Source organism: Euprymna scolopes, chromosome 46 (assembly GCF_053919585.1).
Source record: "Euprymna scolopes isolate OS-2025 chromosome 46, ASM5391958v1, whole genome shotgun sequence".
Taxonomy (NCBI): Eukaryota; Metazoa; Mollusca; class Cephalopoda; order Sepiida; family Sepiolidae; genus Euprymna; species Euprymna scolopes.
Window position 1 is genome coordinate 73013842 of NC_136527.1, and position 72089 is coordinate 73085930.

Sequence of the window (72089 nt, forward strand, 5' to 3'; positions counted from 1 at the left end):
AGCTGGGAATGAAGCTATAAAACGGCCTGCGAGTGGATATTTATTGCCTTTTACTGATATGGTAATTCAGTTTTGGAATGGAATTCGGTCGGGACAGAGGTCCGGGAGCAATAAACTGGTAGCCCTGCTGATGAATTCAAGTGAGCGTAAAAAACTAGAGATTGTTGTTCAGCGATTGGCCGGGGGGGGGGGTAGGTAGGGGGCAAAGTTATGGATGTAATGGAAATACTTGGATTCTCCCCTTTGGAGACGGAACGTGAGTGGACCTAGCGATGGGCCGAAAGACAAAGGGAGGGCGTTAAGTGTTGAGACATTATGTTGAACAAAGATGGCGGCGTAGTTCAGATCAGATCCTGAGTGTAATTGGCAGTAACCAAGATGGCGGGGCCAAGAATCAAATGCGGTCTGTGACGTAGTTAACGGTGAACTGATTGAATCCAAAATTCGACAAATTTTTATAATAACTTTGGAAGGTTTTCATTGGTTGTTTAGCACAGCCGGTGGTTATAAAAATGATTGGCGAATTCATTGGTCTCATACCCCCTACTAGGAGTCAAAAACCAAAAACAGTTTACAGACGGTTTCTGATTGGCTGATAGCCATTTGAAACCCATAATAAGGAGGCGGAGTTAAAGCTAACCGATTCCCAATATAACGGAAAGCAAAGCTATCTGAGATGGCACACAGCCACACGTCTTCTTCAGCGACCCCCCCCCCTGCATCCTGGTTGAGACTTGCCACTGTTTTGTTCTAAGTTGATTTTTTTTTTCTTAAGTATACATTGATACTATATATACGGCACAATCACGTTGACACACCGTTCTCGCCAGATCACCAAAGTTAAGCAAACACTTCATCAAATCTCCACACTAACGTAATGTAATTGCAACAACCCTTATCCCTGAGTGGCTTCCGGGCCTTGATAAGTGGTGATCACTGTGTAAAAAAAACAAAAAAAAAAATGTTGAACCTGGCCAGTACCAGATAGGTGACCATTTGGGAAGGCTAGGCGCTGTATGTACCATTTGGGAAAGGCTAGGCGCTGTATGTACCATTTGGGAAAGGCTAGGCGCTGTATGTACCATTTGGGAAGGCTAGGCGCTGTATGTACCATTTGGGAAAGGCTAGGCGCTGTATGTACCATTTGAGAAGGCTAGGCGCTGTATGTACCATTTGGGAAGGCTAGGCGCTGTATGTACCATTTGGGAAAGGCTAGGCGCTGTATGTACCATTTGGGAAGGCTAGGCGCTGTATGTACCATTTGGGAAAGGCTAGGCGCTGTATGTACCATTTGGGAAGGCTAGGCGCTGTATGTACCATTTGGAAAGGCTAGGCGCTGTATGTACCATTTGGGAAGGCTAGGCGCTGTATGTACCATTTGGGAAGGCTAGGCGCTGTATGTACCATTTGGGAAAGGCTAGGCTCTGTATGTACCATTTGGGAAAGGCTAGGCACTGTATGTACCATTTGGGAAGGCTAGGCGCTGTATGTACCATTTGGGAAGGCTAGGCGCTGTATGTACCATTTGGGAAGGCTAGGCGCTGTATGTACCATTTGGGAAAGGCTAGGCGCTGTATGTACCATTTGGGAAGGCTAGGCTCTGTATGTACCATTTGGGAAAGGCTAGGCACTGTATGTACCATTTGGGAAGGCTAGGCGCTGTATGTACCATTTGGGAAGGCTAGGCGCTGTATGTACCATTTGGGAAGGCTAGGCACTGTATGTACCATTTGGGAAAGGCTAGGCGCTGTATGTACCATTTGGGAAGGCTAGGCGCTGTATGTACCATTTGGGAAGGCTAGGCGCTGTATGTACCATTTGGGAAAGGCTAGGCTCTGTATGTACCATTTGGGAAAGGCTAGGCGCTGTATGTACCATTTGGGAAGGCTAGGCTCTGTATGTACCATTTGGGAAAGGCTAGGCGCTGTATGTACCATTTGGGAAGGCTAGGCGCTGTATGTACCATTTGGGAAAGGCTAGGCGCTGTATGTACCATTTGGGAAAGGCTAGGCGCTGTATGTACCATTTGGGAAAGGCTAGGCGCTGTATGTACCTTCTTGGAAGGTTGGGCATGGGACCAGCACCCTCACCCTGTAAAAAAAACTCCTAGCTACAAAATGTTGTTGATGGCCTCTGCCCCTCCAGGGGCTCAAGGGCTATGGATGGATACATCGACAATAAACAAACAAAGAACTTTGTTAATAAAGGGCTGCCAGCCCCTTGTAATCTTTAGCGCAATAATTATTTCGTGTTATGAAAAAAAAAAAAAAAAAGAACTGATCCTTGACTTCTTTTGTCGAATACCTTATTTCATTTCATTTTATTTCAGATCGACACTGTGGACACAGTTTGAAAGCCGGACCAAGATTTTGAGGCAGGTGAGCGAACCATAGCGGCGGAAGAAATCTTACCACTGGACGGCAGTAAAGATGATGCCACGGAGATAGGAGCACTTGCTCCAGCCCGTAGGGATTACACTTTGGGTTTCTTTACACGCACACACACCCTTTTCATAACCTTTCATACTATCATACATCAGGGTCCATTTTTGAATGCTCTTTTCAAACCCAGTCAACGACAGGTACTCCTGCTAGTATATATATATATATATATATATATATATATATATATATAGTCGACTAAACTGGTTCCCCCACCAGACTTGTTTGGTGAGGAGGGCAGCTAGTCTTCCTGCAGGATTAAAAACAACACCTTCCAAAGGGTGAATGAACCCTTTTTCGGGGTCAACGGCCAACTAGCACCGTGTATATTTGTATGTATATATATGTGTGTGTGTGTGTTGGAGTAGAGAGGGCTCCCGTAAGCCGTGGTGAAGGCAACCCTTCTAGAAGCAAATCTCTGATTTGAAAAACCATACCAGTACCCGTATTAAGCTGGTCTGCGGTTTAACTTGGTGCTGGCTATCTTGCTCTTGCTTATTGCTGGATCTCAACATTTTGAACCGAGAGAGAGACTTAACTGTTGTACAAAGCTAAAACCCTGTAACATCATCTTTGTATAGATACTCCCTCAGTCATTTGGGCTCATGGATTAAGTGTCTGAAGGAGTGGCACTCGTCTGGCAAGACGTTGCAATCATCATATATATATATATATACTAGCAGAGAGACTCGACGTTGCCCGGGATTGAATGATGATCAAAAAATATTTAACACTCCTATATGTTTATATATTATTTTAATTGGAATTCATTATTGAGATGAGTATCATCTATATATTAATACGATAGCGTGTGTGTTCTTTTGCGTGTCACGCTCACATCCGGGTCGTTTGTTATGTTCTTCTATTTCTTGTTATAAATAATTTTATCAAGAATTCTTCATAAGTTTTGGTTTCGGTTTCGACTATAGCAGATGACACTTAAATCATCTATTTTTTTTATAAATCTGCCTGTTCTACAAGTACTTTAACGGTGAATGCTCTGACGAACTGCAAGCACTTGTGCCCCCTCGACGTAAATACCCCCGACAAACCCGACAAGCAGCTAAATCCCACCCCTTCACAGTAGAGATCTCTAGATGCAAGAGAGCCTTCTACTCCAGTAGTTTCTTCCCCAGAACAGCTAGACTTTGGAATTCCCTTCCGGGTCCCTGTCTCCTCGACTGTACTGACATGCAGACGTTCAAGTGCAACGTGAACCGACATCTTGCTGCCCAACTCCCTACACAGTACCCCTGATGCTTATGTCCCTGATAGTAGCCCCCTACACCAAAGTGGCAATGTGCCTTGTTTGGGGTGAAAATGTAATAAAAAAAAATAAAAAATTCTTCATAAGTTTTGGTCTCGATTTCAATTATGGCTGAAGGAACTTAAGCGCATATATATATATATATATAACTACTTCATTTACTCACATAATATTAATATACGAAAGTATAGATTTATGCGTAAACTTTAAGTATTTACTTCAAAAGTGCTCAATACGTAGATAGAGCTAGTTAGTAAGTTATAAAATGTATATGGCGATTAAGCTACACTGATGCGCATAAGCCTGAAGAATCCTAGAATGAATGAAACGTGGAATATTCAGTGTAGCTTAATCGCCATATATATTTTATAACTTACTATATATATATGCATGTATATATTCATACCTTTTTATTACGGTTTCGATCCAAGCTAATACGCCCAAGGTATATTATATATTCTTTGTAATTTTGAAATCGCAACTTTATAAAATATAAAAATCGATACAACATTAACTCTATAATAATATATATGAAATCTGCAAGAATTAAAATATCATATTTAAGTGTAATTTACGGCCGGGCTTTGCTGGGCGTTCGTGCTAGCTTAAATACTTTTGCCGTTTTAACAAAAAAATCCACAATAATATCAGAGCGTCTCCATTTGCACTGAACATCTACAGAATGCCAACATCAATATATTACATATGAATGAGTCCTCTGTGGAATTTCGACAGGTCCCGCTAGTTTGTATTAATTTATTTATTGTGGACTATTATTCTCATCTTTATTAGTTGTTGGTTCACAAGGTTTTGGCCAACTAGTCCTCTGGCCTTTGTCAGGTCGTAACCATGACAGATAGGAACTTTGAATCTCCCAACTCCATTCTCAGCCATCACTGCCATCTGTAGTTGTTGTCGTCTCACCACGTTTTGGCCAAGTAAGCCTCTGGCCGGCTTTGGGTAGGATTGAAACCGCTATCTTCAGGCCATGCTCATCTGGAACCGTAGAGATTCAACGTCTATCAACTGTGCCACAGGCCCCAAAGGGCGATCAAGGCTGGATTTTTTGATCTTATAAATCCACCTGATGAAGGCCAGAGGAATAGTTGGCCGAAACGTCGTGAAACAACACCTATTAAAAAATGAGAATAATAGTCGGCAGTAAATAAATTTATATAAATGATACTCATCTCAGTGGGGAAGCAAATAAATATCCCCGCCATACAGTGATTTCACCTTAAAACTCCAATCCTGGAATGGATTAATGCCTTGACCCGGGGTTCTACTGTATATTGAAGCGGTTTGCTTCCAGAAAATTGTTGCCAAATGTTATTGATTCACTTTTTTCTGACTTTATTCCCAACAGAAGAGACGTTGCAAGCCTGTCTCTTTATCTTTAATTTCATGGCAAGTGCTTGCCTGAGTTCCAATCTATAGTCCCCCCACAAAAACACTCATCTAGCTGAAACCACTATCAATAATCCCCCCCCCATTCTTTATCTGTGCCTAAACCTTAATGTAGATCCCATGAACAAATCTGTGAAAGCTCTGTTCAGTTTTCTTGCTTTCCAACTACAATATGGTCGTCTTCCAAGTCCAATGTAAACAAATTTTTTTGATGAGCCATCTCCTTAAGTAATCCAATTTACCATTACTGTACACTCGTTAACCCTTATCCTCAAGTGGCCTCCAGACTTGATAAGTCGTGACTGGGGCGGTGACAACAGCATATTCTTATTGTTTTTACTTGAGTATATATCCGATACAGTTAATCAATTACTTAATCTAAAAACATAAGATATTAGCCGATATATACTCGAGAATCAAAACAATGAAAATATGCTGTTGTCATAGACCTAGTGGTGACTAGGGCTATGACAACAGCATATTCTTTTCATCGTTTCTACTCTCGAGTAGATATCGGACACAGACACAATCAACCGAGGACCACATCATTCTACATAAAAGCATAAGATAATCAATGGATATGTACTCGAGAATAAAAAAAAAATAAATAAAAATATGCTGTTGTCATAGACCTAGTGGTGACTAGGGCTATGACAACAGCATATTCTTTTCATCGTTTCTACTCTCGAGTAGATATCGGACACAGACACAATCAACCGAGGACCACATCATTCTACATAAAAGCATAAGATAATCAATGGATATGTACTCGAGAATAAAAAAAAAATAAATAAAAATATGCTGTTGTCATAGACCTAGTGGTGACTCCTTTGTAAAAAAAAAAAAAAAAAAAAAAAAAAGCTATTATAGGTAGGAAGAAACACAGTCGCCAGGAAGAGAGTTCCAGTCTTCAGTTATTTGAAAGAATCTACTGGAATAAGATGCATTACATAATTGTAATACTGATTATCAAAACATCAAATTGATGAAGACCACTAGATTAATGACTCAAAACAAGCTGAAACAAAGGAAGCAGAGAATAAATCAGCCAATTCTAAAGAATATGTGACATAATACTATAAAAATGACTGAGACTAGCAACATCACGTCCATGAGAAAGAGGGCATAGATATGAAAAATTTGTAAGTTTTAACAAGAACCTATTTCATTTCTACCTCTCTTTTACCAGTCAATAAACACTGCCAATAAAATGCTGTATTTGTGGCGATATTATGAATCTCAGGCGAAGTTGATTGACCTTGCTGGTGGATTCTTACGAATTTTCAGTGCTGGCTTGAAAAGACCAGTTGGTAGAAAAAAAAAAATTGGGGGGGGGGGAATCACAAGGTTAACTAAGGTGTTTATGACTAGTTACTTGCAGTTAATTTTATCATTCATGGGAAACGATTTACTAGAAAGAGGAGAGAAAAAAAAAAAGAAAAGACTTACCACTGTTTGGGGAAAAAAGAGAAAAGCTAGCTACTAAATTAGATATATTAGTTTCAATGATAGAGAGAAAAGAGCGAATAATGACTTAATAAAAATGAAGGTTTTCTTTTTAGGCGATCGGAGAGTCTCCTAATCACTGTTAAAGGAAATCCACAGGGAGGGGGGGGGATACACAACTACATTTGCGGCCAGAAATCATTAACTTCATTTCACCCAAACTTAGTAAAGAAAAAAAAAAAAAAAAAAAAAAAAAAACAGACGAAGTTTAGCATTATATAGACATCAGTTATAACTTTTCAGAAAGTTTTATAAAAATCCAAGGCATCTATTTTTTTTTTTTAATAAGCACAAGTGTCAATTTTAGCCATTTTAACCCGAAAAGGCACCCTTAAGAGGGGCAACCGGAGTTTATCCGGAAAATCTGTTTTAAATCGTGTCATGTTTAATGTTTGTGCAAAATTAAAAAAAAAAAAAAATTCAAAGGCTTAGTTATTGAGAAAAGTGCGGACAGACGAACGGACAAGGGTGAATTTACAGGTCCACCCTCCTTTTGTCAGGTGGAAAAAAAAAGTGTGCGTACCAAGAAAAGCACCAACAAACAGGAATGAACCACTAGGGTCACTCTTTGTCGGAGTTGAAATTAGAGGGGGAAAAAAAATGCATCACGTTGAAAAGGTAATGTAAGTTACTCTTCTACCTACTTGGATTAGTTTATTTTAATGTTTTCTGGTTCAAAGCATAATTGTTCCGTTTGGGAGAAGGGAGACCTTTATGTTCTACCAGTCTTTAATTCCTTACTCAGTGGTAATCATGAGAAATACCTGTGCTCTAAAGAACCCCTTTTAACATTTTGTACATGAAATTAAAAAAACAAAAACAAAAAAACTTAATTGTTCAATAATCAGGGTCACAACATTAAGTATGCAGTTCTCACTGGGCGCAATTTTTTGGATACAAACCAACCATGTCACATACTTCCATGCATGTGGAGTCGCCATTACAAGTAAAGAATGAAACGATAAAATTGTTGCCCTAGAAAAGACTGGGATCTAATTTCTGTTCGACGAAGACCGTTTTCTCTCTTGTTGCAGACCATCTACTAGTTGGCCAGTTGTGTACAAATCCCAAGAGCGATAGGAGCCTTCTATCACGCCTAAAAGTGACAAAACTCAAGATGTGGCACTGTACCAAACGATGCTCTCTAATCCAAGATTGGACAACAAACTGGATCATTGCTGGATTGTCACGAATAACAAGTGATAAAAAGTTTCCAGCCACGGATATGGTCTTTGGTATGGTCTTTAAGTGAGGGCCATATCACATCTTTGAAGTTAGCTTGAAAATCCAAGTATACCTGAATGCGCCGAGAGATATTCCCTGGTGTAATCAGGTAACAGCTAGCAAACCCTGGATGTGCCAGCAGGACTCAATGCCAGCCCACAAGTCCAAAGACACTCAAGAATAGCATCAAAAAGGAGCGCTACAGCTTTGTACCCTTCTGACTAGGCCCTATCCTCCCGGTTTGATCATACGTTGAAAAACCACCATGATCAGTGAGCTTTAGCCGGTTGTGAAAAAAAGGCATGCTTCCAGTTCCACTTTTTTTCCCTGTTATTACAGACTTAGTAACAGATTATAAAAAAACTTTGCAAGAACATTTTATAACTTCACGTGAGGGTTCAGTTTAGTACAACATAATTGAAAAAAATGACCATCCACGTGTTATAAAAAAATGTTTTCAATTTTTTTTTCTTATAGTCTTCAAAGTATATAATCAATATTAACAGGAAAAGGTTTTTAATACTGCCCCCTTTATTTTTGTAATAATATAGATTTGCCACTCAGCTACCAGATTTAAGGGTCACTCAGTTCTATAACTTAAGTAGATCTAGGTTTATACTTTAGGGTAAAACTTGCGGAGTATGAGCTGTTTTAGGGTTATAAAAAAAAAAAAAAAAAGAAAGTGATCGAAAGAACAACATTGAACTATCGTACATTTTTTTTTTTTATATATAAAAATTGTATAAAGAAAATCGAAATACTTTTAAACAAAAAAAAAAAAAAAAAAAAAAAAAAAAGTACCAAGATCATTTTTTTTATGTTAACTGTCAACATTGGAAATATAGTTTTGGAAAAATTAACAAACCAGTTTCATTTTTATATAGATATATACATACAGTTATGAACAATACAGAGCCTGAGCAAAGTTGGGCTGAACTACTAGTAAGTTTTAAAATAAAGCTGTAGCATCATTTTAATTAAGAGCCACACTTCTCATTTAACCCTGTAACCAATCACATCTAAACATTTAAGAAAATACCCATTTGACACAACTTTATAGTCCTTATCTACCTACCACTTTTTTTTAATGTGGAAAAAAATTCAGGTTCCTAAAAGAGGAGCTCTGGAGAGAAATTTTCTTTAGAATCTTTCCATCAATGACAGTAAAAAATTACAATTTAATGCAACGAGGGAGGGGGGTGGGGGTGGATTAAGTTGTGAAAAAAAAAAAAAAAAAAAAATTATTAATCTTAGTAAAATAAAGTTATCTCCCTCAGAAATCTTCGATATTAACTGATTGTTCTAATAAAACACTGGAGAAATGTAGGTTTTACATAGCAAAAGTTGATGCAGTGCTGAGTGGCTGAAATAGAAATAAGGTTAGAAGGTTTAGAATTTTTTTTCTGAAATTTTGTAAACATTTCAAAGCAACTATGGTATCGTTAGTAACAAGATTCGGCATCGTTTTACCATTTGTCACTGTGTAGAGGGAGACAACTTTTACTGAACGATTAGTTCAGTTTTTTTTTTTTGTTTTTTCTCATCGATTTGCGGCGCAATATTTTTATATAGAAAAAAAAAAAAAACTGCAATTTTTTTTTTAAATTAAAAAAAGTAAATTTGAAATACAAAAGGATGAAGCGTCAAGATGTGACTACTGTAATGACGATAGCCGTAGAGAAATTGTAAACAAAGGTAACATGTTATCTTACGCAACTATTAAGAACAACGATATTTTCATTAGATGAAAAGGGTTTGTATTACTGTACAGATTCGAAAAAGTTGTCAAAAAAACAAAAAAAAAAACAAATGTTATCAAAGGCAAGATAAGTTACTTTTCTTCCAAACTGGATATAATTTGTTTTTATTCAATTTAACATGTTTATTCAGCTCGAAAAGCATAGTGTTTACCGATGTATTGGAAAATTCAAGATGGCGGCCGATTCTCTCTTTAACAGTTTGGAAAAAGGTGTAATAAATAAAAAACCGGTTAAAATACTGTTAAAAACTCGCTCAATATATGTTACCGTGACATATATTCGGCGGGTTTTTAATAGTATTTTGTATAGTTTTTTTTTTATTTATAACATCTTTTCCCAAACTTACGGTGTTAAAGAGGGTGTGAGACGCCATCTTGAATTTTCCAATACATCGGTAAACAGTTTTTCGAGCTGAATAAACATGTTACATTGAATAAAAACAAAAAATATATCCAGTTTGGTAGAAAAGTAACTTATCTTGCCTTTGATAACATTTGTTTGTTATATATTTGCTTTTTGACAACATTTTCGAATCTATGTGTACAGTAATACAAACCCGATGAAAATATTTAAAAAAAGCTACGGCAACTTTTTTTTTTTTTTTGATTAAAAAGTAAATGCCAATTTTTTTTTTTTACTATAACAAAGCTATAACATTAAGACCAACACAGAAACAGACTAAAAATGTGACGCTAGTTGTAGAGGAATTGTAATTTTTAAACAGAACAGATTGATTTTATAGGATATTTTTTTTTTTTTTTACATGAGAAGTTCTAACAAGACATTGCTCCCTAGTACAAAAAAAACAGCCTATCCTGCCTTGACAGAGTACAAAATAGACTTCGTGGCTTAGTGGGGGATGCCCTTTTCTCTACCCTGCAACCTCTCTCCCACAGAAGAGACGTTGCGAGCCTATCCTTGTTTTATCATTATTTCCATGGCAGGTGCTCATCTGAACTCCAATCTCTGCCCCCTCCCCCCGGCAATCTTTCACGAAAAACACCCGTCTAGCTGAATCCACTGTGAAAAATTCCCCCCACTCAATATCTGTGCCTAAATCAAAACGCGGATTCCATGAACAAAGCTTCTTTCTTAATTTCCTTAATTAAAACTTCAAATCTCCAATGTACTTGCAATAACCCTTATCCCTGAGTGGCTTCCGGGCCTTGATAAGTGGTGATCACTAAAAAAATTTTGGGGAATATTTGACCAATTTCTCATTTGTACACAACAAATGTGTCTTTGCATAAGACAGAAAAAATTTGTCCAATGAAAATATTGTTGGTTCGTTGGTTTTCTCTTAATAGTTGCGTAAATATTCTTTAAAACCATTGTCACATTTTCATTTAAAAAAAAAAAAAAAAAAAAGCTATTTTTTTTTTAAAGTTTTTATTTGATAAAATATCACATCCTACATTGAGATGATAAAAAAAATGAACAAACTTTCAGTAAACGAGAGTTGTCTCCCCCTGCACAGTAACAAACTGTAAAACAGCGCGCAAGATTCTTAGAGATAAGCATTATTGAACTAAAGAGGGGGAATTCAAAACGTTATTTAATAAAAATGTCCAAAATTGTATGGCATTAATGAAAGCTATTTTATATATATATATATATATATATATATATATATATATATATATATATATGGCCATCATTTGCTAAATTAGAGATTTTTGTTTTATCAAGAATAATCATGTATTTGATGAGTTTGAATGACATTCATCGCATATCACAAACTCAATATATCTGGAAAACGGGAAGCTGGGGGGGGGAAAAAAAAAAAAAAAAAAAAAGTCTTGACAAGCATTTCAATACACTATAGCTTTTATTTTTTTTTTTTACGCTCAAGAAAAAAAAAAAAAAAAAAAAAAAAAAATCCATTTGTTTGCTCATTCATGTCATGCACAAGACAGTTCCATTTGCAGAAGAAGAAAAAAAAATTCCTTTCAAGTCTTTTGCATTTTTTAAGCCGATCCAAACTAAAACAGGAAGAGAAAAGAACGGTTTCACCACAAGGTGAACGTTTTTAATGTGGAAAAAAAAAAAAAAAAAAAAAAAAAAAGTGATGAGAGCAAGTAATTCATTCCAACCCCCCCTTCAAGTTTGCAGCTACTTTTATGTATATATACAATCACACGTCTATAAAATTCTCAAATAATAGACACGTATGTAGTTTGGATATTTTTATGCAAGTTTTATTTGTGTTGCTTTTATTTGATAAAATGTCTTTCACATAAATCAAATAGAAATTCTAGTTTTTTTTTTTTTTTTTATCCACTTTAAAAAAAAAAAAGTGGAATTTATGCTTTTTGGATTCTTAGCATATTTCACTGTGTTAATGTAAATGTCAATCTGTCTTGAGAATGTGAATCCCACCCACCCTGCTAGAAATCCGTTCATCTCAGAGGTCGTCGTCATCATCAGGCAAGGCAATTCTTTGAGCTTCCTGCAAAGAGAGAGAGAGAAAAAATCTTAATGTATCAAGTAACTGAAATTATAACAAGCCGCGCATGCGTGCCCCTTCCCCCGTGCTGCATGCAAGATGACACAAGAAATAGTGAAGAAATGATGAATGTGAGAAGTGTGAAGTGCCAACGCTGCCTACACATTTTCGCTAAGTTTCAGAAAAATCAAATGGATGGGGATGAGGGTAAAAGAAAGTTTTTTTAATTAGAGGGAGGGGGTGGAGGGTGGAATTTCTGACAGAGTCCCTGGGGGACACCGAATCCCAGTGTAAATGGATAATAGTGCAGTTTCAGGCCTTAAGACATGCATATTAGAGTTGACCGTGTAAAACCACTATATAGTCAGACAAAGTTTTTGTTTTTTTTTGGGGGGGGGGGGAAGAAAAGAAAAAAGTGTTTTAGCCCTGAAAGTCCCTGTGGATGTGAACCAGAATTTTGCCAGGGTCACTCACACATACTATATTTATATTAAGAATCATGGGCTCCACATTTTGGCCAAGTTTCAGAAAAATCTAATGGATGCATCAAAATGTCATCTTTGGCCATTTTAACTTCTTTAACCCCTGGGGTTGCGACAGGAATTTTTGTAAAAAAGTTTTACTGTGCACATCTATTTAATGAAAGAATTTTTGGCAAAATTTCAGGAAAAACTAACGGAGGCCATTAAATATATAATATATATATAAAGGCAGCGGATACCCCTGAACAAAGACCAAAACTGTAGAGGAGTCCCCACAACCCGTTCATATATACATATACTCATCCACACAGAGTATGGGTTTCGCTGTTTCAGAGCGACTAGACAAGCAACTACCTCAAGCCAGGATCAAAACCCAACTGGCAAAACGACAGTTGGAGCTTCTAATCGTTGCGCAATTAGGCTGCTGCTATATAGGCAGTGAATTAACAAGGTTTTGACATGGTAAAAAATAAAAACTGAAGAAAGTGCTCAATACTGTTGTAGAGCAAATTTTTTTAATTTATTTTTTTATTACAGTATCTTTCTGTTAAGTTACATTATTGTTTCAGCTACCTGGCCGTTTTTTTTTTTTTTTTGGCCGTCCAGCGTCCTCAGACTTTTACATTTCTGTAAGTCTGAGGAAGCTAAAAAAAAAAAAAAAAAAAAAAAAAAAAAAAAAAAAAAAAAAAAAAACACGGCCGGGTAGCTGTAACAATAATGTAACTTAACAGAAAGATATGGTAATAAAAAACAAAACATATATATATATATCACACACACTAGCTTTCCCCACTGCATCAGGTCGACTATTGGCATGAAAAAAAAAAAAAAAAAAGTTCAACTTACCTCAAGTTCTTTTTCATATTGTAATGCTAATGTCTGGCTCATTTCTACTTCTGGTGGTTGCAAAGCAGGCATTTCAACAAATTCAAGGTTAGGATCACCAATCAATTTCCGGGCGAGCCAGAGGAAGGGCTTTTCAAAATTGTAATTACTCTTTGCACTGATATCATAGTACTGAAGAAAAGAGAAAGGTTGAACTTGTTTATTCATAGAAAAAAAAAAAATATATATATATAAAGCATAGTTGTTTGCATGCATGTCCAGCTGAAAACTACAAAATAAAGACCAACAATATATAATTCTTAACCCAAGGAAACGCCACTTATCACGACCCAGAAGCCACCCGAGGACAAGGGCTAATGGGTGTACATTAGTCAATGTGATTATAGCGTAGTAAACCTAAGTAGTGGGTTGGTTGGTTTTTGTTTTACGGCATATCAACCCTTTCCGGGTTATTTAATGCCGAATCCAAAGATTTTGAAGAAATTTTTTTTTAATAGAATATGTTTTGTTTTCAAGTCGGTTTCTATTTAAACCATAGTTGAGACCCTAACAGGTACTACCACTCCGGGTCAGAGTGGACCTGGGAGCAATAGTAATTAAAGGGTTGCTCCACACTCCCCAAAGCCCACAAGCTGGGGCCTCACCACTGGATATAGTTTAAGGTCATATCCAGGACCACCATTGAGGGACTTTTACCCTCTGCAGGGGGACAGTCGGCGTATTCTAATGCCCCACCGACAGAGCCCTAAGTAGTGGGAATTTTGTAAATTGGATTACTTAGGGGGGCGGGTCATCCAGAACTTGTTTACGCTGGACTTGAAGACAATCAGATTGTAGTCAGCTGAAAAGCAGGCAATTCCACAGGCGTGCAGTTTTAAGAAAGACGCTTTGTTCATGGAATCTACGTTTAGGTTTAGGCACAGATAAAGAGCTGAGCACTTGCCATAAAAATAACAATGCAGAGACAGGCTTGCAACGTCTCTTCTGTGGGAAAGCAGTTGCAGGGAAGAGAAAAGGGCACCCCCACTAAGCCACAAAGTCTATTATTTTGAACTGTCAAGGCAAAATAATTGCATTGATAGAAGGATCCCACCATTTTTCCGGCGACCTTGGTAATGGATTTGATATACGTTTCATTTCAAGTCAGGAATAAAGGTCAAACCCAGAAGCTTGTCAAAACATGACGCCTCCCCAAAACGAGAACCATTCATTTTAACTGATGCCAGATTGACATCAGAGCGTAGATGGTGTAGAGATAGAAGCTTGTTTTAGATGCATTCAAAGTAACAAGCCACCTCTTTCTCCATTGTACCACGTGCTCAAGATCAGATCAGAGAGAACTTGGTCATTTACAGTCTTTGATGTGCTACCATAGATTAAGGATAGGATTTGGAAGATCATTAAATGTAGACCAGAAAGAGTTGAGCCTAGAATGGACCTCCTGAGGGACTTCAGCATTAATACTGTGAGCTGATTTCTGCTCATCAACTACTATTCTTATGAACTTAGAAAGGATTTAATAATTGAGAAGACATTTTCAGTTATGCCACAACATTGTACTAGACGAATATCTAAAATATTAGAAACTTCATTTTTCTGAAGCGTCAACGATGCTGTGTTTGGGTTTTTCAGTGTCATGTACTAATTTTCAAAATAAATGCTGGACTATCACTAAGAAAAAAAAATGATACAAGTTTTGCACATCATCTTCGCCATTTAATTATTTTTAGTTCAATTTCCTAATTAACTTACATTTGGCCAAGCAAGGGCGATTAAATGTTTTTCTCAATTGTGGATGGTCTAAACTGCATTAGTATTAAATTTCACGTCAGCTACATTCGTAAAGTATATCGGGATAACAATTTTATGGTGCACTCACCTGTAAATTCTTCTTCCTATGGAAAGTGATGGTTTTTGCTTTTACTTTTCTGTCCTTGACGTCGACTTTGTTACCGCATAAAACGATTGGCGTATTCTGACATACTCTCACCAAATCTCGATGCCAATTGGGAACATTTTTGTACGTGACTCTTGACGTAACATCAAACATAATAATGGCACATTGACCTGGAGAACAAAGTTAGGACATGATCAAGCAAAGGAGTTTCATTAATAAGCCTGTAACAGCAGCATATTCTTTTCATCGTTTTGAATCTTGAGTATATATCTGTTAATATATCTTATGTTTTTATATAGACTGATGTGGTTCTCGGTTGATTGTCTTACCGTGTCAGATATATACTTGAAAATCAAGAGAATGAAAAAAAAAAAAAAAAAGTTACAAAGAATTCTCAAAGAAAAGGCTAAAAACAGCTTACCTTTAATGTAGTAACCATCTCTCAAACCACCAAACTTTTCTTGACCAGCAGTGTCCCATACGTTGAATTTGACTGGACCTCTAGCTGTATAGAAAACTAAAGGATGAACTTCAACACCCAATGTAGCTGGGGGGGAAAGAAAGAAAAAAAAAGTTAATTTCTCCACAGTTCAAATCGGAACTACATAAGTTTGTTTAATTGATAACACTATCAACAAATGACACGTTCAATTAGATATGCAAGTGAAATTGTTGAACAAGGATACTTTAGACATTGATTCTTTGAAAAAAAAAAACAAAAAAAAACTGTCAACTGATTAGAACTCCTAGGAGGAGATAACTTGTTTGTCCAAATCTAAACTGCTTCCCTTTGGAGCTGGATTTTCTGCACATAAAAATTTGATGGGAATACAAATGGACACACTCGTTCCCACTTCAGCCTCATTTAGACAGGTAATCAAGATAGGAAATATCTTATCCTAGTAAGTCTAGCATCTGCAACAAAGCATAGCCATCATCTCAAAATAACATAAAATTGGTCAAAAGTTGGCAATTACGTACAAGTGGGATCAAAGGTAGGGGTTACACTACAGAAAAAAAAAAAAAAAAAAAAAAAAAAAAAAAAAAAAAGTTACTTACCTACATATTTCTTTTCAAATTCACCTGTCAAATGTCGTTTGACGAAAGTAGTCTTTCCAACACCACCATCTCCCACCAAAACCAACTGTGGAAGATAAGACAAAACAATCAGCAAACTTTAAAATGCATAAAACTTTGCCCAGACAGATTTTGGAACAAGTTGGACTAAAAATCTGCATTTTTAAATTCTAAAATGAATACAATGCAAGAACAAACTTTAATATACAAAAGAAATACTTACTAATTCAGGTGAAAAAAAAAAAAAAAAAAAAAAGCAACTATGAACATTTGCAGTGAAAAGTAATTAAACGAAAATTAATTTTTTTTTTTAGTTGGAAGTATTTAAAGTAAAAATGAGGAAATTCGTGACCCAGCATGTGTTGGATTGAACAGTACTTATGCACCCTTTGAACCGGACGTAATTCAGCATTTGCCTCTGCTTTTCCTGGGATACGGCAACAGCTTGGGTTTAGCAGCTGTATGATGTAACATGTCGATCAACCGATCATAACATTGAGTTTCAATTATGCGCGAACACCAGACAAGAATTTGAAAAACAATTTTTTTTTTTTTTTACATAAGCATCACTACTAATCAAGGACAAGGGTTAAAGAGTGTACAATAGAAATTGGACAATATAGTAATCGTTAGTAATGGAAATTCGGTAAATTTGTTAACTGGAACAGCTCATCAAGAACTTGTTTACGTTAGACTTGAACACAACCACATTGTAGTCAGCCGGAAAGCAGGAAAACGGAAGACAATTCCACAGACGTGCAATTCTAAGAAAGAAGCTTTGTTCATGGAATCTATGGTTAGGTACAGATAAAGAGTGGGGGGAATTATTGATAGTGTTTTCAGCTAGACGAGTGTTTCTTGTGAAAGTTTGGAAAGGGGGGACCATAGATTGAAGCTCAGTCGAACACTTTCCATGAAAATAACGATACAACAGAGACCAAATTGCAACATCTCTTCTGTGAGAGAGGTTGCAGGGAAGAGAAAGGATATCTCCTACAAGGCTACAAAGTCTATTTTGAACTATCAAGGCAGGACAAGTCCTTTCTAGCAGCTCCTGCCAAGACTTGGCAACAGTATTCCATCCTTGGCTCTTATATAGATAGAGAACTGCATCAGCAGTGAGATCTACTGGATCAATAGAAGGATCCTACCATTTTTCCAGCAGCCTTGGCAACAGATTTGATGTACCTGTTCCATTCAAGATCAGAAGTAAAGGTTAAGCCCAGAAGCTTGTCAAAACTTGACAAGAGCCATTTATTTCAACTGATGCCAGATAGGGATCAGAACGTTGATGATGTAAAGAGAAGCTTTGTTTTAGATGCATTAAGTTACCAACCACTCCTTTTCCCATTGTACAACGTGCTCAAGATCAGAAGAGAAAATTGGAGAACTTGATCGTTTACTGACTTAGATGTGCTACCATAGATGGTAGTGTCATCAGCATAAATGTCTACAAATGTAAGGATGTGATTTGGAAGATCATTAATGTAGATTAGGAAGAAAGTTGGGTCCAGGATGGAGGCCTGAGGGACTCCAGCATTAATACTAAGAGCTTCTGATTTTTGCCCATCAACTACTACTCTTATGAGAGAAATGATTTAATAATTGAAAAGACATTTCCAGCTATACCATAGCCAGAGATCTTGTTAAGTAAACCTTCATGCCATACCCTATCAAAGACCTTAGATATGTCAAGAGCAATTGCCCTAGAAAGGTTGCCTCCGTTGAGAGATTTGCTAATCCTATTAGATATAACTGTAAGGACATCTGCTGTAGATCTAGCAGAACAGAAACATTGTGTCACTAAGGAGAATTTTTGCCGAGATGGTTGATTACTTCTCTATTTAACACAGATTCCAGCAACTTACTTATGACGCACAGGAGACTTATTGGCCTGTACTGAGAGGGAGATGAGCGATCACCTGAATTTTTAAATACAGGGCATACTGATGAGATTTTCCAGGGAGGTGGGAAGCTATTCTCCTTAAGACAACGTTTAAACAGTTTTTGTAAGTATGGGCGCTAGTTCAGGTTGAAGTTTTTTTTACTACTATAATTGGAATATTGTCAGGGCCTGTTGCTTTACTGGAATCAAGGTTTTTGATTAGCTTGGCAACATTACGTACAGATATATATCAGTGTTTTCTGATACAGGAGGAAATATTGGGGGTTGGCAGCCTTGGTCGTAAAGGGTAGAATTAGCTGCAAAGTTCTTGGCAAAGAGTTGGGCTTTGTCTGATGCTGACGAGAGGATTCAGTTTGCTATTTGCCAAAAACTGGTGGGAACCAAGCTGCTGCTCAACTACTTTGGACTTTACGGACTGAGCATATAACTCTGTTGCGTTCTTTATTACTTTCTTACAATGGTTGCTGGCAGTCCTGAAAGCGGCTTTAGTTTCCATACATCTATTACGTTGAAAACAGTGGAAAAAGTGATTTCTGTGCGCAATGGCAGCAGCACATTTTGGAGAGAACCATGGCTGGCTGTTAGGTTTTTGCTGGAACTTTTTGAGGGTATGAAACGGTCTATACCTACAATTAACCATTCCGTCAGGTCTGATACTATAGAGGACACATCCTTTTTAAACATGTAACGCAGAGGTAGATCCGATATAAATGTACGGAAGCTATCCCAGACAGCCTTAGTGTATCGAGATACTGTATGATGGAGAGGTACGTCTGGGGACTTATTACATTTCATTTTTATCTTAATTGATAAAAATAGAGTGGTTGGAAGATCCAAGAGGCGACAGAACAGAAACTGAACATAGTTCAGGGCAAGTTGTGAGAAAAAGGTCTAGTAGACTCGCATACTGGCCGTCATTGTCGGGCACACGGGTGGGTTCCTGAACAATCTGAGTGAGGTCATAGGCAATGGAGAAATCATGACAGAACCTCCCCTCATCATCGGTTTTGTTTGAGTGGGTCAACCATTCGACGTTGTGAACATTGAAGTCTCCACATACGTGAATGTTAGCTAAAGGATAAGCAGATAGGATTTTGTCAATTTTCTCAGATATGCTTTTAAAGATAGTAACTCCGCTGTTATGGGGGCGATAGAGAGTAGATATAAATGCAGTAGTGTGAGCTAAAGCAACCCGGAAGCACATATAGAGTAAGTTAGGATCTTCTCTGGAGATGTCCCTCCCACATGGAAAGCTATCTTTAATATAGGCACATATTCCATGGCGATCTTGGGGGGTCAGATTTAGAAGTTAGAGTATCCTTTAATTACGAACTCATCTAGGGAAATATGCCAGTTTCGCTTAAAAATAAAAGGTCCGGTTTAGTCTCTTGTAATTGGGTTTCAACCCCTGGAAGGTCAGAACGGAGACCCCTGATGTTGGAGAAGGCGACATGGTAGTGGGGGTCTGCGTTGGAAGTTGGAGATCCGGGTTTAATCGTGTATTTTTTCTTGAAACTTTTCATGAATTTTCGACTTTGTGGTAGGTCGTCAGACCTGCTTAGAGCAGGACAGAGAAAAAAAAAAAAAAAAAAAAAAAAAAAAAAATTTTTTTTTTTTTTTTTTAATAACTAAAAGCCGTAACAATTTACCCACTAATATGGCATCGAGAGGCCCCACCAGAAGCTACTACATGGTCCAGAATCCATTCACCAAATGACAATACAGCAGCTCCAGTACTTTGCACCTGCTGATAGGACAGCCTTCTTAGTGGTTAATCCAAGGTTTGGATCCCTGACTATCAGGCGGATAACATCAGCCCAGATAAAACGTTTACCTCCAAAACCCTTACCAGTGACATGGCTACAAAGACAGACATAGAAGCAGAAAATTTCTGACACCTCTGCCAACTGTTCGTGCAAAATAGTTTTTTTTTCTCCCTTTGTCAGAAAAATCACTCATTAAAAAAATGAAGACAATAAAATGAGGATACCAATTGGTCGGGGGGGGGGGGGGGGGTTAAGAAGTGAAGAAATTTCCTTCACATTTTCACCATGTTCCAGAAAAACCTAATGGATGGGGCAAAAGTTATGGGGCAAAAAGTGTCATTTATTGCAATTTTGGGGCATTTGTGATCCCTTTTCAGCTCCTGGGAACACCGAATCCCAATTTAAAAAAGAAAATGAAAATGAACAAAAGATGCAGTTTCATGCCTTAAGATGCTTTGAATTCAGTACCATGGAAAGCTACTATATAGACATATTAAGTTTTAGAATAGTATGAAAAAAAAAAAAAAAAAAAAAAAGAAGCTTATTTCTTACAATAGCACACCTGTGAAACTGTAAGAAGGCCTAACTGTCATTGTATCGATTTGATTGGTGAATTTAACCAAATTGGTCACATGCCTTTGGCGCTAATATCCATTTCAGATCTTTCCAGACCAGCAAAGGAAGACAGACTCATTTTTATGAAGTCTTCTAAGGAGACTTGGGCGCTAACATTAGTGCATTCTTTACTTCAAATCTCAGCCATGGACGAAATATAGAACATTGTAAAAGTCTACAAACTAGGCTTACTTCAACCGCATGACAAACTTTCCAGCTTCGGTATGCAGCCAGTTTGCATGGCTACCAATTTTTTTCTTAAAGCCATGGAACACTGCTAATTGCATCCTTCCTGCAATGGACGACAACATTGCAGAATGCAAAAGGACACCAACTACTGCTCCATTGAAGCAAATTACCTGCTCCAAAGTTGGATGCACTATTTTGCAATAATATCTTGTGTACCAATAAAGTTTGTCTTGAATTTTACAGGCAGGGCTGATTGTTTTGTGATGGTTTCATTTCTTGCCTTTTACAGAGAGCATCGAACATGTTAAAATTCCCATCTTGACAAAATAATTCCTCACCGTCTTTCGTTTGCCTGCTTTCCTATTAACTACGATGGAGTAGTCTTTAAGTCCAACGTAAAGAAATTCTTGAACTGTCCGCCCCCTTAATCCAATTCACCAAATTTCCACTACTAACGATTACCACAATATTTTCCCATTGAATACTGTACACTCGAGTGGCCTCTGCACCTTGATAAATGGGGGATTCCTATGTGAAAAAAAAAAAAAAAATCCTTGTAGAAAGTCAATTCTATTTGCATCTCTTCCCATCCTATTTTAGGATGGGACGAAACGTGCAAGGGTCACAAAAAGTAAAGTTGAAAATCTTTAAAAAAATTATCCTGTGAAATTTTAAAATTAGATTTGGCAAAGTGTAATTAAAAACACTAATTTACCATTTGAACGCTTTGTTTCATAAAACGAAAAAGCCGCTCATGTGTGGTCCATGTGAGATGACGCCACAAAAGTGAAAAGTGTGAAAGCCTTGGCGACGCCAAACCCCAGTGTAAATGGATAATGGTGCAGTTTTAGGCCTTAAATGTATATTTGAGTTGACCACCGTGGAAAACCACTATAGTCAGACATTAAGTTTTAATAGAGAAAGAAAAAAAAAAAAAGCCAAATCAGTTGCTGAAATAGAATTACCTCCCAAATCAAGTTGGCATTGATTGTAAAATCAACAGCAGTTACGGCTGCTGCTTTCAAATTTATCCTTTATGACGTCATCTATTTTCAAAAAAACTAAGTAGAATCGTGGACGTTTAGTAAAAACGCCACAGGAAAAGGCAATAAAGTCGATCACCACTTTGATGACGTCAGTGTGCATGGGGGGGGGGGGGAAGGAACAAACGAGAATTTGATTTTATAATTAAGTTGATATATTATGGACACCCAGAAGATTTTTCATGGAGTCGTCCTTGAAATTGCCGAAACAGTTTACAATTTGAAGGTTTCGTCTCTAAAGATTTAAATCTTAAAACTAAATCGTTTGCACATCATTCGTGTCGTCTGACATTTTTACATTTAACGCAAGTTTCCTAACCTGATTCAATTAATTCTGGGACAAGCCTTTTAAAATCCGAAATTTAATATCCACTGGCATTGTGTAAGTTTGGTTTTTTTTTTGTTACATAGGCATCATCACTTATCAAGGACAAGAGGCCACTCGAGGATAAGGGTTAAAGAGTACAGTAGAAATTGGACAATATAGTAATCGTTAGTGATGGACATTCGGTAAATTTGATAACAAGTGGAACGGCTCATCAAGAACTTGTTTCCATTAGACTTGAAGACAATCATATTACAGTCAGCTGGAAAACGCAAGAGAGTTCCACAAGCGTGCAGTTCTAAGAAAGAAACTTTGTTCATGGGATCTACGTTTAGGTTTAGGCACAGATAAAGACGAGGGGGGGGGAGAGGAAATTAGTGATAGCGTTTTCAGCTAGACGAGTGTGTGAAAGTTTGGTGAGGGAGGGGGCATAGAATGGAGCTCAGTCAAACACTTTCCATGAAAATAACGATACAGCAGACACGAACTCGCAACATCTGTGAGAGGTTGCAGGGAAGAGAAAAGGACATTAGGCTACGAAGTCCGTTTTGAACTATCAAGGCAGTTTTAAAGAATCACATTTTTAAAATTAGAATCTCACCTTAAAATGTTGGCATATCTTTGCGCGTACAAAAATGGCCACCCGTGATAACAGAATTACATAATTTTAATTTTTTGCCAATACTACACTGTGACAAGGCAGTTTGGTACGCGAGTGCACATTTAACAGCCTTCGTTTATGCTCGCACATAGCGTAAATGAAGGCTAGGCTGTGAAATGGAAAATAGTCCCAGAGTTCAGGGTTTAATATACAAACGGTAAATTTACGACGGAAACGGTTATATTCTTTTAAAGCACAAAAAACTTTTCTATACGAATGTGAGAGGAGACCCAAAGTAAACTAATACCGATTGTTAATAAATTTGGCATTGTGCAAGTTTTAAAAGAATAATTCTATGAAAATTTTTAAATTAGAACCTCACCTTAAATGTTGGCATATCCTCTTTGCAAGCCATGTTTTCTGTCATTTCGCTGGAGAAAAATAAAAAAAAAAAAAAAAAATAAATAATAAAAAAAATAAATAAAAAAAATAAAATCAATCTTTTTAAAACTCATTTGGTCAATTTAGATTTCCTACTTTAATAGGTTTTTGATTATGCTGAATACGAAAATTCAGCATTGAAATTTTGCAGAAATAATTAGTTATAGAGATATAAAAAGTTGTATTATGCATTGTATTCTTTAGCAGCCATCTTTTTACGCGTGTGCGCCATAAACAAATTACTCATCTATGCACACGCGTAAAAAAGACGGCCGCCAAAGAATATAATGCATAATACAACTTATGCATCTCGATAATTATTTATGCAAAGTTTCAATGCAATTTTCGTATTCAGCATAGTCGAAAACCTATAAAGGTGTCATTTAGACAACATTGGAGGTGGGTGGACCTAATCTTAAAAAAAAGTCACTTCTAATTAAAGTTTTTAAAACTTAGGATTGCTTAAATAACATTTAGAAAGCCATTCTTAACATAGGAGGGGAAGGGCGGTGGCTTTATATTCTCGCCTAACAGTTAACAAAAAGATTTTATGCGAATTATAATGGGAACACTTTCTGCATTATCACCGTTTGCCTACAAACAACCGGAACTATTTCAGAAGCTAATTTTTACCGTAACGCAGTGAAATGAACCACAAACGATTATACCTTTATTTTTTTTCTCCCAAAAATAGTGTCCAATCAAAAGTCGGCCAATGTGAAATTTTGAAATATTACAGGTGCGAGTGTGACTAAAATTATTGTATTAATTTGTTTGTTGGTTAAATTCAAGTTACGTCACCCGATGTTGACAAAGGTTTTGCCCGGAACTGTCATCTACAAAATGACACATTTAAGGGAAAGGGGAAAAACTTATACCATTACTTCAGATAACAGACCCTACCCTGGCAAAACCTTTGTCAACACACACAGCGAGAGCGAGAACAAGAGAGAGAGAGAAAGAGAGAGACAGAGAGACAGAGAGAGACACAGACAGAAGTAGCTTGAAATTAACCCATGACCCAATGATCTGACCTTTTTAAAATTTATTGTTCCGTGATGGATATTTGAACTTTTCAACAACACGTGTTTAAACTCAATACTTCAACCTTTTTACGCCAAATTTTAAATTCTTAATTATTGTTGACCCATTTCGTTTCTAATATCCATAAAGTATTAAAAACTACATTTTAGTACAAAAGCCTCCACTCACCAGGTATGCAGAAAAGCTACCGTGCTAAAATAACATTCAGAAAGTCATCCTGAAAGGGGGGGGGCTGTAACTATTCCGTACTTTCACCTAACAATTAAAGGGTCTTCGGGACAAGATCAAAGTGTAGTATCTGTTCTTCAGATGCTGCAGTGCTGCACTTTAATTTCTTGTTCTGTCAGTGGAGGAGAAATCCTCCACGACCGAGACAATTTTTATTTTTTGTTCCTTTTCTCCACGTTAAAAACCGACCCTGGTGTCTAACTGTCCTCGTGGGGAGGCATTGTAAATAGGAACAATTAAAGGGTAAACGTGCCCAATACCGATTAGGGGTCAGCTCCAATAAATATTTGAAGTCAAATCTTCAAAAGAAAAAAAAAATAAAATAAATAAACGTGCGTAATGCGTAAAATATATAAACATTTGTATTTTTGACGTCATTGATATTTTGTGTGCGTGTGTAAATAGGTGATGTTTAAACCGACAGTTCACACACATTGAAGAGTTTAGCTTGAAAAAAAAAAAAAAAAAAAAAAAAAAAATTTATTTTTTAAATGTAAAAACGTAATTCCCCTTCCCCGTGCTGACTGATATATTTACATGAATATTTCCACCCATCAATGAATGGTGAATTAATTACTGAATTGGTAAATTACAGACTTCACATGTCTTAGAATTGATTAACAGACGTTTGGTAAACCATTGAAGGATTTCGAAATGGTCAGCTTCTTGTTGTGACATTGTCATTTCTTCATCCTATATGAATTGGTCGATTAATCATGTTCAAGAGTTGTAAAAGCCATTATAGTAATAATTGCGGTTACTAGTATGCAGTGTAGTGTGCCGATTTTCAGGGTTCCTATTTACAAAGACCCCCCCCCCGACAGAGTTAGACACCAGGGTTTTTTTTTTTTAACGTGGAGAAGGGTCAAGGGAGCAAATTGTCTCAGTCCTGAAGGATCACTATGAGAATAAATTGAAGTGCAGCATCCGAACAGATACTACACTTTGATCTTGGCCCGAATGTTGTTAAGGCGAGCAATAAGGATTAGTTCTGTATTTTTGCGGGGGGGGGGGGGGATGTCCAAAATAAACAGATGCAAAATATTCGGTGCTTATGCACTTTTGTTACCGTACTATTTTTAAAGCCCCCCCCCCCCGTTAAATCCAACTTTCACGATATCTTGTTAATGAATTGTTAGGTGAAAGTAGAACAGTTACAAAACGCCCTCCCCATGTTAAGAACGGCTTTCAAAATAACATTTAAGCACCGTAACAAGTAATGAAGGAAATACCAAATGTTTTAAAAATCTATTTTCGAAAAAAAAAAAAAAAAAAAAAAAAAAAAAAAAAAAAAAAAAAAGTCACAAGCTCTTCATTATAATTTGCGTCGGTTTAAAATCTCAATCTACAGAAGCACAGAAAATGCGAATACTATAGATTTTTTTTTTTTTAAAAGATTAAGTCCACCTCCAGTTTTCTTTTAAATGAAATCATTGTAGGTTTTCGACTATGCTGAATACGAAAATCGCACTGAAATTAGTTATCGAGATTAAAAACATTATGCATTGTATATTTACGCATTTTTCAATTTGGCTTTTAAAGAACATCGTACAACAAATTTAACTTGAAAAGATAAAACAATAAAATTACACACTAAACACCAAAACCTATTCTTAACACGGAGAGAGGGCATTGTTAACAACAATTGGTGTTAGAAAAGAGCGAAAAAAAAAAAAAAAAAAAAAAAAAAAAAAAAAAAAAAAAAAAAAAGGCACGGTACCTTCTCTGCATAAGTACCCCTACCCACACACAACTTCTGTAGTTTGAGAAATTCTCAAACTTCAAATAAAAACAACCAAAAGTGACCAATTTTATCCAAACAAATAACCAAAAAAAGTTATGAATTTATTGAAACGTGCTTTTATTTTTTTTTAAAATAGTATTTTCGAGTTAAATTAAAGTTTTACGGTATCTTATTGTTAGGTGAAAGTACAGAATAGGGTACTAGCGGACTTATTAAGCCATTCTTAACATGAGGGGGGGGAGTACTAGTTGTGTACTAATTCTGTGCTTTAACCTTACAATTGAATAACAGATATAAAACTTTAAACTTGAAAATATTAAAAAATACCGATCAATAAGTGCAGTAACACCTCCCATGTTAAGAATGGTTTTCTAAATATCGTCATCATTTCAGCACGGTTCAATAAGTGCATGAGTCATGACCCCCACCCCAAACAAGTCAAGTCTTAAATTGGCAAATTGCCAGTTAAAAAAATATTTTTGGCATACATACAAGCTAAGTCTAGTATTACGGTTAAATTGTGTCTAAAATAATCATTTCTCAAAGACACCATTGTTTAAAAAAAAAAAAAAAAAATCCTTTTAAAATCTGTTGGAAAATTCAAATGTTTTCATTGGTACTTATGCACTTTTGTTACCGTGCTGAAATAACGTTATTTAGAAAGCCGGGGTTGTCTTACTATATACATACGAGAAATGTTACCAAATGCAAGAGGTTACTTTTCTACCTAGCTGGATATGGTTCCTAATTACAGTGCCTCCCCACGGGACAGACAACGCGGAGAAAAGGAACAAAAATTAAAAATTGTCTCAGTCGTAAAGGATTTCTTCTCCGCTGACAGAAGAAATTGAAGTGCAGCGTCTGAACAGATACTACACTTTGATCTTGTCCCAAGATTAGGGAAAAAAATAAACTACGACGTTTATCGGTATATTTGAAAAAGACAAATGGCGTCGTGCTCGCCGTTGAATACGTTAAGTTTGGGGGAAAATGAGTTGGAATTATACAAAATAGTATTAGAAACCCACTCAATATATCAGTACGGTAACATATCGAGTGGGTTTCTAATACTATTTTGTATAGTTTTAGTTTCAACTCATTCTCCCCAAACCTAACGTATTCAACAGCGAGCACGCCGCCGTTTGTCTTCACATATACAGATAAGGACAGTTTGAGTCGAATAAACATTTTATATTAAATAAAAACACTAAAAACTTAGCCAGAAAAGTAACTCATCTTGCCTTTGGTAACATTTGTATTTGTTTCTTTTTGGTGGTAATCAATGCACTTACTGATCCGCGCTATTTTTTTTTTTTTTTTTTTTTTAAATGTATTTTCCAAGTTTAAAGGGTTTTATTTTGTTGGTACAAAACACCCTACCCATGTTAAGAATGGCTTTTTAAATAATAACCTTATTTTAGCACGGATCCGGGATCAATAAGTGCACTAGTACCGTTTTTTTTTTTTTTTTTTTTTAACAACTTTTTCGAATCTCTAGTAAAGCAAGCCCCATTCACTTGATATAGTAAAATAAATAAAAATAGCACGGTAACAAAAGTGCATAAGCATCTAGATTTTTTTTTTTTTTTAAACTAAAGAAAAATTGATTTACTTTGATTAAATAAGCAGGGTTTTATTAGAAATAGAATCTATTAAAAATATGAATGGCTTTTGGGGAAAAGTCAGGAGGAAGTGTTAAAATAAATAAAAAAAATAAAAACTGGCGGGATTTCCGCTTTTATGAGCAACTGAGAAAGAAAAGAAAAGAGCGACTATTTCAGGTAATCTGGATATTTTAAAACAATATTTCATTAAAAAAAAAAAAAAAATGCGGTTACTATTTTTTTTTGTTTTTTAATGTGATAAGATCACACATTTATATACAGGATTGTTATTTGTGGAGAAGTGAAGATTTTTTATGGAATACAAAGCTACAGCTACACCACGTGGGTGAAACAAATTGCAGTAAAAAAAGCTGGTTTCTAAATCCAGCTTCTTTTTTTTTTTTTACTGTAATCTTTAAAGAAAAAATAGGTTGAAAACTAAAATTAGTTTAACGTTTGTAGTTAAATTAAATAAAATAGATTAACGTTTGATATAATCTAATAAAACTGCCATGAAATAACTTATTTTATTTAAAGATAACCGACTGATACACACTAGTACACTCCCATATTAAAAGTAATAACTTCAATATAACAATTAAAAATACACCACGTGGAAGATTACAGTAAACGGATTAGTTTTGACAATTAATACATTGTAATCAGTTAAAGGATTAATTATAATTTAATATGGGAAATTAATGGGACATTTTTAAATATACTCCCACCCACCACAATTTAACTTAACCAGTTTTTTTTTTTTTATTATTTAAATCAGATTCTGAATAAAGAAAAAAAAAGTTTAAAAATAATCAACTTTAAATTTTTTCTAAACGTTTCGGCCGATGTAACATCCGATTTTTTTTTTTTTTTGGGGGGGGGGGGGGGGGGACTTGTACACTTATTGAACCGTGCTGAAATAACGTTAATCAGAAAGCCATTCTTAACATGACAGGAGGGCGTTCTGTAATTCTGTACTTTCAACTAACAATATACAAAGAACTTTAAAATACGATAACAAAGAAAAACACGGTAACATAAGTGCACAAGCACCTTTTCATTTCAAAGTTTCAAAATTCTAAAAGACATCTGAAGAAGGTGCGAGATTAGATCAGCCGATACTCGTGCAGAATACGGACCATACTGAAATAACAATCTGGGAAAAGACGGGGGGGGGGGATCTTTTTAACAGTTTTGTACTTTCACCTAACAATTTTAGACATCTTGAATATAAAAAAATAGCGCACTCTCCGTATTTTGCACGAGTACCGATAGATCTAACTATTGTCAATACAAATGATTACATCTTGAACTTTTCAGCTTTAAGACGCCCGCCATTAAATAACGCTGGTACTTTTTATGTTACTGTACTAAAATAACGTTATTTTGAAAGCCATTCTTAACATGGAAAAGGGAAGGTGTTTTTTTTTTTAATTCTGTACTTCCACATAAATTAAAAAAAAAAAAATAGCACGGTAACATAAGTGCATAAAGCACAAAAAAAAGCTTAATCAAATTTTATTTTACTTCTGCAGTTTATGAAACCGTGCTATTAAGCATTTTCAAGTTAAATGATTATTTTTACGGGATCGTATTAGGTGAAAGTACAGAATAATCAACCCCGCCTCCAAATTACAAGAATCGAAATCTAAACGTTATTTCAACACGGACGTTAAACTGCAGAAGTAGTTTTTTTTTTTTTTTTTTTTTTTTAAACAACAATTTAGTAATAAAGGAAACTAGTAGCAAAGATTGTGAAATCCTAAGAAATTTAATAGAAAAATCTTTATTTGGACTTGTGGAATGGTTTAAGTTAAAGACTTTTTCAAGAGGGAGTACCACACCAGTTGAATATTAGCAAAATTTAAAGGACATTTTGGAAAACAATTTTTAAAAATCAGATTTTAAACTAAATATTTATTCGTTATATTTTTAAAAAATAAGATTAGGTTTTTGACATTTTTTTTTTCGTAAGTAGAAAGAAAAAGAAACAATGGACAAGAATTGAGGTTTCATAAAGGAAAAAAAAGCTGCATACATGCAGTTTAAACCGGTTTGAATTAAAGACAAATTGGTTGATTTAATTAAGATTTACCATTTTTTTTTTTTTATATAATCTAAATATTTAGACTTATTTTTATAAGAAAAATATAAAAAAGTTAATTTGTAACATTAATAGTTTTTTTTATAAAAAAACTTGAACAAAGTTGGAACAGGAGTTTCTGAAAATCAGGATCTTTTTTATTTAAAAAATCGACTTAAATTCATAATTTAGATTTTTATTTTTAAGTAAAAATTAATTTAAAGATTATATTATCAATTTTTACATTTAAATGTCAATTTATTTTTAACATGGAAAAAAAAAATATATATATATATATATCCGGTACTTACGTATTTTTTTTTATTTCTTATTTATGCATTTTAAAAATCGTTTTTCAGGTTAAATTCAAGTTTCCAATCTTTTTAAAATTAAATTATGTGAAAGCACAGATTAATTACAAAAGAGCACCTTCCCCTCCCAATAGTAAGAATGGCTTTCGAACGAAAGCTATTTCAGCGCCGTACAAAAAGAAAAAAAAATTAAAAATTACATTAACAAAGATATGAGGGTTTTTTTTTTTTTTATTAAATTAACAATCAGAAAATTTTTAATTAAATATCGACTTTTAAAAAAAAAAAACAAAAAAAAAAACATGAACTTTGAAATTTAAAAAGATATCAGAGCATCTTTTAATATTACAAAAAAATTAAGTAATTGTCTAAAATAGTTATTAAAAATGTTTAATAGAAATTATGATATAAGTTAAATATATATATATATATATATATAAAATTATATGAGGACTTCAATTAAAATTCCATTGAAACGTCATAAAATAAGACATTTCCAGAAGGTTGGGAACACGAAAGACAAAAAAAAAAAAAAGGCGTCGTTGTCGGCGGCAAATAAATACGAATTAAAAATATAAAAAAAAACCACACACGTTCGAACCCCCTAAAAGACATCCGACATCTCCATAATTCGATACTTACTTAATTTTGTCTCTAAACTCTAACGAGTCGGCTGAGATTCAATGATGACCGAAGATTTTTCAGACGACAACGGATTTATGGCGGTCAATCTGCTAAATGGTGAAAAGCAGTTCAAACTGGTTTTTGCGCGTAAAACCGGATCGTCTTCGGCAGTTTCCGGAAACACGTGCCGCCGGTCTTCGTGAAATACATTTAAAAAAAAAAAAGATTTAAGGTGTTTTATTATTGGTGTACACTTTTTTAATTTTTTTTTTTTTAAAACATGAATCTAAAATGATTAATAAAAATATAAACGGATTTAAAAAAAAAAAAAAATAATAATGCTGGTAAATATTTCTTAATGTTCGGCGGAGATGCCGCTACAAAATTTGACGCATGCGCAGTCTTTTTTTTTTCGCCATCTTGCAAAAGAACTTTATGGCAACTGTTCGCTTTTGTGATTTCAACAATAAAAAAAGTTCTTAATATTTATTTTTTTTTTTTTCGTCAGTGTCTTTTTTTTTTTTTTTCAAGAAAGAACAAATTATAAAAAAAAAATTAATGACGGAATCTTTTTTTTTTTTTAGTTAAATTATATGTAATAAATTGAAATACAGTCTCTACTTAATTGGCTCCTCATGAGGGCAAAGTTAGATGATGTTGAAGATATTCAGCTCCCCCAGACAGGGAAACTTTGGATAGAATAAAAATTGTCTCAGTCGAGGAGGATCTCTCCTCCATAGAATGAGGACTGAACAGATACTACACTTTAAATTATTTATTTCCCTCAAAATATATGAGCATTCAAGATTAAAAAATTAGGCTTAAAGAGCTTCAAAAGTGTGTGTGGAGAGGTTGGAGCTCATCCCTTGGCTATTTTATCCATGACTAAACTCCTTAGCAGTCACCACACTACCGTATTTACTCTATGGGCTGTCCTATTTAAAATATATTTGATATTTTTGTATTGGAATTTTGTGGGCTGTTATCTACATCTTTATAGTTGTTGTTTCGTGATGTTTCAGCCAACTATTCCTCTGCCGACAACTATGGAAGGCAGTAATTACTGAGGATACTGTTAAGAGGAGATAGAGGTTGAATATATGGAGACAGACAGAAATACAGCAATTTATATATTAGATTTTGGGTTTGTATTACTGTACACATAGATCAAAAAAAGTTGTCAAAAAAACAAATATATAACAAATAAATGTTATCAAAGGCAAGATAAGTTACTTTTCTACCAAACTGGATATAATTTTCGTGTTTTTATTCAATTTAACATGTTTATTCAGCTCGAAAACCATACAGTGTTTAGCGATGTATTGGAAAATTCAAAATGGCGGCCGATTCTCTCTTTAACACGGTAAGTTTGGAAAAAGGTGTAATAAATAATAAACTAGACAAAATACTGTTAGAAATTCGCTCAATATATGTTACCGTGACATAACTTGACATAGATTCGGTGGTTTTTAATAGTATTTTGTCTAGTTTATTATTTATAACACCTTTTCCTGAACTTACCGTGTTAACGAGAGAATCGGCCGCCATCTTGAATTTTCCAATACATCGGTAAACACTGCATGTTTTTCGAACTGAATAAACATGTTACATTGAATAAAAACACAAAAAATATATCCAGTTTGGTAGAAAAGTAACTTATCTTGCCTTTGATAACATTTATTTGTTATATATTTGTTTTTTGACAACTTTTTCGAATCTATGTGTACAGTAATACAAACCCTAGATTTTTTTTTGCGGACTATTGTCCTCTTTTAGTTGTTATTTTGCAACATTTCGGCCAATTATTCCTCTGACCATGACAGGTTAGGAATGCTGAATCTCTTCACTGTATCTTCAGTAATTACTGCCTTCCATAGTTATTGTTGTCTCACCATATAAATTGCTCATCTCAAAAGGATTCCAGTAATAAAAATAATATTATATTCAGTATAGACCCAATGATGGAAGACTAGATGAGAATGAAAAACACTTGGATATGTAAGACTAAAATATCCAACCTTGATTGCTCTTTGGAGCCTGTGGTGCAATGGATAGAGGCGTTGAATCTATATGGTTCCAGGTGAGCATTGTCTGAAGATAGCGGTTTCAATCCTACCCAAAGCCGGCGGTCCTGGATATGACCTAAAACTATATCCGATGGTGAGGCCCCACCTTGCAGGCCTTGGGGAGTGTGGAGCCACCCTTTAATCGCCATTGCTCCCAGGTCCACTCTGACCTGGAGTGGTAGTACCTGTTAGGGTCCCAACTATGGGTTAAATAGAATCTGACTTAAAAAGAAAAAATATACTCCATTAAAAATCGCTCCTCAAAATAACTAGATTCGGCATTAAATAACCTGAAAAAGGTTGATATGCCGTAAAACAAAAACAACCAAACCAACCAACCAACCAAAGCCGGCCAGAGGATTAGTTGGCCAAAACGTGGTGAGACGACAACAACTATGGAAGGCAGTAATTACTGAGGATACAGTTAGGGTATTCAGTATTCCTATCCTGTTGCGGTTAACAACCTGACGAAGGTGAGAGGATGAGTTGGTTGAAACGTTGTGAAACAACAATTATGAAGATGAGGATAACAGTCTGCAAAATAAATAAATAAATAAATATATTAATTCAATTTATATATATATATATGAATTAGCTCTAGGACATTTAACTATCGAGCTTATTATATATCTAAATTACAACGAGCATTTCCTGTATTTTAATTAAACTAGTAATTTCACTGTTACATTAAAATACACTTAGCTAATTTTAATTCAATATATATATATATATATATATATATGTTTATCGTTATATAAACATGGTCACATCCTGCTGCTACAAATAGCCACTTGTTTCAATCAAACAACAGATATCATCAGGCAGCGACTTGACTATTCAAAAGTTCAATGAATAAGCTATTATTCATTGAACTTTTGAATAGTCAGCAGGATGTGACCATGTTTATATAACAATAAACAAGTATTATCAGCTCTTTTTATTGAGCACTATCTAACAACCTCGTTGAATTCATTAGTCCATTACTTTTGAAAAAAACCCCGAGTGTATATATATATATATATATATATATATATCTTATTTTTCTTTTATTAATATTATTGGAATCTTTTCTTTTTTCCTTGTACACATTTTTGTGAATTATTCCATGGATTTCTGCCTTTGGATTATGATGGACCATCTTCTTCCAATTACTTGATTTCCTTGGATTTTACTTGTACAAATGGAAATTCTTTTAACTTTCTTGCAGTTTTACATTTGGATTTTACCGTCACTGGATTATTTATCTTCCACCAGACTATCCATTCGTGTGTAATCACCCTTTTTCTTCACCATACTCCCTCTGCTTCACTTTTTTTGTTTTCAAGTAAGATCTTTGACTTACTTGTTGTTTCATCAAATACTTCTGCATGCAAAATCCGATCCCACATTTTGCTAATTCCTACCCGGGTGTTTGGATGTGTATGTTGAGCAAAAAAAAAAAAGTGGTAGTGGAAGGCAAGCTCGAACCCGTACCGCAAAGGAGGAAAAGAACGGGGTAAAACCTAACGTTTATGCTGTTACGACCACTGCAAAACCAGAAGCAACATTTTTTAAAATTAAGGCTAGACAATCTAAAGGAGAGGATAACTTTAAAAAATATCAGCGAAAAAAGTGACCCCCCCCCCTCTGTAGAAAAGTGCTTAGTTGAAGGGGAAGATATTAGTGATTTTAGCCAATTTTTCGATATTTGTCGTATGAAATGTCGAACTTTAAAACGATACTAATCTTGGTAAAATCCGTCGCCTCTATTGAAAGTTTAAGGCAGACATGCAAACAGACATACATACATACATTTATATATTGGTAACTAAAAATTTTCGACCAAAACTGATTAAAAAGCTTGCCCTATCTCTGAATACACTTTATGTAAAATTTCAAATATTTAGACCAGAAATTGTCTGAGTAATTTGGAAGAGATCGCAGAGGTCAATTATTTTTAACTTTGACCCCTATTATGACCCCTAAAAATTTATTGTTTTGGGCTCAAATCAAGTTATTAAGTTAGATCCATGTCCATGGAACCTATATCTAAAATTTCAAGTGTGTAAACCCAAAATTGTCACAGAAGTTTGGTAGAGTTCTCAAAGGTCAAATCGTTGAGCTTTGACCCCTTAATCGCCAAATTTCTGGCCAAAAACCGATCACATCGATTTTCCCAAATCTCAGTACCCTGTATATCAAATTTCGAGTCTGTAGACTAAAAATTGACAGAGTTATTGCGTAGGGGAATGTACACAGACACATACACAGACACACACACGGACACGTTCACTTTTATATATATATATATATATATATATATATATATATATATATATATATATATATACTAGCAGAAGTACCCGTCGTTGACTGGGTTCAAAAACAGCCTACAGAAAATGGACTGTGATTGATGAAAGTATGATAGGTTATCAAAAGGAGGGGGTTGTAAAGAGATAGGTTTTGATACTCAAAAATTTTACCCTAAGCGAAATATGATGAAAGTAAAGATAATTTTCGCGAAAATATATTTTTTTATATCAACTTTGTTTCCATTCGTAGCCAAGAGTGACCAACAAAATGATGTTTCCTTACAAAGAGAAAATGTTATATATATAATAATATAAATATACAAGAAATAAATATTACCATAGTGAATAAAAATTACTTTTATGGTAGAAAACTTCATTGGTTTGCATTTTTAAGTAGTTTGTAAAAAAAAAAAGATTCACGAACCAGTTAAAAAAAAAATCAAAATGGCAGTGACTTATAAATGGAGAGCCCCATTTTCAATTTGAAGGAGGGGCACCTGAGAATTCTGTGTTAAGAGAGTTCCGTCAATGTAAGGAATATTTATAAACATATTTTAATGTTTTCCGTTATTTTGTACTTGAGGAATATTCGATTATAGCATGTGTAGTTTATATAAAAATTCATTTAAGTAGTTATCGCCTCAAATTTCGTTTTAATTTCAATTCGCTGAAATTATTTCAAGTAAAGAGCATTAAAAACTATTTCGAAACAAAAAAAAAACATGAACTGAACTTTTATTGACTATGGTAACATTTATTTCTTGTATATTTATTTTATTGGGTAGTCGTTTGTTGGCTTTTCTGCTAAACACTCTTGCTAAATAATATCGACGAAATGTCGAAAAACAAAGAAACAAAAACAGTTTTGAAAAATAATGAAGCTTTACTTACTTTAGTAAAATAATCCGAAACAGTAAAATGGGATATTAAAAAAGTAAACACGTAATTACTTTAGTTTTTTAAAGCAAAGAATCGATATACATATGAATAAGAAGAAAATGACACCCTTTTCAAGCAGAACATCTTCGTTTCAGTTTTACAGTATTGAACGGTGTAGTATTGCGCCGTCGGATTCAGGGTTGTACTATTGTAATGTAAAGAACACACAGAAAGGGTTGCAATCAACTGAATTCCTTCTAGTACACTGACAAAAAAAAAAAGCTTAAACAGATATATAAATAAAAATAAAAAGGTTATGTAAACGTTTTCCAAAAGACACGTAATCACATGAGCAGGATTTTTTCCTTCTTTTGACACGATAACAAGTAACGTTCTTATTTTTTATTATTTATCTATTTATCTATTTTCGAAAGAGTGCCACGTGCAAGCGGAGAAGGAAAATAACAGAGTATGCAAAATTTGTGTCAAGAATTTTCTAAAGTTCTGACTTTTTTGTTTTGCTTTCACTTTAATAAGAATGTGAATTTATGAGGTGAATTTATTCAACACAATATGATTCAACTCAAAAAAATAAATAAAAGCTAACGGGAATTAAGATTAAAGTTAAGGTGTTATTGTGGACCCTCACCCCCTTTAAAAAACCTTGTTAAACTTTGTGACATATTTACATTCTATGGAGGTCAGGCACGAATGAACACCCAATAATTTTATTATACCATATTTCTTCAAACTGAAATATAATTATCAAAGTATACTTACGCAAATAGATATGAAAAGTCTTTGTTAAAGTTTGTGCCATATTTCCATGGAGTACAAGCGTGAACGCAAACCCCACAATTTTATCATACCATCCCTATTTAAGTTGAAACATACTTATCAAAGTATTCTTATGTATATCTATATCAAAAACACTTGTAAACGTTTTTTTTTTCATTTTTTATTTCCATACTTTGGGGGCCAGGCGCGTATGCAGACCCCACAATCTTTATGAACCACCATTTTGCCAGATCAAACATACCCATTCCTGTGTCTCGATACATCTTCTTTCATTATATGTAATCAGATTTTTAAAATAGTCAACCATATAGGAGCCTATTCGTGACCACACACACACACACAAACACACACAGACGTTCAGCTTTATATTATAGGTATATATATATATATATATATATATATATATATATATATATATATATATATAAGAGCAAGTAGTTAATAAAACATGTCAAAAAACACTTTGAAAAAGAGTTAAAAGCATATTTAATTTGAAAAGGAAACACAAAATAAGTGGATAGTCCTTAATCCGTGAAGTTTCGAAGAAATACTTTCCTTCTCATCAGAGAGTAGGATTTAGCAAAATGCGGGATCGGATTTTGCTTGCAAAAGTATTTGATGAAACTACAAGTAAGTCATAGATCTTACTTGATAACAAAAAGTGAAGCAGAGGGAATATGGTGAAGAAAAAAGTAATTTCACATGAATGGATAATCTGGTGAAAGGTAAAGTATCCAATGACGGTAAAATCTAAAAATGCAAATCCAAGAAAGTTGGTAAAAGTTCCATTCGCACATGTAAAATCCAAGGGAATCGTGTAATTGGAAGATGGTCCAAAATAATCCAAAAGGCAGAAATCCGTGGAATAATTCCCAAATAGGTACAAGGGAAAGGGAATGATTTCCAATAATATTATTAAAAGAAAGATAAGATGTGCGTAAAAAAATGGCAGAAATTAAAAACTCGAATGAGTGAAGAAGAAAAAAAAAATATATATATATATATTAGTGATGTGACGATTCCAATATTTTTCCCGATTCTGATACAATTACCAATTCCGATTCTTATTCTTTATAAATTTCTAAACATTTAACTATAAAATTGTTATTTTGTCCCGATTACTGTAGAAAACACATCTAAAATGTGCATGTATTTTCTCAAACGTAAAAACACACTAGAGATTTTAGTCTGGAAGTTTACATCAATAGATATTTATTATTTACAACCAAGGAAAGATGTTTTCTTGAACCAAAATCAAATAAAATAGATAATGAAAGGAATCAGTTTTGGCATCGGAAAATATGCTGAAATTTTCCCGATTCCCATACTGATTCTGATACTGATTCCGATACTGATTCCGATACTGATTCCGATACTGATTCCGATACTGATTCTGATACTGATTCCGATACTGATTCCGATACTGATTCCGACACTGATTCCGATACTGATTCCGACACTGATTCCGATACCGATTCTGATACGGATTTTGATACTGATTCCGATACTGATTCCGACACTGATTCCGATACCGATTCCGATACCGATTCCGATACCGATTCTGATACCGATTCTGATACCGATCCGATACTGATTCCGATACTGATTCCGACACTGATTCCGATACCGATTCTGATAGCGATTCCGACACTGATTCCGATACTGATTCCGACACTGATTCCGATACCGATTCTGATACTGATTCCGACACTGATTCCGATACCGATTCTGATACTGATTCCGACACTGAGTCCGATACCGATTCCAATACTGATTCCGATACCGATGCTGGTACTGATTCCAATACTGATTCCGATACCGATTCCAATACTGATTTCGATACTCCAAAAAGCTCTGATCTTTCCGATTTTCTCGATTCTGATTCCGATTGATCGTCGCAACACTAATATATATATATATATATATATATATATATATATATATAAATTCACTAACCACACAGCAGCAGCCTTGACTCTTGTTTGGGCAGTCGGGTTTTGATCCTGGCTTGAGGTAGTTGCCTGTCTAGGTGCACTTTTGGGCTGTGATACAGCAAAACAGTACAGTATGTGGATAACTATAGTGCTCCCTATCTTGGGTTGAGCATATTGGGAAGTGATATACAAACTGCCATTAGCGTATTAAGCGATGCTCTTTGTGTAAACAAATCGAGCTAAGGCCTTTAGACGATGTCAAAACATTGTTAATTCACTACCCACACAGCAGCCATGTAGCATAATGGTGAGAAGTCTTGGGTGGTCAGGTTTCGATTCTGGCTTGATGTAGTTGTCTAGACACACTGATGAGCTGTGATACAATGAAACAGTACTGTATGTGGATGACTATATATATATATATATATATATATAACTTTATTCGATTGGCAAAATTTTAGAATAATTATAAAAACCTAACCTCCTCTCCGCTCTTATTCCATATCACTACTAAATATTCTAAAAAAAATAATAATTTTCAGACTTATGACCCTTGAAAATGTTTGTCTGAACGAAAAGCGCTTTGGGTATATTTTAACGATCGTTTTTTAATCGACCTATTTATTTTATTGAATTGTACATATAACTTGCCCCATTATATATATATATATTTTTCTTTTCCTCACCCCGGTTTCCATTTTTTTAGTTGATTGAATTTACGCGATGGTTCACTTTTTTATAATATATATATATATATATATATATATATATATATATATATATAGATGTTATTTGCTTTTGTTTTTGCGATACGTTTTGAATGAATTCAATTATTTACGAAAGTGCATTTTTACCTAAATGCGAGTTGGTAATAATTTTCCCTTTAACCAATCTGGTATCCCCACATGGGGAGCGGTATATATATATATATATTATTTTTAAAATATAATTATCCACTGATACATGTTTCAACGTCTATGGCTCATCAGAGTGGCTGAATCTAGCGAGATTCGAAATCGGGACCCCACGGTAATGAGCCTAACCTCTTTACCCGCTGTTCCATCTTGCCGACTGTTAGGATATATCGTGATTTATTTAGATGTTATCCGTGTTTGTTTTGGCGATACGTTTTGAATGAATTCAATTTACGAAAGTGCATTTTTACCTAAATATATATATATATCTATGATATAAAGCTGAATGTCTGTGTGTGCATGTGTGTGTGTGTGTAGGCTCCTATATGGTTGACTATTTTAAAAAACTGACCACATATAATGATAGAAGATGTATCGAGACACAGGAATGGGTATGTTTGATCTGGCAGAACGGTGGTTCATTAAAATTGTGGGGTCTGCGTTCGCGCCTGGTCCCCAAAGTATGGAAATAAAAAATTTAAAAATTTAAAAAAACGTTTACAAGTGTTTTTGATATAGATGAACATAAGAATACTTTGATAAGTATGTTTTAACTTAAATAGGGATGATATAATAAAATTGTGGGTTCTGCATTCGCGCCTGGCCTCCACAGAATAGAAATAGGCACAAACTTTAATAAAGACTTTTCATATCTATCTGCGTAAGTATACTTTGATAATTATGTTTCAGTTTGAAGAAATATGGTATAATAAAATTATGGGGTGTTCGTTCGCACCTGACCTCCATAGAATGGAAATATGTCACAAAGTTTAACAAGGTTTTTTAATATAGATCCTCAGAATATTGTGATAAGTGCTTTAGTGTGAACTGGTATAGTATAATAAATTATGGGGTTTATCTATTTTATTTTTACTTTCATCATATTTTGCTTTGTTTTTCATACCCCCAAATTCGAAGCTATCTCTTTACAACCCTTCCTTTTCATAACTTATCATACTTTCATAAATCAGAGTCCATTTTTTGTAGGCTGTTTTTGAACCCAGTCAATGACGGGTACTTTTGCTAGTATATATATATATATATAGACTTTTGAAGGTGGTTCTTGGCCTGAAGACGTAATCCCCCGACGTGGGTGATTACAGAAACATGTATGCACATATGTAGCCATTAATGTTTGTATAAATAAAATTAATATATATATATATATATATATATATATATATATATATATATATATATATCATCATCATCGGCGGTCACTCGTGTCCGAGTAAGACTGTCCTCCGTTGTGGCTTCTGTGGGTCCTCAGGTGAGCATAGAGCCCAATCCTAGACCCAATTTGTCTTGTGCAATTTGTGCAGATAAAGGTAGTGGTGGTGGGGTGGGGTTGGGTGTGTCTGGTTAATAATCTGTCCTTTCTGTGCTTGCGTTTATCCTCAGCAGCTTGATTTAGGCCACTACTATAAAGCGCAGCACCTTCGTGGACAGCGCTCCTCCATGCCAACCTGCTCCCAGCCACGTCCTCCCATGTCTCAAAGTCCATGTGAAACCGCTTTAGATTTGCTTTGATGTTGTCCTTATACCTCATCTTTTGGCCACCCTGGGCACGCTTTCCCTCAACAAGCTGAGAGTAGAAAATCTGTTTTGGGAGGCGGAGATCCGGCATTCGGAGAACATGACCAGTCCATCTGAGCTGGCGTTGAGCAACAGTAGTGGTGATAGTGGGAATGTCAGCCTCACTCAGGACGCTGGTGTTGGTGCGTCGGTCCTTCCAACTAATTCTGAGGATTTTTCGGAGGCATCTTTGGTGGTACGTCTCCAGGGTTTTTACGTGCCTCCTGTATGTGGTCCAGGTCTCCGATCCATAGAGAAGAGTGGGCAGCAAGATGTTCTCCATCTTCATTACTGCTATCCTCCATCTCACGGACAAACATCTTCCCCATGGAGTTCGGATTATATACAGAACTGACGGGCGACTTTTTAACATCAACAGATTTAGGGCCAAAGGTCGAATGGACACCATATCCATTATGGAGCTACAGTATGCAGACGATAACGCCTTTGTAGCCCTCTCAGAAGAGGACCTACAGTGTACACTGGTTGCCTTCACGAGGGCGTACAAACAGCTAGGACTAACAATTAATATAAAAAAAACCAAATCCTCCATCAATCACCACCAAACAGTACTCCAGTCTCACCCCCAAACATATATATATATATATACACAGACACACACACACAAATTTATTGGAATAAAATTAGGTGTGGCACACTAGTAAAAATATTTATTTATTGGAATAAAATTAGGTGTGGCACACTAGTAAAAATATGTTATTAAGACCTTCCCAACCCTTTATAAAAATAGAACCTCCAAAAGTCTTGAAAGCGAAAACAAGTAAATCAATCTCTAAATGAGAGTGGGACTAGATTTAATCTAGCGGACGTACACGAGTGCTACCCCTCTAGCGAAATATGCATCGGCTCTGATGTTGTACACAGTTTGACTTAGAGAGCAATTATTATTTTTACAGGGAAAGAATTTTTGCATGTGTGGTCTAGTATTTTATTTATTTATTTTATTTTGGCTTGAACTTTGCGCTTAGCGAATTATTTTGTTATTATGATTTTTTTTTCTGTTTTATTTTTTGGATGGATATTATTTTGGGGGAGGGGCCGGAGATTATAGTTATAGGTAATTATTAACATGAAAATTGGTGCAAGTCCAAATTAGCACTTGTGGCGATAAACAAAATAAACAAAAAGTTTTAGCGTGTACGTACCTCTCATGGAATGTCGTAGATCGAAACACAGTGAAATGTTATTTGGTGCTAGTGCAGTTATTGATCCACGCTATTTTTAAATAGTACTTTCAAGTTTAATTAAAGTTTTACGATACCTGTTCTTATTAAATTGTTAGGTGAAAGTACAGAATAGGTACACAACACCCTCCCATCCCCATGTTAAGAATGGCTTTATAAATCTTTCACGAGAAACACCCGTCTGGCTGAAACTACTGTCAATAATTTTCCCCACTCTTTATCTGTGCCTAAATCCAAACGTAGATTCCATGAGCAAAGCTTCTTTCTTAGAACTGCACGCCAGTGGAACTCTCTACCGCTTGCCTGTTTTCCACCTGACTACGACTTGGACGTCTTCAAGTCCAACATAAATAAACTACTGACAAACCGCCCCCTTAAGTAAGACGCGCTATCAAAACCCCCAATACTAATATCAAAACCCCCAATACTAATGATTACTACAATACTATCTCATTGATTACTGTACATGCAATAACCCTTATCTCTAAGTGGCCTTCGGGCCTTGATAAGTGCTGACCCCCATATAAAAAAAAAAAAGAGTACATTTTATTTTCTTGAATGAAATAAAAACTACTCAACGAGAACACTACTGTTTTTGTTTTAATAATTATTTTTTATTCAAAAATAAAAAATAAAAATTTCAATTGTTTAAAAAATGCCCCCCCCCCCCCAGCTTATTGGGGATTTTTTTTAATTACCATGTACATGCTCTAAAAATGTTTCAAAATTATATATTTTTTCACTTTTCATGTTATAAGCCTTTCTATACACGGCCTCATCGACATGAGACCATTTCATTTCTCCTACTGATCCCGATATGTATTTCAAAAAGTCATATAATAACATAATTCCCAAAGTTCAGGCCAAAATAAAAAATATCGATAAAAAAAACAAAAAAACAAAACGAACAAGCCAACATAAAAAATATCCATCCAAAAACAAACAAAAAAAAGAAAAATCCGAACAAGCCAAAATAAACAATATCCACCCAAAAAACAAAAAAAAAAACAATCCGAACAAGCCAAAATAAAAAATATCCATCCAAAAAAACAAAAAAAAAAAAAATCCGAACAAGCCAAAATAAAAAATATCCATCAAAAAAACAAAAAAAAACAACAAAAAAAAAATCTGAACAAGCCAAAATAAAAAATATCCATCCAAAAAACAAAAGAAAACCCCAAAAAATCCGAACAAGCCAAAATAAACAATATCCACACCAAAAAAAAAAAAAAAACAATCCGAACAAGCCAAAATAAAAAATATCCATCCAAAAAACAAAAGAAAAACAATCCGAACAAGCCAAAATAAAAAATATCCATCCAAAAAACAAAAGAAAAACCCCCAAAAATCCGAACAAGCCAAAATAAGAAATATCCATCAAAAACAACAAAAAAAAAATCAATCCGAACAAGCCAAAATGAAAAATATCCATCCAAAAACAAACAAAAAAAAGAAAACTCCGAACAAGCCAAAATAAACAATATCCACCCAAAAAACAAAAAAAAAAACAATCCGAACAAGCCAAAAAAATATCCATCCAAAAAACAAAAAAAAGCACAAAAAAAAAACAATCCGAACTAGTCAAAATAAAAAAATCCATCTAAAACGATCCCCAAACGGTGTTAAGTGGTGGCAGGGGGAGGAGGAATTTATAAGAGAGAAAATATTTTACCACTTCCATTGATCTTAACCGATTTTGGCCGTGACTTCTCAGCAGAAAAAGTATAGAAATCTAAGATTATCGAGGAATTTGAGAAATAATAAGCCTATAACACACCTCAGATATTGTTCTGCCGTTTGTGCATATTATATTTGCATGAAATATCTTGATTTTTAATCCTATTAATGTCAAAATCAGACGGGAAAAAATGAGTTCATTTTATTTATATAGAGAAGAAGAGAAGAGATAACAAGAAGGGGAGAATAATAATAATAATAATAATAATAATAATAATAATAATAAGAAGAAGAAGAAGAAGAAGAAGAAGAAGAAGAAGAAGAAAAAGAAGAAGGTTAATAATAATGCCGTTCATCAAATGGCTCTGTTTGTTTGATGGGGTATGCCCTGGAAAAGAAACTTCTTGTTAATGTTTTATTTTTAAATATGCAAACGAAGAATTGTGGCGATTTTAAAAGGTACCTCTTCTTTTATCGTAAATTGAACTCAGGTACGTCCAAGGATGGAATACTGTTGCCACATCTGGGCAGGAGCTGCTAGAAAGGACTTGTCCTGCCTTGATAGAGTTCAAAATAGACTTCGTAGCCTCGTAGGAGATGTCCTTTTCTCCTCCCTGCAACCTCTATCTCACAGAAGAGATGTTGCGAGTTTGTCTCTGATGTATCGTTATTTTCATGGAAAGTGTTCAACTGAGCTTCAATCTATGGTCCCCCCTCGCCAAACTTTCACAAGAAACACTCGTCTAGCTGTAAACACTATCAATAATTTCCCCCACTCTTTATCTGTGCCTAAACCTAAACGTAGATTCCATGAACAAAGCTTCTTTCTTAGAACTGCACGCCTGTGGAATTGTCTTCCGTTTTCCTGCTTTCCGGCTGACTACGATATGGTTGTGTTCAAGTCTAAAGTTAATAAGTTCTTGATGAGCCGTTCCATATAAGTTATCAAATTTACCAAATTTTCATTACTAATGATTACTATATTGACCAATTTCTACTGTACACTCTTTAACCCTTATCCTTGAGTGGCCTCTGGGCCTTGATAATGTGGTGATGCCTATGTAAAAAAAAAAAAAAAAAAAAAATTAATTAATAAGAAAAAATATAATAAAATGGGGAGGATAAAGCAGACGATCATTTTAAACTAGGGGGCGTTCCCCGAGTGTTTGGAGCAAAAAAAAAAAAAATGCTGTAGCAGGCTAGAATCTGCGACGTGAAGGCAGAAAAGAAAATGAAAGAAAAGCTGACATATTACCGCTACGCTATGATGCAAGAGGAAGTGAAAAGCGTTCAAATTTATCCATGTCAATCAAAAAGTTCGCGAGAATGAAGGTCTGGCTGTAGGCCAGTTAAATTTCTGCTTTCTGCCGTTCCCCACCATGTTGCAGAAAACCAGGTCTCTCATAAAAAGGGGAGCTCTGGCAGTGTCCAAATGAATAGCAATTGTCTGATATGAAGGGTTTACCCCACGTTGATCGAAGCTAATTGCCTACGGGAAGACCAGCGAATCAACTTTGCTTCGATTAGTTTCGCTTTATTTATACTGTGATACATTTATTAAAATTTATAATAAATTATTTTATTGATTTTTAGCCGAGAGGAGATATATTTTCAGTATATTTTATTAACTGTATCATTTTCGCGCCAAAAGGATTCAATTCATGTCTGCTCGGTCACATTTTGTAAACAAAACAGAAGAAAAAAAGGGGAGGAGGAGGCCTGCGAACAGGAGGAGAAGGGAGAGACAGATACTGTGAACGAAGAGTGGAAAAGGAAAGAGAAAAGAAAGATAGAGAGAAATAAGAGAGAGAAACTGTGTAGAGAAAGAGAGAGGTAGATCGTATATAGAGAGAGGGGCCTGAAAAAAGTTGTCAACAGGCAGTGGAGCATCGCGCTTCAAAGCGATAAGATGTAAGTCAGTGAAGGTCGGGTTGGCGAAGCCGGTGAAAGGTGATGATGTGGTAGCGGCGTCGCGGAGGTAAATATCAACAACACCAGCCGATGATCAGCAGTCAAAATTAGAATATCTTTTCCCAAACTTACCGTGTTAAAGAGAGAATAAGACGCCATCTTGAATGTTCCAACACATCGGTAAACACTGTATGGTTTTCGAGCTGAATAAACATGTTACATTGAATAAAAACACAAAAAATATATCCAGTTTGGTAGAAAAGTAACTTATCTTGCCTTTGATAACATTTATTTGTTATATATTTGTTTTTTGACAACTTTTTCAAATCTATGTACAGTAATACAAACCCAAAAATATTATGGTCGGCATTTTTTTTTTTTCTGTTTTAATAAAAGGCTTTTATTACCGTTACTTTCCCATCACAACACCACTTAAAAGTCTCTCGCTATTGTTCATTTCGCCTGGGCTACACTTTTCTTCCTCCTCTGTAATACAAACCCATATTTTTTTTATCAATTTATTAATTTTCTAAAATAATTCTCTTTTTTTTAACTAAAAATTAAAAGGAAACTGACTTCATCTTTTCTTTTTTATCTATCTATCTATATTCCTATGAATTCGTTTTTCTTTTGCGTGTATTGATATTCATATTAAAATCCCTCTTTTCTATTTATTTAAAAAAGAAAATACAATTTTCTTATATATGGGTTGTGAGATTGCATTCACTAGCAAAAGATCTTGCTAATTTGCATATTCTTTTAAACATTCATTATAATTAATTCCTTATTTCAAGTGTTTAACTTGATCTATCTTTAATTTGCCCGACTTTACGTGCTATTTTCGAGAGTTTTTAATATGAATACCAATACACCCAAAAGAAAAACGATTTTATAGGAGTATAGATAGATAGATAGATAGATAGATAGATAGATATAAGATTTGTTGTTGCCATTTTTTTTTTTTAGCAATATTAACAACTTTCAAACGTTGTTACTTTTATTTTTTTCTGCTACCTTAGTGATTTTCAGGCCCTGTCGGTGGGGCATTAGAATACGTTGACTGCCCCCCTGCAGAGGGTAAAAGTCCCTCAATGGGGGTCCTGGATATGACCTTAAACTATATCCAGTGGTGAGGCCCCAGCTTGTGGGCTTTGGGGAGTGTGGAGCCACCCTTTAATTACCATTGCTCCCAGGTCCACTCTGACCCGAAGTGGTAGTACCTGTTAGGGTCCCAACTATGGGTTGAATAGAAACTGACGTGAAAACAACAAATATATTCTATTAAAAAAATTTTTCTTCTGAATCTTTGGATTCGGCATTAAATAACCCGAAAAGGGTTGATATGCCGTAAAACAACCAAGCAACCAACCAACTTAGTGGTTTTCAAGAGCTATAGCTCCTAGTTATTCATATATCTATATGAATAGATAACCGTTATTTTTTATGAGACTTATTTATTTATTTTTATTTTTATTATTAAATATTATTTTATGTGCATAAAAATATACTTTATATATACATATATGTGTGCGCATGAGTGTGTGTGTGTGTGTGTGTGTGTGTGTGGTGTGTGTGTGTGTGTGTGTGTGTGTGTGTGTGTGTGTGTGTGTGTGTGTGTGTGTGTTCTCGAAAATCGATGATGTCATAAAGGATGACGGATATTTGCTAATAGCTGTGTAACATCATAAGTGATGAATGTTAGTTGCCAAAAAAACTGAGTTTGTTTCAAACCAGTAGTAGAAGCAGCAGCAGCAGCCATAACGGCTGGCTGCTGCCTAATCAACCAAAGTTCAGAAATTATTTATATATATACTAGCAAAAGTACCCGTCGTTGACTTGGTTCAAAAAACAGCCTACAGAAAATGGACTCTGATTTATGAAAGTATGATAGGTTATGAAAAGGAAGGGTTGTAAAGAGATAGCTTCGAATATGGGGGGTATCAAAACCAAAGCAAAATATGATGAAAGTAAAAATAAAATAGATAAACCCCATAATTTATTATACCATACCTGTTCACACTGAAACACTTATCACAATATTCTGTGGATCTATATTAAAAACCTTGTTAAACTTTGTGACATATTTCCATTCTATGGAGGTCAGGTGCGAACGAACACCCCATTAATTTTATTATACCATATTTCTTCAAATTGAAACATAATTATCAAAGTATACTTATGCAGATAGATATGAAAAGTCTTTATTAAAGTTTGTGCCTATTTCCAATCTATGGAGGCCAGGTGCGAATGCAGACCCCACAATTTTATTATACCATCCCTATTTAAGTTCAAACATACTTATCAAAGTATTATTATGTACATCTATATAAAAAACACTTGTAAACGTTATTTTTTTTCATTTTTAGATTTTTTATTTCCATACTTTGTGGACCAGGCGCGAATGCAGACCCCACAGTTTTAATGAATCACCGTTCTGCCAGATCAAACATACCCATTCCTGTGTCTCGATACATCTTCTATCATTATTATATGTGATCAGTTTTCTATAACAGTCAACCATATAGGAGCCTATTCATAAGTTAGAAAATATATATGGCAATTAAGCTACACAGAATATTCCGTATTTTATCCACACTAGGATTAATCAGGCTTATGAATATCAGGCTATATATATAAAAATTCAATATGGCGTAATGGAAAAATATAAAGGTATTTGCAGCTTCTCTTCCAATTTTCGGATTTTAATCATGTCAAATCACATTTTCATTCCCTTAAACGGATTGATTGTTGCTACTTTTTCTGATGAGTTAAGGGCATAATAGATTCACTGATTGATATAATAATTAAATAATTGATTTTGTGCTACGAAACAAATACTGTCAAGAATTGTATAAGTCAACTGAATTAAAGAAATAAATTATAAGATGGTCAACATCATGAATTTTGGAATATAACTTTTTGTTATTCATTCTCTATATTGCTCTGTAATTACATTGGCTTCTTAAATAAGGATTGATATATATTATAAGAAAATATATTTCTACAGAAATATATATATATATATATATATATATATATATATATATATAACTACTTCATTTACTCACATAAATTTAATATACGAAAGTATAGACTTATGCGTAAACTTTAAGTATTTACTTCAAAAGTGCTCAATACATAGGTAGAGCTAGTTAGTAATTTATAAAATATATATGGCGATTAAGCTACACTGAATATTCTGCGTTTCATCCACTATAGGATTCGTCAGGCTTATGCGCGAATTCTGTGGTTGCTTCTTGTTTTTATATATGTATCCACTATGTACACATAGGTATATTTATATATAAAAAAAAAAAAAAAGGAAGGAAAAGATCTACCCTAAACCACTAACATAGTTCTAAAACAGATCCTTTGTTCGATAAAATGCATGCCCATTGGCTGATAGGAGGGGGCGCGGTGGATACTAGAAAGCTGATTGGCTAACTAGAAATCCTCAACATATATAAAAACAAGAAGCAACCACAGAATTCGCGCATAAGCCTGACGAATCCTATAGTGGATGAAATGCAGAATATTCAGTGTAGCTTAATCGCCATATATATTTTATAAATTACTATATATATATATATATATATATATATATATATATATATATATATATATATATATATATATGACTACTTCATTTAATCACATAAATTAATATATGAAGATAAAATTTTATGTGTAAATTTTCAGTATTTACTTCAACAGTGCTCAATACATAGGTAGAGCTAGGTAGCAAGTTATGAAAATATATATGGCAATTGAGTTACAAGGAATATTCCGTGTTTAATCTTCATGAGAATTCATCAGGCTTAAAAGTTGTTGTTACCGTGCATTCTTATATATGCATATGGTATTGAATTTTCTATCCGTGCACATCCTATACAGTCAGTGGGCCTGCACTTACAGGACAAAGGTACAGTTGACCTCAGGTTCAACCTATTCCCTTTGTGTGTTTTCTGGGAACGGTAGATGTCCTTTTGTGTGTAGTAAGCTGGGTGCAATTTTAGATGTGTTCTGGTTTATGCTTCGGATATTATGTTAGTTTTTTTTTTAGATATATAAAACTTATTCATGAATATGTTCATTTTATTTTAATTTTTATTATTTTATTTATATATTTATCTATTTTCTATTGTTCTTGTCAATTTAAAATTATTTTGTATCGAGTAAAGTTTATCCTGTGAACACAGTTGTTCGCTATTTCTGTCCTACAGTTTAATAGATGTTGGGGTTCTTTAAAGTATAGGATAGCAAATTTTTTATTTTTTGTTTTTTGGATGGATATTTTTATTTTGTACTTTCACCTAAAAATTAATTAAAGAAAACGGTCATTTTCTAGTAAAGACAAAATAAACAGTAAAAATAAAACCTGTTTTGCTGTTTTCATTCGGTGTTTTTTTATTATTGAACGTACTTTTATGATCATTTTTTTTTTTGTTTTGAAATCTAATGAAGTCATACTCACGTAATATTTCTTGTTATTTGTGTTTTCTTTGGCAAATATTGTGGCCTGGTAAACTATGTTTCCTGGTTTTGTCAACCTGTGAAATATGTTGTGGTTTGTCCCCAGAGTTATGTACTGAGAGGCTCATGCTGTTGGTTGTAGCTGTCACATAGCGGGAGTGGGATATCTGTAGAGGTTAGTTGTTGTGGACGCGAGGCTAACCGTCTGATGTGTGCACGGTGGGCCCAGGCTGTAGCGTCTTTTTCATTCCGAACCTTGCATATCATATTTGACTTGATGATTGTGTAGTTCCCTATGAGACGAATGGCCAGTTGTTGACGGTGACCGATTGACTAACACCCTGTCTCCTATTTGTAGCAGGTCCTTGTATGAAATGTGATTAACTATTTTCTGTTCTATGATCAGTTTCATAATTCGCCGAGGTGACGCGATGGCGGACTTGTCTAATCAGGGCGTTGCTTTGCATGCCGTATGTAACAGGATTGTTGCTCTTTATCTCCGGTCGATGGGTTGATATTAGGATGGTGGCCTGTGAGCGCATAATATGGAGAAATGCCTGTTGTTGCATTTGTCGTGGTTCGAGAACGTCTGTCCATTCACAGTGTCTGTCTTCGCAAAGCATGCCGAGAGCGTTCTTCATAGTCCAATTTGCAGAATGACTGTTTACATTACACTTGAATTTCAGCATGTCAGTACAGTTGGGGAAGCAGGAAACCGGAAGCAGTCCTGGAGAAGAAACTATTAGAGTAGAAGACTTTCTTACATCTAGGGAACTCTACTGTGTAGGAGGTGGGATTTTGCTGCTTGTTGGGTTTGTCGGTGGTATTTACATCGAGAGGGTACAAGGGCTTGTATTTCATCAGAGCATCCATCATTAAAATACTTGTAAAACAGGCAGAGAGATGCAACATTTCATCGATGGGACAGAGGTTGAAGCTTAGATGACAGTTCAAGTTAGCGACTCTTTTTTTTAACCCTGTCCAGGAGTAAGAGACTTGTAGCAGATGCACCAGCTCAAATGTGACAACAATATTCCATACATGGTCGAATGGTGGCCTTATAGAGGTACAGGATATTTTCAAGCATAAGTGACTTTCGGTATAGAGAGCCCACCTTTCTCGCAGCGGCTCTGGCAATGCTTTCAATATATCTGTTCCAACTCATATTCCCTGTGAACGGTAAACTGGAATTCCCTTCCAGGTTCCTGCTTTTCCAACTGTACCGACATGCAGAATTTCAAATGTAATGTGAACAGACATCTTGCTGCTCAACTCCCTACATAGTATCCCTGCAACTTATGTCCCTGATAGTCTCCCCTGACATCAAAGTGGCACTGTGCCTCGTTTGAGGTGGAAAGGTGATAAAAAATAAATAAATAAAAGCGGTTGCTTTTGTTTCCCAAAGCAAGCTTAACGTGACACAGTGAACAGCGTTGTGGACATTTAAAAAACAACTTTATCAATTATGTTCGTAAGTAAGAATAAGAGAACAGGTTGTTGTCCTGCCTTGACAGAGTTCAAAATAGACTTCGTAGCTTAGTGGGGGACGTGTATTCAAATGAAAATTTCTAAGTCCAAACAAGACGGGATGTAGGTACAGGTAAAAGAGAAGCTTATAGGCCAAGACATGTCAACGTGTATTCAAATGAAAATTTCTAAGTCCAAAGAAGAGGCGATGTAGGTACAGGTAAGAGAGAAGCTTATAGACTATGACATGTCAACGTGTATTTAAATGAAAATTTCTAAGTCCAAAGAAGAGGCGATGTAGGTATAGGTAGAAAAGAAGCTTATAGGCCATGACATGTCAACGTGTATTAAAATGAAAATTTCTAAGTCCAAAGAAGAGGCAATGTAGGTACAGGTAGATGAGAAGCTTATAGACAAAGACATAGGGGATACCCTTTTCTCTTACTTACAACCTCTTTCTCACCGAAGAGATGTTGCGAGCCTATCTCTGCTTTATCGTTATTTTCATGGCAAGTTCTCTTCTGAACTCCAATCTATGGCCCCTCCCCTCACCAAACTTTCACGAGAAACACTCGTCTAGCTGAAAACACTCTCAATAATTTTCCCCACTCTTTATCTGTGGCTAAACCTAAACATAGATTCCATGAACAAAACTTCTTTCTTAGAGCTGCATGCCTGTGGAACTCTCTTCCCTTTGTCTGCTTTCCAGCTGACTACAACATGATCGTCTTCAAGTCCAATGTAAACAAGTTCTTGATGAACCGTTCCCCTTAAGGAATCCAAATTTACCAAATTTACTCTACTAACGATTCCTATGATATTGTCCCATTGACTACTGTACACTCTTTAACCCTTATTCTTGAGTGGCCTCTGGGCCTTGATAAAGTATGGGTCCTGTTATATTGTGAGATGCGTTGATGTTTCACGTTTGGTATGTAGCAGCTAACGTTTATTAAGAAACACGAACACACACGTAATTCAAACATAAAAGATGAAAGTTAGATATATAGATAGAGAATTGCATCAGCAGTGAGATATCTTCTGGAGCGATAGAAAGATCCTACCATTTTTCCAGCGACCTTGGCAACAGACTTTATGTACATGTCCCATTTCAGGTCAGGAGTAAAGGTCAATCCCAGAAGCTTATCAAAATATGGAGCCTCTCCTAGACGAGAGCCATCCATTTCAATTGATAACAGATGGGGATCAGAGCGTTGATGATGTAAAGATAGGAGCTTGGTTTTAGATGCATACAATTCAAACATAACAGATGAAAGTTAGAAGTCCAAATAAGATAAATGGATGAACGGGAAATGATGTTCATCTCGACATTTTCAAAGTCACTCTGTTTTCCCACCACTGTCCACTTTCGGTCGTTCATCTTGCGAGAAATTGCGAGAAATTAAAGTTTAGGATTACGGACAAAGGGAGGCGACTTTGCCCAAAGAAGTATAGAGTTACTCCCCTTTGTATTATGAATTTGTTTCATCCCAACAATACCTTTCTCAACATCTCCTATGTAAAAAAAGAAGAGTTGGGGGAAATGTTCCTGTGTGGAGACGCGGATTAAAGATTAGACGTACCTGTTGAAAGTGAGAAGAGTTTGTGGATACGTGTTGAAGCTAGTAGTTAGAGTGTGCATCCATATATGGACGGGGACAAAAGATAAGAGAGTCCTGTGCTAAATAGAAAAAGTGTGTGTGTGTGTGTGTATGTGTGTGTGTGTGTGTGTGTGTGTGTGGAGGTAGCCATGTCAGCTTGTTTGTATTCACGTCTTCGGCGAACCCTGAGCCCGAAGGCCAGGCGAGTTCTATTGAGTGCCAAGAGAGATTAGGGGTGGACAGGTCTGTTTCACATAGAGCTGTTGTCAGTCCATGACTTGGAAAGAAAGAGAGAGAGAGAGAGTGTGTTGCTGGTTAAACCTTTTAAAAACTGGCTGAGAGCTAACTTCTGATTGGAAAAGCCAGAAAGGAAGTGTATTCAAAACCTCCAGCCACAAGAATTTGTTTCTGCTTGTTTTCGCTGCAATTTTATCTGCTACAGAGTACTTTTTTTTTTAAAATTTTTTTATTACATTTTCACCCCAAACAAGGCATATTGCCACTTTGTTGTAGGGGGCTACAATCAGGGACATGGGCATCAGGGGTACTGTGTAGGGAGTTGGGCAGCAAGATGTTGGTTTACATTGCACTTGAACTTCTGCATGTTAGTACAGTTAGGGAAGCAAGGACCCGGCAGGGAATTCCAAAGTTTAGTTGTCCTGGGGAAGAAACTACTGGAGTAGAAGGCTCTCTTACATCTAGGGAGATCTACTGTGAAGGGGTGGGATTTTGCTGCTTGTCGGGTTTGTCGAGAGTATTTATGTAGAGGGTGTACAAGTGCTTGCAGCTCGTCAGAACATCATACACCGTTAAAGTACTTGTCGAACAGGCAGAGGGATGCTATATTTCGTCGATGGGACAGGGGCTGAAGTTTAGATGACAGTTCAGGACCTATCAGATTGGTGACTCTCTTTTGAACCTTGTCTAGGAGCGAGAGACTGGTGGTAGATGCACCAGCCCAAATATGACAACAATACTCCATACATGGGCGAATAGTGGCCTTATAGAGGTATAGGGTATTTTCGGGCATTAGTATCTTTCTATCATGGTAGAGAGAACCTACCTTCTTTGCAGCGATCCTGGCGATACTCTCGATGTAATTGTTCCAACTCATGTTTCCTGAGAGTGGTAGGCTGAGGAGTGTAAAGCACGTACCCTCAGACAGGGAGTCACTGGCCATTGTTATTATGCCTTCAATGTAATTGTTCCAACTCATGTTTCCTGTGAACGTTAGGCCAAGGAGTTTGAAAGATGGACTCTCAGATAAAGAGTCGTTGGCCATTGCTATGGGTGGTTGAGAAGGTTTCTTGTAATTATCGAAGGAAACGAGTTTTGTCTTGGCAGCATTGAATGTGACCATCCATTCATGTCCCCATTCCACTACAGATCGGAGGTCATCCTCTAGTGTTTCTGCCATTTCTTTAGATATGTGTTCATTTGTTTTCCTGTCATGTCTGTTATAGAGTGTGGTGTCGTCAGCATATATACCCATCTCACAGGCAATTTTGTCAGGGAGGTCATTTATGAATATTAGGAATAACAGAAGTCCTAGGATAGACCCCTGAGGCACTCCCGCAGTTATATCATATTGTTTAGATGTACGACCATTGAGGACAACCTGGATTTTTCTCTTATCTAAGAAGGATTTTTTTTTTTTTTTTTTTTTTTTTTTTACAAAGGCATCACCACATTATCAAGGCCCAGAGGCCACTCAAGGATGGATTTAATTATGTCATGTATTCTTCCAGTGATACCATATGATCTCATTTTTCTGAGAAGACCTTCATGCCATACCCTGTCAAAAGCCTTAGATATATCTAGAGCTACCACTCTACTCTCCCCCGCTTTGTCCAGTGACTGGTATATACGTTCTGAGATTACAGTTAGGATATCTGCTGTTGAACGGCCTTGTCTAAGTCAGAAGTTTAGTATCTGTAAGGCTTGGTTAATTATTGTCTCAAATATTTTGGCGAAAAGTGAGAGGAGGCTAATGGGGCGATAATTTACTGGGTTAGTTCTTTTGCTAGAATTCTTGAAAACTGGTACTACAGAAGCAGTTTTCCAGCAAGCAGGAAAGCAAGATTCATTAAGGCATTTGTTGTAAAGTTTGGAGAGAACTGGAGCTACTTTGGCGGAGCACTTTTTTAATAGCACAGCTGGGATGAGATCAGGTCCACATGCTTTTGCAGTGTCAAGATTTCTTCTGATAGCATGCACCTGAGAAGGGGTGATTTTCAGATCGTCTAGTGTGGCGTCTGTCTACAAAGGAAAGTCAGGGAGGGGGTGATTGGCAGGGTCCAGTGTTGAGTTGGAGGCAAACCGACTGGCAAGCATGTTAGCCTTCTCAGTTGCAGAGCAAACAACCTCATGATTGTTGGATAGTGGGGATTGTTGATTGCCCATTATTTACTACACGGTTGTAGATTTTCCAGAAGTCGCGGGTCCCTAATTTCTGTGCTTTGATGCATTTTTTAGTGATTTCCGTAAATTCTCCCTTAGCTGTCGCTATTTCTTTCTTACAGTTACTTCTGGCTTCTATATACTTCTGCCTGTTTGAACTGGACTTATGTCGGTTAAATCTGCGGTACGTATGCTGCCTTTGCGTGATGGCGGCTGCACAAGTAGAAGTAAACCATTGGGGAGAGTGGGGCTTGCTATAAAATTTCCGTGTGGGAACATGTGTTTCAATTGCTGTTTTGAACCATTCAGTGGTCTCATTTGCACACTGTTTAGCAGGAAGTGAAAAAATATTTTGCCCTGGGGCGTCCCTGATGAGATCCGTGATGGCTTCCCAGTCAGCCTTTTTATAATATCTCGTTGTTTTGAGCAGTGGCTCTTCAGTTTTGGCTCTAAAGTTTAGGGCAATTTCAACTATTACCACTGCATGATCGGCGTTCCCGAGTGGGCTGTGGGCATTAGTTACACAATCATCGGAAACCGTGGCCAGAAACAGATCTAGAAATGATGCGTGTTGTTCTTGCTGGTCGGGTTGGAAACGTAACCATCTGTGATAGGGAATGAGATATAGAGAAGCTATGTGTTGTGGTACCAGCTACGTCTGTGTGAGTAGAAAATCCAAGCCAGTTGTTGTGGTGGACATTGAAGTCGCCAAACACATGCACTTGTGCGCTAGTGTCGAGGGAAAGTGCTGTATCTATGCTGTCAGAGACTTTGTTTATTAGGGTACAGTCCTGGGTCGAGGGAGAGCAGTAGAGAAAATAAAAGTAACTAATGTTATGTTGCATGTTTAGTCTAAAGCACGTAAAGGCTTGATCGTCCATTTCTAGTTTAGTTTCTCTAGTCAAGGTGTTCCGAATATATACTCCAAGCCCGTGCATATGTCTGTCAGAGTCCTTACGGCAGAGTGGGAGGTATCCAGGCATGTTCAAGTAGTTAGAGGGGATGGAGGAATGTAGGTTAGTCTCACTTAGTGCTAAGTTATCCGGGGTGTTTGTTAGGAGAAATGCTTCGATATCATTTAAATTAGTTCTAAAATAAAAGTGCTTGATGAAATTTAGTTTAACAAGATACACATGAAGAAGGCTGAAGTTTACATCGACCGAAACGTTGTTCAAATAACACACAAGATTAGAACAGTAGTCAAAAAAATCTGAATAATCAATCCTGAGTTAAAAAAATTCCAAACCGTAGTCTCATTAATTATTATTATTACTATTAATGATTTTAAGAAAAAAAAAAAAGTTTTGCTATTCTACTAAAGGGAGATAAATCTTCTCTAAGTCGTTAGTTATCTCCCTTTTTCTAACCTCTGATCCAACAGACATTTTGGGTTTGTATTACTGTACACATAGATTCGAAAAAGTTGTCAAGACGTTATAAATAATAAACTAGACAAAATACTGTTAGAAATTCGCTCAATATATGTTACCGTGACATAAGTTGACATATATTCGGCGGGTTTTTAATAGTATTTTGTCTAGTTTATTATTTATAACACCTTTTCCCAAACTTACGATGTTAAAAATAGTGTCGGGCGCCATTTTGAATTTTCCAATACATCGGTAAACCCTGCATGTTTTTCGAGCTGAATAAACATGTTACATTGAATAAGAACACAAAAAATATATCCAGTTTGGTAGAAAAGTAACTTATCTCGCCTTTGATAACATTTATTTGTTATATATTTGTTTTTTGACAACTTTTTCGAATCTATGTGTACAAACCAGAGAGAGAGAGAGAGAGAGAGAGAGAGAGAGAGAGAGAGAGAGAGAGAGAGAGAGATTTTGTGTGTGTGTGTGTGTGTGTTTATGTGTGTGCGTGTGTGTGTGTTGCCAATTTAAACTTTTATAAACTCGTTTATGTGATGAGAAACTACTACGAAGGGGATGACTTACCTCGATTTTATGCTAGTATTTTGTGACACGTGATTTCAAATATTGGCTGACGTATAACGAAATATGCATCGCCGCATCGCCGATGCGGCGCATCGGGTCCGATGTTGTACACAGCGCGTTCTAGGGCTCTTTCATTAATCTGAAAAGAAAGGAAAGAATTTTGACGTGTGTGGCCGTTTTTTTTTTTTTTTTTTTTAATTTTATTATTTATTTGGCTTGAACTTTGCTCTTTTTTGGATTATTTTGTCATTATGTTTTTTGTTTTTTTTATTATTATTTGTGGAGAAGCCTGCGATGTTTTGGGAGTGTTACCAAAATGGAACGGAAATTGCAACATCGTTCCGGTGCAATTATTTTTTGTTCTACGTACGCATGAAGAAAATCGATAACAAACGAAACTAATTAAGCGAAAAACTAACTAAGCAAGCAAAAAACTTAAATTTAATGGATGCTGCACGACCGACAAATAAATGTGACTTTTTTCCGTTTAAAAAAAAAAAAAAAATCCATATGTATAAATGACTACTTCATTTAATCACATAAATTAATATACGAAAGTATAAATTTATGCGTAAACTTTAAGTATTTACTTCAACTGTGCTCAATACGTACGTAGAGCTAGGTAGTAAGTTATAAAATATATATGGCAATTAAGCTACACAGAATATTATGCGTTTCATCCACACTAGGATTCATCAGGCTTATGAATCCTAGCGTGGATAAAACGCGGAATATTCTGTGTAGCTTAATTGCCATATATATTTTATAACTTACTATATATATATATATATATATATATATATATATATATATATATATATATATATATATATATATATATATAATTTAAAGGAGATTAGAATAATAGTCTAAAGAGCTAAGTGTATTTTAATGTAATAGTGAAATTACTAGTTTAATTAAAATACAGGAAATGCTCGTTGTAATTTAGATATATAATAAGCTCGATAGTTAAATGTCCTAGAGCTAATTCAATATTAAGTAATGTGATTTATAATTTAAAAATTTTAAAAAATTTTTAAATTTAAAAATCAAAATTTAATTAAATTAAAAATCAGTTTCATAAGAAGGAACAACAACAAAGTCAATTATCTGTACGATCGTTTTGGAAATCCGTGCTTTTTATTTGTGGTATACATGAAGTCACGTAGAACAATTATACATAGTTTTTTTGGTAAGCACGGTCTCCTCATCAGCAAATTAAGGAGGATTTCTATTGAATTGAAAAGACACCAAAAATAAACCTAGCATTAAAAGTAAGGCAGATGAATCTGAAAAATTGAAGTAAAAGGTTTGGATTTAAAATTTATAAGAAAATTAATAAGAAAATTGGTATAGGTTAGAGATAGAAATGAGTAGAAAAAATTTTTTTTTTTTTTTTTTTTGAATTTACATAATAAATTTGATTTAAAAATATATAGATATATAGTTACCTTTTAGTTTTTCTTTTTTTTGAAATCAGGAACTGTATTTAAAGTAGTCATTTAGATGTTTGCTATAGCTTTTTATTTTATTGAATGATGAATTTTAAAAGGGCGACGCTCGTGCAGTAAATTGTTTCCGTTAGCGTATTTTGATTTAAAGACGCTACAGTTAATATCTATAGAGAGAGAGAGTATTTATTTTGCAAGTTTTTAAGGGGAGATAATTGTCGTGGCTTTATTTATTATTTGATTTACGAGTCTAAGGGCGGTAATTGGTTTAACTTAATTTATTAAAAAAAAAAAAAAAAAGTAATCTATTTTTACTCATTAGTAAAAATAGATTACTTTTTTTTTTTTTTTTTAAATAAATTAAGTTAAACCAATTACCGCCCTTAGACTCGTAAATCAAATAATAAATAAAGCCACGACAATTATCTCCCCTTAAAAACTTGCAAAATAAATACTCTCTCTCTATAGATATTAACTGTAGCGTCTTTAAATCAAAATACGCTAACGGAAACAATTTACTGCACGAGCGTCGCCCTTTTAAAATTCATCATTCAATAAAATAAAAAGCTATAGCAAACATCTAAATGACTACTTTAAATACAGTTCCTGATTTCAAAAAAAGAAAAACTAAAAGGTAACTATATATCTATATATTTTTAAATCAAATTTATTATGTAAATTCAAAAAAAAAAAAAAAAAAAAAAAAAAATCTTTTCTACTCATTTCTATCTCTAACCTATACCAATTTTCTTATTAATTTTCTTATAAATTTTAAATCCAAACCTTTTACTTCAATTTTTCAGATTCATCTGCCTTACTTTTAATGCTAGGTTTATTTTTGGTGTCTTTTCAATTCAATGGAAATCCTCCTAAATTTGCTGATGAGGAGACCGTGCTTACTAAAAAAACTATGTATAATTGTTCTACGTGACTTCATGTATACCACAAATAAAAAGCACGGATTTCCGAAACGATCGTACAGATAATTGACTTTATTGTTGTTCCTTCTTATGAAACTGATTTTTAATTTAATTAAATTTTGATTTTTAAATTTAAAAATTTTTTAAAATTTTTAAATTATAAATCACATTACTTAATATATATATATATATATATATATATATATATATATATATATATATATATATATATATATATATAAGAGCAAACAGTTAATAAAACATGTTAAAAAACACTTTGAAATGAGTTAAAAACATATTTAATCTGAAAAGGAAACACTAGATAAGTGGATAGTCCTTAATCCGCCGAGTTTCAAAGAAATACTTTCCTTCTCATCAGAGGGTAGGAATTAGCAAAATGCAGGATCGGATTTTGTATGCAAAAGTAGTTGATAAATCAACAAGTAAGTCAAAGATCTTACTTGATAACAAAAAAGTGAAGCAGAGGGAATATGGTGAAGAAAAAGGTGATTACACGTGAATGGATAGTCTGGTGGGAGATAAATAATCCAGTGACGGTAAAATCCAAATATATAACTTCAAGAAAGTTAATTGAATTTCCATTTGCACAAGTAAAATCCAAGGAAATCCCGTAATTGGAAGATGGTCCAAAATAATCCAAAGGCAGAAATCCATGGAATAATTCACAAAAATGTGTACAATATATTCTGTAAACATAAGTCCAAATTTAATTATGGTAATTTTGAAATTACATAGATATTACTTTAACCTTTCAGATATAATTTTTCTTTAACATTATCGTATTTTTGTACATGCTTTCTTTATAATTTATAACTTAATAATCCTTTATTTTAATTCTTTATTTCTTCTTTTGGCCGTTTTTTTTATCTGTAATTTCTGTTTTAGTCTTTAAATATTCCTATCTATCAAATATATCAACCTACTTACACATTCATATCCTGTATGTATATTTATTTACATTTTACTATATGCATTTACTTACATACTTACTTGCTTTATCTGGAATTTGCAGATACCGGCCATCCTCTCCACTTAAAATTTTTTAAATTTTTTTATTTTATATTTTATTTTTATTTTTTTTATTTTGTATTAATTTATTAATTAATTAATTTATTTTTTCCATTTAGTGTCTTTTAATAACTCTTGCTGATATTTTCTTAAGTAATGACCTGTACATTTCAGTTGACCTCTTTTTTGACCTATATTTTTCGCGCCTTTTAACCTCATCTTGTCTGGGTCATTTTGACATTTGCTTTTCTATTTTATATTTAATTCTAATCTTTTTTTCTGTTCTTCTTCACTGATTTTTCTTAATTACACTTTTGTTTTTTCTTTTATTAATATTATTGGAATTTTTCCCCCCTTTCCCTTGTACATATTTGTGAATTATTCCATGGATTTCGGCCTTTTAGATTATTTTGGACCATCTTCCAATTATGCGATTTCCTTGGATTTTACTTGTGCAAATGGAAATTTAATTATCTTTCTTGGATTTACATTTTTGGATTTTACCGTCATTGGATACCTTACCTTTGATCAGACTATCCATTCACAGGAAATCACCTTTTTCTTCACCATATTCCCTCTGCTTCACTTTTTGGTATCAAGTAAGATCTCTGACTTATTTGCAGTTTCATCAAATACTTTTGTATGCAAAATCCGATCCCGCATTTTGCCAATTCCTACCCTCTGATGAGAAGGAAAGTATTTCTTTGAAACTCCGCGGATTAAGGACTATCCACTTATTAAGTGTTTCCTTTTCAGATTAAATGTTTTTAACTCTTTTTCAAGGTGTTTTTTAACATATTTTATTAACTATTTGCTCTTATATATATATTTGTTACGACGTATCCCAGTCCTACTGGGGACGGTAGAGATGGGTGACGTAACGAAATATATAAAAAAATAAAGTTTCCCAGGTTCCTTGATAATGCATTGTTAAGGGAATGGGACAACCGTCCCGAAGACAACAATAAAATGAAATGTACTGGACAACGAAATCACATAAGAAATAACGAGGACAAATATCGTCGAAAAATTAACAAACTTTTATTTATATAAAAAAAATAAAAAAAATTCAATTCAAGAAAAGAAAATTAAATATGCCTAACTAAATGAAATGATTTAATGATTCAAATTCTACCGAGAGAAAAATATATTAACAGTCAATGTTCACATAAAACAAGAAATCGTCGGCTCAATTAGATACAGGTTCTAGGGTAAGAGAGAGATGTTGGAGAAATGAAAGTTTTGATTGAAAAACTCACTTAATTTCCTTTGAAATGTGACCTTTCTTTCGTCTCTTTTTTTATATATATATATTTCTTTTATGTAAATTGTTTATGTTTGATTACGCGTGCGCAGATTAATTTTCATATGGGTTCATTCTTTTATTTAGTCAATATTCTAACTTTGACCGCTGATCATCGGCTGATGTTGTTGATATTTACCTCTGCGACGCTGCTACCACGTCGTCACTGGCTTCGCCAACCCGACCTTCACTGACTTACGTCTTATCGCTTTGAAGCGTGAAGCTCCACTGCCTGTTGACAACTTTTTCAGGCCCCTCTCTCTCTCTATACGATCTATCTCTTTCTTTCTCTACCCAGTTTCTCTCTCTATACGGTTTATTTCTCTTTATGTTTCTTTTCTCTTTCCTTTTCCACTCTTCGTTCACAGTATCTGTCTCTCCCTTCTCCTCCTGTTCGCAGGCCTCGTCCTCCCCTTTTTTTCTTCTGTTTTGTTTACAAAATGTGACCGAGCAGACGTGAATTGAATCCTTTTGGCGCGAAAAATGATACAGTGAATAAAATATACTGAAAATATATCTCCTCTCGGCTAAAAATCAATAAAATAATTTATTATACATTTTAATAAATGTATCACAATATATATATATATATATATATATATATATATATATATATAAAAGGCAAAATGTGTGTGTCTTCAAAAGGCTTCTTTCGCACGTGCTCCCGGGGTCGTTACTTTCGCTTAAAACTGTGTATATAGGTCCTATATCATAATATCTAGGAATTAGGAAAGCACGTAGCGTATAGATTTATTTACGCTGATTTTTACAAAATTATTATTATTTTTGCTTCTCGCATGTTGATTAGTATAAATAAAATGAAACTAAATTCAAACGGACGTGTTCGTGGCAATGCGCCGGGAACAGACGCTAACTCTGCATGACTTCTATTTGACCTTCTTAATTAGGTCAAATTGAAGCAGCAAAGTTAACTTTTATCACGCACGCCTGTTTTTATAGTTATAGTTAGATAAATAAATTCAAACACGTCTAAGCTGTATGTCGCGTGGCCCAATGGTAACATCGCACGTTTTTTTTTTTTCACACATTAATTTCCAACTCAAGGGTACGGGTTCGATTCTCATACTCACCTGCCAAAACATTTTTTTATTATTATTTAACCCCCCCCCCCTGGAGTTTTGATTTACCTCAAGACACCCGAGCATCGCCGGGTACCCCCCGCTAGTATATATATAAAAGCGAAAATGTGTGTATGTATGTATGTGTGTATGTGTGTTTGTGTGTCTGCTAAAAACTTTCGACAGACAAAACAAAAATTCACAAATTTGGTCTCATATGAAAGCCCCATCCTTCGCCCAAAAAATATCGAAACATTGGCCAAAAACGTTAATATTGTCGCCCTGAAATCAACACTTTTCTACAGGTGGGGGTCAACAAAAACCGTCCTCTCATGACGAGATCAATTCTACGCATGCGTCAGACGACGTCATGACCTGATTTAGTTTAAATATTTGAAGAACTGACACAATTTTATGTACGTCGTGTTAGCTCAGTTGGTTAGAGCGTTGGGTCATTATCTAAACGTTTTGGGTTTGAATTGTGGTGTGAGATTTTTTTTTTTCGAGTTTTTAAATTTTAATATTGAAGAAGTGTTATTTAAGCCATTTTCCACATAACGGTCGTTTTTCTGTTTTTTTTTACTTCTCTTATTCTTAGGTTTTCATTAACATCCCCACCCCCGACTGACCACACACACCGAAAAACACCCGGGTACCCACTGATTTTTAAAATTTTATTATCGAAACAGGCTTATTTAAGCCATTTTTCACATGTTTTTTTTTTTTTTTGGTTTTTAGTTTTAACATTCGTTTTTCTGTTTTCTTTTTTGTTTTTGTTTTTTCGATTTTTACATTTAACATCGTTCGTTTGCCTTACGTTAGTTTTTTTTGTGTTTTTTTTTCGATGTTTTGAATTGCATCAGCAGTGAGATATCTTCTGGAGCGATAGAAAGATCCTACCATTTTTCCAGTGACCTTGGCAACAGACTTTATGTACATGTCCCATTTCAGGTCAGGAGTAAAGGTCAATCCCAGAAGCTTATCAAAACATGGAGCCTCTCCTAGACGAGAGCTATCCATTTCAATTGATAACAGATGAGGATCAGAGCGTTGATGATGTAAAGATAGGAGCTTGGTTTTAGATGCATATATCTCACTGCTGATGCAATTCTCTATCTATATATAAAAGCCAAGTACGTCCAAGGATGGAGTACTGCTGCCATATCTATGCAGGAGCTGCTAAAAACAGCCTATCCTGCCTTAACACAGTACAAAATAGACTTTATAGCTTAATGGGGGATGCCCTTTTCTCTTCCCTGCAACCTCTCTCCCACCGAAAGGACGTTGTGAGCCTGTCGTTGTTTTATCGTTATTTCCACGGCAAATGCTCATCTGAGCTCCAATCTCTGGTGCCCCCTCGCCAATCTTTAACAAAAAACACCCGTCTAGCTGAAATCACTGTCAGTAATTTTCCCCACTCTTTATCTGTGCCTAAATCAAAACGTAGATTCCATGAACAAAGCTTCTTTCTTAACTCTCTTCTGTTTGCCTGCTTCCCCACCTGACTACAACTTGGATGTCTTCAAGTCCAACATAAACAAATTCCTGATGAACCGCCCCCTTAAGTAAGACACTTTATCAGATCTCCATTACTAGTGATTACTATGATATTGTCCCATTGATTACTGTACAGGCAATAACCCTTATCCCCGAGTGGCCTCTGGGCCTTGATAAGTGGTGACTTCCATGTAAAAAAAAACAACAAAAAAAAAACAAGCCTGCCTATGATTTAATCTACGTTTCCACACAAGAACATTTACAGCTACTAACCTGTTTCTCTGTTATATTCTTACTGACGAAGATAACTAATAAAGTTGATTTCAAATGTTAGAATGAGACTTCTTTTCTTGTCCTTATTTTTTCGTATTAACGTCTTAGTCAAACCCAGGGCCCAAACACCGGGAGTCTATTGAGTTTGTTCTAAGTGGAGTTGTTGTCAGTTGAAGATTTAGGAAGAAAGAGAGAGAACTAGTTTAACCTTTTATAAACTCGGTCACATGACTGAGAGCTGGATTCAGATTGGACAAGCCAGAAAGGGAGTGCATTCAAAATCTCCAGCCGCAAGAATTCGCTCCTGCTTGAGTCCATTACAATTTCATCTGCTACAAATGTCCGAATGAAGGGTGAAGGATGCTAGAATCAAACAAATATTAGCTCTGTCATAAAGTTTGGTTCAAACTTTTTGTTGAGCAAAAAATCTGCTTTTTTTTTGTTTTTTTTGCATTTGAAGTAGATCAACACAAAAGTTCAAAGCAGTCCATCTGATTGGATTAAAATATTTGTATTTTTATTATCTACTGTGAATAGATATTTTGCTACTCAACTCCCCACAGTGCCCTTATTAGACACAATAAGTTCAAGCATTTTCATTTTAAGCACCTGACAACATCTGATATCTTTACAAAGCCATACTAGTCTCTCCCTCTTACACAGGCTCCAAAAAAAAGCCTCAAATCTAATGTGCCACGCACTATCAACCCTTTCATCCAAGTTGCAACTGCCCGCATGTGGAACATTGTTTCACTGGACTGCTTCTTAGATGACTACAATATGAAAAATTAAAAATAAACTAAGATGAAAGTACAAAATGTATAACGAGTTTTTAAATTTTGACCCATTTTTGACCCCTTTAAAACTATTTAAACCGCGTAAAGACCCATAAAAGAACGGTCTGCAAAAACTCCAATCATTTGAGACCTCTAGCGTTGCTCTGCGACTTTTAGTTTCAGTTGAGATACTTTGAAAATATGGAGACAGACAGACATATAGCCTTTTATGTATTAGATTTTTAAAATAAAGCTGGCTTCTGATTGGACAAGCCGAGAAGAAAATGCATTAAAAAATCTCCAGTCATGAGAACTTGCTCCTGCCTGTGTTTGTTACAATTTCATCTGCTACAAATGTCTGATTGAAGGGTGAGGAATGCTAGAATTAAACAGATATTAACTCTGTCGTAAATTTTGGTTCAAACTTTTTATTGAACAAAAAAATCTGGCTTTTTAAGTTCAAAGAAATCCATCTGACTGGATTAAAATATTTGTATTTTTATTATCTACTGTGAATAGATATTTCGCTACTCAACTCCCTGCATATGCACGCAGCAATGTTGCGATATCTGAGCTGGTTCATCTACAACTAGTCTTTCCCTCTTACACAGGCTCCAAAAAAGAGCCTAAAAAAAAAGAGCCTCAAATCTAATATGTCCCGCACTATCAACCAAGCTTTAACCTCTGTCCCATCACCGCAATGTTGCATGTCTGTTTTTATTTTACAATGACTTTAATAAAATATGTTCTGATGAACTCTTAGCACTTGTGCCCCCTTGATGTGCATACTCCTGACTAACATGGCAAGCAGCAAAATCTCACCCATTCACTGTTAAAATCCCTAGATGCAGGAAAGCCTTCTACTTTTAGTTTCTTTCCTTGGTTGGTAGACTTTGTAATTCTCTCCCTGTTTCCTGCTTTTCCGAGTGTACTAACCTAAAGAAGTTTAAATGTAACGTGAACAGACATCTAGCTGCCCAATTTTTATGTATTAAATTTTAAAAATAAAGCTGGCTTCTGATTGGACAAACTAGAAAGGAAGTATATTCAACATCTCCAGCTGCAAGAATTCGCTCCTGATTGTGTTCGAGGCAATTTCGCTTGCCACAGAGTACTTGATGAAATTCAGTCATAAAAGAGTTCAGTAAATAAAGAAAAACATTACAAATTCATAACTTAACTGCTATAATACGTCCTTCATGACTGCAAATAAGAACTGATTTTGCTTGAAATAAACTTCAGTGTTTTCATTTTTGAAAAGAAAACGATCATCACGTGATATAGCTCGCTACTTGGACAAGCATGTTCTTTTTCCGTGAGCAAAGCTTCTTTCTTAGAACTGCATGCCTATGGAATTGTCTTTCCAGCCGACTACAATATGGCTGTCCCCAAGTCTGGGCTTAACCATTACTCCTGATCTTAAATGGAACACGTACATCAAATCTGTTGCCAAGGCCGCTGAAAAAATGGTGGGATCTTTCTATCGATCCGGTAAATATCTCACTGCTGATGCTATTCTCTATCTATATAAGAGCCAGGTACGTCCAAGGATGGAATACTGTTGCCACATCTGGGCAGGAGCTGCTAGAAAGGACTTGTCCTGCCTTGACAGAGTTCAAAATAGACTTCGTAGCCTCGTAGGAGATGTCCTTTTCTCCTCCTTGAACCTCTATCTCACAGAAGAGATGTTGCGAGTTTGTCTCTGATGTATCATTATTTTCATGGAAAGTGTTCGACTGAGCTTCAATCTATGGTCCCCCCTCGCCAAACTTTCACAAGGAACACTCGTCTAGCTGTAAACACTATCAATAATTCCCCCCACTCTTTATCTGTGCCTAAACCTAAACGTAGATTCCATGAACAAAGCTTCTTTCTTAGAACTGCACGTCTGTGGAATTGTCTTCCGTTTTCCTGCTTTCTGGCTGACTACAATATGGTTGTGTTCAAGTCTAAAGTAAATAAGTTCTTGATGAGCCGTTCCATATAAGTTATCAAATTTACCAAATTTTCATTACTAATCATTACTATATTGTCCAATTTCTACTGTACACTCCTTAACCCTTATCCTTGAGTGGCCTCTTGGCCTTGATAATCTGGTGATGCCTATGTAAAAAAAAAAAAAAAAAAAAAAAAAGTCCAATGTAAACAAGTTCTTGATGAGCCATTCCACTTAAGTTAACAAATTTACCGAATTTCCATTACTAATGATTACTATATTGTCCAATTGACTACTGTACACTCTTTAACCCTTATCCTCGACAGGCCTATTGGCCTTGATAAGTGGCGATGCCTATGTAAAATATATATATATATATATATACATATATATACAGATATATACATACATATTCATATATATACAAATATACACATACATATACATATATATGCACATGTATATGCATATATATACATATATATACATATATAGACATATATAAACATATATATATATATATATAGATATATATATTTATATATACACACACACATATACATATATATATATACATATATAATAACGATTACTATATTGTCCAATTGACTACTGTACACTCTTTAACCCTTATCCTCGACAGGCCTATTGGCCTTGATAAGTGGCGATGCCTATGTAAAATATATATATATATATACATATATATACAGATATATATACATACATATTCATATATATACAAATATACACATACATATATATACACATATATATACATATATATGCATATATATACATATATACATATATATACAAATATACACATGCATATATATACACATATATATACATATATATGCATATATATACATATATACATATATATACATGTATATATTTAGATATACACATATACAGGGTGTCCACGAAGTCTGGCTACATTATGTAGCCAGACTTTGTGGAAGCATCCTGTAGATTATGTAACCAGACTTTGTGGGCACCCTGTATACACACACACACACACACACACACACACACGTGTGTGTGTGTGTGTGTGTGTGTGTGTATACAGGGTGCGCACAAAGTCTGGCTACATAATCTACAGGATGCTTCCACAAAGTCTGGCTACATAATGTAGCCAGACTTTGTGGACACCCTGTATATATACATATATAATAATGATTACTATACTGTCCAATTTCTACTGTACACTCTTTAACCCTTATCCTCGAGTGGCCTCTTGGGCTTGATAAGTGGTGATGCCTATCTAAAAAAAAAAAAAAAAGTTACATTCCTGGTGATTGAAGGTCCAATCCTTACTGCGGAGCTACTCCAAAAGCAGAATTGTGAATGACTTAGGACTTCTATCTAGTCATGGCTGACGGAATGAGAACATGCTATCCCCGTGGATTAAATAAAGAGTTTCGCTTGGAATTGTTATATAACAGATCTCACTCAATTGCAGTATGATCCGCTCGGCTAAAAAGGGCAATTACGCGCGCACTTCACCAGACATTAAAAATTTAAATCATGCAGTATGCACACAATGTCGATTACGTCTACGCACGCTATGCAAAGGACAAAAGCAAAACTGCATTTGGAACTCACTTCCGGGATTCTGCTTTCCCAACAGTACTGCCAGATTCCATGAACAAAGCCTCTTTCTTAGAACTGCACGCCTGTGGAACTCTGTTCCGTCTGCCTGCTTCCCTCCTGACTACAACTTGGATGTCTCCAAGTCCAACGTAAACAAATTCCTGATGAACCACCCCCTTAAGTACACACTTTAAATATCCTCACTAACGTACTGTACTTACAATAACTCTTATCCCTGAGTGGCTTCCGGGCCTTGATAAGTGGTGACCACCTTGTAAAAAAAAATGTTTTAAATAAAAATAAAAAAACTGCATTATCCAGGCGGACATAGTAGGTGGCATACCACGTGATCAGAAGACGCGACTTACTGGCCAATCAGAGACACAAAAAATCGGTACTTGTACAGTTTAATCGAGACATTAAAAAAAAAATGAAAATATCGAAAAAAAGTTTAAATTGTACGTATCCATTATGGAATGAAGTTCTCCAAAAAAAAAAAATTCACTTAATTTCATCAAGTATTTTTTTTTTTTACAGCGAAAAAACAATTTGTTATGATAACGAGCAAAAGGTTGGATTTTTAGGGAGAAAAGCTAGTATTAAAGATGGGGAGGGAGTGTCGGCGCTTTAACTGGAGTTATCTCCCCATGGTGTTTCTAAACTTCAAACAAAAATTTACAAAAAATCCAAGATTACTGCCTTCAACACGCTCTCATAAAGACGTGTTTTTCCGCTGTAAAAAAAAAATATTCGATCAAATTAAATGAAATTTTTTTTCGGAGATCTTCAGTCCAAAACGGATACGTACAATATAACCTTTTCTTTCGATATTTTCATTTTTTAATGTCTTGACTAAACTGTACAAGTACCAAAAAAAATCAAATATTTCTTGGATCCGATTCGAGTCAAAGTCTGATTATAAAGGGAACCCCTTCTTCAACGACGAGGTAGTCTTACCGTCGTTGGGGATCGTCTCAACAATGCCGTCGACGCCATCGACCTACCGCATATACTTCACTGCCATCGTCGACATCGACCTATTGTGTATACTTCACTGCCATCGCCAACATCAACGATCTGCGTATCCTCCACTGCCGTCGCCGACATCAACCTACTACATATACGTCGCCACCGACGCCAACAACAACGGTCTGTGTATCCTTCACTGCTGTCCTATTTACAATGCCTCCCCACGGGACAGAGTTAGACACCAGGGTCGTTTTTTAACGTGGAGAAAAGGAACAAAAATAAAAATTGTCTCAGTCGTGAAGGATTTCTCCTCCACTGACAGAGAACAAGAAATTGAAGTGTAGCATTTGAAGAACAGATACTAGACTTTGATGTATTTATTTGCTTCCCCACCGAGCAAATTAGGCACAAGGCCGATTTTTAAAGTGAAGAGTGAAGGGGGAATGGGGACCAACTCCGCGGGGAATAGGTGAGCTGGATAGTGACAATTGGTATGAAGGGTTGCCCCTACATTGACCAAGGTCTTATATGTGGGGTTGCCCCCACATATGGTCTTTGCTTGCAGTATCTGTCGGAACAGATACTACACTTTGAGGTATTTATTTGCTCCCCCACTGAGCAAATAAGGCACAAGGCCGATTTTTAAAGTGAGGAGTGAAGGGGAAATGGGGACCAACTCCCCGGGGAGTAGGAGAGCTGGATAGTGACAATTGGTATGAAGGGTTGCCCCTACATTGACCAAGGTCTTTTATGTGGGGTTGCCCCCACATATGGTCTTTGCTTGCAGTATCTTCCGGAACAGATGGTATTTATTTGCTCCCCCACCGAGCAAATTAGGCACAAGGCCGATTTTTAATGTGAGGAGTGAAGGGAGGGGGAAGGGAAAAAGGGGGCCAGCTCCTGAGAGGTGGGAAATGGGAGCTGGTTAAAGGTCAGGCATGTGGGGTTGCCCCCACATCTGGTCTTTGCTAGTCATAGCTGGTCTTTGCTAGTCATAGCTTGTAGTATCTTCCGGAACAGATGGTATTTATTTGCTCCCCCACCGAGCAAATTAGGCACAAGGCCGATTTTTAATGTGAGGAGTGAAGGGAGGGGGAAGGGAAAAGGGGACCAGCTCCCGAGAGGTGGGAAATGGGAGCTGGTTAAAGGTCAGGCATGTGGGGTTGCCCCCACACCTGGTCTTTGCTAGTCATAGCTAGTCATAGCTTGCAGTATCTTCCGGAACAGATGGTATTTA

At 35.3% G+C, this 72089-nt stretch overlaps 1 protein-coding gene across 1 annotated transcript; it reads right to left on the bottom strand.

The window, feature by feature from the left end:
• Positions 1-11778: 11778 nt before the first annotated feature.
• Positions 11779-31063, bottom strand: LOC145270638 (GTP-binding nuclear protein Ran). The gene is made up of 7 exons (XM_080126256.1): positions 30896-31063; positions 23181-23229; positions 16336-16420; positions 15698-15823; positions 15259-15446; positions 13380-13550; positions 11779-12054 (listed from the first exon to the last, which is right to left on the bottom strand). Exons 2-7 carry the CDS (start codon positions 23223-23225, stop codon positions 12010-12012), a joined length of 660 nt encoding a protein of 219 aa, XP_079982382.1. The 5' UTR covers positions 23226-23229; positions 30896-31063; the 3' UTR covers positions 11779-12009.
• Between the last annotated feature and the right edge of the window lie 41026 nt (positions 31064-72089).

What these genes read in the sequence shown, in the direction of transcription:
- LOC145270638 (XM_080126256.1), bottom strand. Translation starts at nt 23,225, where the DNA reads ATGACAGAAAACATGGCTTGCAAAGAGGATATGCCAACATTTAAG. An exon ending in ATAGGAAGAAGAATTTACAG is followed by an intron (nt 13,551 to 15,258) that starts GTGAGTGCACCA and finishes TCTTTTCTTCAG; the next exon opens with TACTATGATATCAGTGCAAA. An exon ending in AATATGAAAAAGAACTTGAG is followed by an intron (nt 12,055 to 13,379) that starts GTAAGTTGAACT and finishes CTCTCTTTGCAG; the next exon opens with GAAGCTCAAAGAATTGCCTT.